We start from the raw sequence: 71,866 nt of genomic DNA on the forward strand, positions 1-71,866 counted from the left end.
GAAGAAGTCATTTATTATCATCTAATAAAACCTGAGTCATGAGACCCTTCAGACATATATTGGTGTGTCATGTGCTTGGGGGATGATTTCCAACACATATCTTGGGGGTTTAGAGATAATGGAAGTTTCCAGAAAAATTTTTATATGTTAAAGTAGACTTACAGGATCCTGGGGGTTGGGCTAAGATAGCCTTTTGCTTTTAGCGAATCATTAGCATGGAGGCAGCTGAGCTCCTAGAGGAATGTCCTTCTGCCTGTTTCAAGGACTTGTCAATGGGCTGTAGGTAGTTTGGAAATTTAATAATTTTTCTTCTGCCTTTGTTTCCCACATCACTTTCTGCTCATTTTTCTGAAAAATCTAAAGCTATTCTAAAAAATAAAGTTTGTTAATTTTAAAAAAAACACAAATTAAGTTTGCTTTGTAAAGTAAGGGAAATGATTTCCCCTCTGACTCTGAGTGCTCGACCAGAGATCCCTAATTGTAAACAATTAGCAAAAGAAAGACAAAAGAAGCTCCTATATGTACAACAGATACAGCTGTATCACCTGGTCACTTCCAACTCCAGCCTAAACACCATCTGTAGTTAAAGATGAAAAAGAGAAAGGTGCCGGGAGGCTAGTTTTGAAGAAGTTATCAGGAAAAGCTAGATAAACATGGATCATGGTTGTCATGTCAAGTAAAGTCGTGCCTTCTCCTTTGATAATGTTATATGGAGCCCAAGGTTGGCTGCCTATCCCTGGAAGATCATTAAGCAAGAGAGGCATTTTGCTTGGAAAGGACTTGGAGCTTTATTCAGGAAGCCAGCCAACTGGGCAGGAGGCAAACGCTTGTCCAAAAGCCCACTCCTGCGTTTCTGCCTGGCCTAGGGGTTTTTAAAGGATTTAGGATAGTACATCAACGATGGAGTGCAGAGGCCCGCAACATTTCTCACTTCTGTGCACACTCCATGATGCCACAGACATCATTTCAGGGAGGGAGTTCGGTTCCTGGGTTCCCGTTTGGTGGACAAGATCTACAGAAACACAAAAGGAGATTAGTAAAATCATCTGTGTGACCTGAAAAAGAAAAATGTTCTGCTAAAAACTTGCTAGACTATTCCAATAGCTGGGACCACTTCAGACAGCCTGGCTGGCCTCTGCGGCCTGGGAAAGTTCTGGTCCTTCTCTCTTCAAGGCCAGCAGTCTACAGATCTCAAAGAGAGAAAATTAGTTTTGTTATAGATCCAAGGCCCCTGGTCAGCGAGTAAAGAGTGTTAGGGCAGCCTGGATGGCTCAGCGGTTTAGTGCCACCTTCAGCCCAGGCGTGATCCTGGAGATCGGGAATCGGGCTGTGTGAAGCCTGCTTCTCCTTCTGCCTGTGTCTCTGCCCCTCTCTCTCTCTCTCCTCTGTGTCTCTCGTGAATAAATAAATAAAATCTTTAAAAAAAAAAAAGTGAGTTGACTTGAAGCTAGCAAACCCTTAAGATCAGTTGTAGGGCTGTCAGAAATAGATTTTCTCATGATTTAAAGTCATCCTTCTCTGTCCAGTACAAAGAAAGAGACACAAATGGAGATTTCCTTTATAAATTACCCTTAAAAAAGGGTAACTTCTACTCTGTTTTTAGAGCTTCTTCTGTGTCCGCTTTTTATCAAAAATAACCAGCTCAAAATAATCCTAATGCCAAAGAGGCGTATTCTGGTGTGGAACATTCTGCTACCCTTCAGTTTACTAAATACCATTGCAATAGGTATTCACAAACAAATCTAACAGTACACTTTCTAAGTGTACTTGCAAAAAAACCAAGGTGATCATTTCAATATTAAAATTAGTTCAGTACTAGGGCACCTGGGCAGCTCAGTCGGTTGAGTGTCTGCCTTTGGCTCAGGTCAATATCTCAGGGTCTTGGGATGGAGTCCTACATTGAACTCCCTGCTCAGCAGAGACTTCGCTTCTCCCTCTGCCGCTACCCTTGCTCATGCTTTCTCACTCTTTCTCTCTCTCTCTCAAATAATTAAATAAAATCTTTTAAAAAGAAAGTAAAATTGATTTAATACTACATTATTCATTAATGCAATTTGCCAACTATAGGTCAAATGAAAAAAGTTACATGGTCTTGAGGGTGTACGCCAAATATGGAGTAGGTAAATTCAGCATACTTTTTTGAATAAAAACAAGCTCTTAAAAATAACTCTGGATGGATATGTAGGGCCTAGGGCAGGCTGCTCCAAGTGGGCCACTTTGGCATAAAGATTATTTTGAGTTAAAAGACATCAATACCCTGTAGATTTAGGAAAAGCTCTTTACCATCCCCTCAACTGGCTAAAAAGAATATAGGTAGAGGTCCTGCTCTGGGAAGAGATCTGTCACCAGGGATAACTACGTTATGGTATGAACTAGGTATAGTGGACAGGGAGCCACCTAGCAAGGTCCTCTATGTCTATTGTTTCTAAATGGCCTAGCAAATATTTATTTGTTTACATAAATAAACATTGACTCTTTTTCATCTTCCTATGACTTGCATTTCTTCCCTTTGAGTCCCTGACCCCTACTCCCTGGTTGAGGATGACAGATAAGCCTCACTTCGCCTGTTTTTAGAATTTCCATGTTTGTGTGAATTCCCTGTACATATGTTATTACATTTGATTTTCTCCTGTTAATCTGTTTCATGTCAATTTGATTCTTACTCCAGTTGGAAGGACCTTGAAGGGGACAGGAAATTCTTATTTCCCAACAGATATATGATTAAAATGTCATGTAGGGGATCCCTGGGGGGCGCAGCGGTTTGGCGCCTGCCTTTGGCCCAGGGCGCGATCCTGGAGACCCGGGATCGAGTCCCACATCGGGCTCCCGGTGCATGGAGCCTGCTTCTCCCTCTGCCTGTGTCTCTGCCTCTCTCTCTCTCTCTGTGACTATCATAAATAAATAAATTGAAAAAAAATTTTAAAAAATGTCATGTAGGTGCACAGTGGAGTGCCCTGTTTTGTGTTCTGGGGAATGCGCTGCAGGGATGGGGATGGTGGGTTATCTTCTGGCCTCTGTATCCCTTATCGGACAGCCTAGGACCCCTGGGCCCCTTCACTCAGTACTTGGTGGACCACCATCATGCCCTCTTGCACAATAGGTATTGACTTTTCTGGCTGACTTATGTGGGACAGTCCTGGCTGACTCATGTGGGAAAGTCCTTGGATACCATGGTTTTGTGCATGTCTAAAGGCTTCATGAATGGTTTAGCTCAGCTACTCTGATGCCCACAAGCTTTCCTATTTAGGGTAGCATCTCTCTCCATCTTGATTTCTTACAGACTGAAACACCAAAATCAAAGAAGATATCCAAAACCTTTCTCTACATTTTAACATTCAACTTCACTGGTATGGTTTGTTTGTTTGTTTGTTTGTTTGTGAGGTAAGGGATTTGAATTTACTTGATCTTCTATTTTACAGTAATTTACGATGCTCTAGTCATTCATTGTTTTTTCACATGTTCTGGTTGAAGTCAATTAGATAATAGGAAAGCATTTAAGCTTTCCAATTCTGCAGATTACCCTATCTGGCAGAGGGTTTCCTGCTACATTCTTGAGATCCTTGGCACAATTAGTGTTCTTTCCATCATCTGGTTTAAGCCATGTACTAAAACTTCTAATTGGTATAACTTTGCGTCCACCATCAGACTTAAACACCTTACCCTTATCACCCCATGTTATCTCTCTTCTCCCCCAATTTTTTCCACCTCTCTGAACTGAGACAGACACAGCAGTTTGACACATGCTAGGTACCTGTGATGCAGGATCTTACCATCTCAAACTACCATTTCTTACACCAACAAAGAGAGGGAAGATAAGCAAGTGCCTGGGATGGGCCAGACTGAGCAGTAACATCGAGACACAAAGGTCCGGCTGAGTACCCAGAAGAGAGGATCCGATCCTTGCCAGTGGGAAGCAATCCTGCTGTCCACAAGGCCCTGTGGACACAGCATTCTAGTGGGCAGGGGTCTGATGGACACTCTAAAATTGCTCCTTCTGGCCAGGATCACATCTTAGCTCCCTGTCCCCAGCACCTGTCCCATTGCCTTGCACACAGGTGTCCATCAGTGCTTTCTGAACAAAGGACAGAAATTCTGATTCCACTTTCTACTTGTTCCGTGTATTCCACGTTTTCTATGAAAACTGCAGAACTAGGACACCCGGGTGGCTCCACTTACTCAAACAGACGGTCCTGTGAGTTAGAGATTCTAACTGGACGCTAGTTACTACCTCTCCTTTTACTATGACTGACGAGGGCAGGAGGGTCATCAACGCTGTCCCCTGACCCTAGCAGAATGACGCTGTCACCTCCAAGAGCCACTAGGTTTCCTTTCCTGAGGGACCACCTGCCTGTTCTGTAGGGACTAGACCTTATTTTCCTTCTATGATACAGTGAGGCATGTCATCTGTTTTAAGCAAATATTTATGAGACACAGCCCCCTCCTCAAAAAAAGAGACCCTGAATAAAAATACAACCCTGAGGGGCACCTGGGTGGCTCAATGGTTGAACATCTGCATTTGGCTCAGGTTGTGATCCGGGGTCCTGGGATGGAGTCCCACATAGAGCTCCCCACAGGGAGCCTGCTTCTCCCTCTGCCTATGTCTCTGCCTCTCTCTGTATGTCTCTCATGAAGAAATAAGTAAAATCTTTTTTTTAAAAAAAAGTATAATCCTGAAAGGAACTATGAGTTGGACTATGGTCTCTGGTGGAGATCAATTTCTACAAGTAAATTTCAATCTTTCTTGTTTTTCTTGTGATTAGGGGTTGCTTTTTGGTAAGGAAAAAGATTTTTAATCATAGAGTTAAACATCGTGGAAATCCAGCCCAGATGTTTAATAAGCATGGTCCTCTCGAAAGAGAACTAGTAATGACAATAATATTGACGGTGACAGTGATGAAGTTTTAGAATATAGATGAGATCCAGAGCAGACAACCAAGAAAGAATTCTTGAGACATCTTTGGTGGTTTTATTAAAGCACAGGGACAGGACCCATGGGCAGGAAGAGCTGCTGTCCCCAGGCCTGTGAGGGGTGGCTGATTATATACCTGGGAGTTGGGAGGGATTTGAGGAGAGCGTGTTCTCTAAGAAATTTTGGAAGCAAGGTTCCTAGGACCTTGAGGGGGCTAGCTATTGTTGGGGAAAGGTCACTTATTACTGTCTAATAAAACCTGAGTCATGAGACCCTTAGATGGTTATCGGTGGGCCATGTACTTGGGGGATAATCGCCAACATGTTTCTTGGGGGCTTAGAGTTAAAGGAAATTTCTTTTTTTAAAAAAAGATTTCATTTATTTATTCATGAGAGACACAGAGAGAAAGAGAGACAGAGACACTGGCAGAGGGAGAAGCAGGCTACATGCAGGAAGCCTGATGTGGGACTCAATCCTGGGTCCCCAGGATCAGGTCCTGGACTGAAGGCAGCACCAAACCACTGAGCCACCCAGGCTGCCCAGATAAAGGAAGTTTCTAAAGGAATTTTTATATGTTCAAGTAGACTTACAGCCCCCTGAGGGTCGGGCTAATATTGCTTTCTGCCTTTAGCAAAGTATGAACATCAAGGCAGTTGAGTCTGTAGAGGAATGTCCCTTTACCTGTTTCAAGGACTTGTCAATGTGCTCTCCACGCTTGTGACTTGTCCTCAGCTAGACCTGTGTTCCCCTGTCAACAGCAAGCATTAACTTGAACAAAATTCTATGAATTCTCAAAAAATAAAATACATAAAGTATCATGTGTATTTTGAACACTGCTTTTGAGGAGTCATCCTATGTTACTAAAAGACCCATTCATCTCAAGGCAGAATTTAGAAATTTATGTTCTCAGTCTCCCTGGAACTCAGAGTGCAGCGATTGATCTAGATTTTCCCCCAATAGACACTTATTAAGGGACTGTGATTAGGAGGATAATCATGAGAGGATAGATTTTGTTGATTTTTTCCAGGATGTTGATGGAGACACATTGGTTGTCAGAGCAGGCAGTTAATTAGGCCTACTAACCTAATGGGATGCCTGGAGGCCAGCAAGGAGGAGGCAGTGGCCAGCTGTGGGGAAGGTCCAGGCCTGTCCTGGCAGCACTCTATGAGGAGCTGGATCATACCAGACAGACCCCAGATGGCAGAGCCACCACAGGAACCCCCCTGGTCAAGTAAGGAAAAAAAGGCTCAAAACCCTCTTACCAAGAAATCCCTGCTTCAAGTAATGAATATGCCACCCCCTTGTAAATAGCTGTCAACAAAAGGAACCCAAACCCCAGGGGAGCAGCTCTCTTGAGCTCACCCACTCTCGCATCTCAAGAATGTACTTTTGTTTTAATAAATTTTCCGGTTTGTATCACCATACACTGTGCTGTGTCTGTCCTCAAATTCTTTCCCTTGAAGAGACCAAGAGCATTAAGCACCATCTTTGGGGTGGGATGGGTGGAGGCCTCAGGGCCTGGGATAGCCCTGCTTCACCAGGCAGCAGTGTTGCTTTCGGGAAGAGGTGGGGCTCCGTGTCTAGTCTTGGCAGGAGCAGGTGCCAGGGGGAAGACCTGGTGGCAGTGGCCTTGGGATATCTACTTAAGCAGCCCCGTGATGTATTTTGGACATTCGTTTCCAAGCCTGACTCTCGGGATATACATATACTTGGTATGTTAAAGGAAGAATTTTGGAACATTAGAGGATAAATAAGCTCTCCTATAAATATGAAAAGAACATATGTCTGTAGAGGAGAAAAAAGTTTTCCTTGCCACCCATGAAGTCCCAGGCTGGGTCTAAAAATTAAAACGAGGAAGATAGATGAACAGGAGAAGAGCACACAGACCTTACTGAATTTTTTACATGTACATGGGAGCCTTCATCAGAGAAACAAGACCCCGGGTGACCAGGGGAGGAAGCTTTTGTAGCATTAGACAAAGCGACAATAATTTGCAGAGAACTGACAAGACAAGGGGTTGGTGTTAGAGGTGGTGAACTGCTGGCTTAGCAAGACTTGTTTGCACAGATTTCTTAGCCCCCAGCTCCCCAGCCCTGGGGATGAGAATGTGGTCATCCTCCCAGTTTGTGACCTGTTTCAGGGAAGAAGGGCAAGGAGACATCAGAGTGATCCCCCTGCTTCTGTGTTATCTCAGATTCCTTCAGCTTGACACACTCAATATGCCAATGTGCAATATTCTGGGATAATGTATTCTGAACCCCATCACTTCAAGTATTTTCACTAACCCATTAATTTATGAAGGGACCATTAACTAAGGAGTAAGATATTATAATTGGTTCAAAAGATAATTCAAAGTAACACACAGATACAGTCAGGTAAGAAATGCTGGGAAGAATTTACAAACGACACCAGCATTGGCAGACTGCTGACCTCCTAGCTCATTGTCAATGGCATTGCACCAGCCGTAAAGTGTATTTCTACACACAGAAGTGATCTGCATTACCGTTAGTTTTCTACCCTTTAATTTCTTTCTCCACAGTTATAAGAAAGCTTACCTACCAAGGAACAAAACCCCACCTGCTGGGTAGGAGGCCCCAGAATCCAGTTGATGAAGGGATTGCTAATCCCTTTTGCCCTTTTAAAGTCTTCTATTATAAGATGTTCAATTTATAAAATAAATTCCATTTCATTTTAAACAAACTAAAGCAACTTCCGGTGTTAGTTTTTTTTTGCAATCTAGAACTCTGGCTTATAAAATTTCTTAAAACAAATGTTGACTCTACTTTTTTTTAATATAAATTTATTTTTTATTGGTGTTCAATTTGCCAACATATAGAATAACACCCAGCACTCATCCCATCAAGTGCCCCCCTCAGTGCCTGTAACCCAGTCACCCCCACCCCCTGCCCACCTCTCTTTCTACCACCCCTAGTTCGTTTCCCAGAGTTCGACTCTACTTAATAGGAAAATATCATCAGTTATATTAAGCACTGAATAATCCAGCACCAGAAGTTTACTACCTCAGCTGAGCTAAAAGTACCAGCAGGAAGAATCTTCGGGCTCCCTCACACTGCCTCAGCAAACCAGCTTGGGAGACCTTTCCTCCTCATTTCCTGATGAAAACTCAGGTAGATCCATCTTTTCCCGGTCTCCGCTCAGACTGACAAAGACTCCAGTGTGGCCTTGACCCAGGCCTTGTCCTTGGCTTGCCTCACCCAATTTAGCAAGGATCTTGCAGTCATCTTAGTAAGAATCCTCGCAGCCTCAATCAAAGTTCAAGGTAGTCAGCCTTTGTCCTTGACAATCTCAGTGAGTGCCTGTCTTTCACAAGAATCCTGTTAACCCGGTTCAGCAAGAATCCTTGTTTGAAGCCTGTCTGTCCATCCCCCTTCCGTGGGACCCCTCATCCTGCTCAGGGCTGTAATGCTCCAGCTCTCTTGGCTGTATTTGGAGTTGAGTTGTCTCTCTCCCCATTACGATGGTCTTGAGGAAAACCTCATCATGTTTAATGATGCAGGCATGCTGAGTCCTGGGACCCAGAAGGGGGTCTGGAGGGCCAACCAACAGAGTCCTTGGCTTTGAGCAGGACAGAGATCAAACAGGAGCCAGAAGGAAAGGAAAGCAGAGTTTACTGAATACTGTAAGTGATAGAGTATAGCAGACTGTCTGGAAGACAGGAAGGAGAGAGTGAGTCTTGTCATCACTGGGATTAGGGACTTGCGTTGGAAAGAGGTTCCAGGGTTCCTTAAGGCTAGTGACAGGTTGACAGTAAGTGTGATCCTGTAAGTCACAGAAGGTCGGGGGTACTGATGCCGTTAGCCAAGGTCTTTTGGAAGCTAATATCCTGGAACACGCTTGATGGAGGTCTGATTCCTCTTACGTGTTACCAGGTATATGGGGGCCTAGGAGGAAACTCAGAATGATGAAACTTTCTTGCCTCCCCCTTGGAGTGGGAACAGAGCTTCTTCAGTTTACTGAGATGCAAGGGGAAATACAGAATGTGAGTAAATCGGGGCCTTGCAGAGAGAGCGGAAACCGAACCTTCCTAACAATGGAGTCCCTCTGAGGTAATTTTTGAAGATAGGTGAGGTTGGTGGGGTAAGATCCAGAGGCAATGACCAAAGAAAGAATTCTGGAGATGTGTTTGGTGCACAATGGTGGTTTTATGAAAGCCTGGGGACAGGACCTGAGGGCAGGAAGAGCTGCAGTCCCAGGCTTGGGAGGGGAGGCTGATTATATACCTGGGAGTTGGGGGAGGTAAGGAAAAGGGAGGTTTTACAGGCACTTTCATATGCTACAGATACTGGAGGCCTCACCTTTGTCAAGTTAAGGTGGTTTTTCCCTCTAGCGAAGCATTCATGTGAAGGCAGTTGGAAGCTTCCTGGAGCAAGGTGACACTCTACCTGCTTCAAGTGAGTGTAAACGGCCTGCAGGTTATAAGGACATTTAATTTACATTTTCTTCTGGAAGCTAGGTTATTGATAAAAATGCTTTGTTCTTGTAAATTACTAAGACATTTGTAAACTGAGGTAAGACTCCTGTAAGTCAACTATGTGTTTTCCCGCCAGGAGCACCCTAGAAAGGACACACACAACATCCTATCTGGGGGTAGGGGTGGTTGGTTTGTGGGGCGTCAGCTTCTGCTTTGTCCTCAGCTGACCTTCTGCTCTCTTATCACCTTCAAGGTCCCCATGTCTTTAACAAGTGTCACAATAATCTCTTTGCAACAATACTAACAACTGGTCTTATTTTCCAGTGCAGTATAACGTCAAATCTTAAAATTCTCACCAAATTTAAAACTCTCTCTTTTCCCAGCTCAGGCCTTTCTAGGCTCCTGAAGCTTCCATGGGTGAGAAGGTACTCCTGTCTTTTGTCTTCTGAGTGGCCCCTCCTCACTTCCCGCAGCCAAGATCAGGCTGCACGGAGCAGGGGTGGGGGAGGTCACAGCAGAGGAAAGAAGAGGGAAGGGAGGACAAAAAGCCACTTGTCCTCTTGTGTTGCTGGTCCCGAGTGTGGTCCTCTCCTGGCTTTAAAAGGACTCGGGCACAGAAGTGGCCCACAGCTGTGAGGCAGTGTGCGTCCATGGGAAGCCTGCCTCCCTGAGGAAACTCCTGGCTCACTTGCAGCAATGGTCCTCCCGACCTGGCTCCTCTGTGTGCACCCCGCTCAGACTCTGTCCTCCTGCTCCCCCACCCCCAGCGTCCTGCACACGCTCCTGTCACCAGGAAGCACTCACCGTTTCCTGATGGGGGGCGGAATGCTCACCCTCTCTGTACCTCACTCCTCACTCTGCCATCAGAGCAGCTGCTCAGACTCTTGATTCTAGATGGTTTTTTAGCCATCAACCTGGAAGTTTTCTGAACCCTGTACTTTGGGGATTTTTATGGAGACTCATCGTGTAGTCATGACGGTCATTAACTCAATTTCCAGCCCTCTCCCCTCCCTGGAGGATGGAGGGAAGGGTGTGCAGCTGAAAATTCCAAGCTCCTGACTGAGGCTCAGTCTTCTGGTGACTAGCCCCCACCCAGGAGCCCACCCCATTAGAACAAAAGACATTCCTGTCACCGAAGAAGTTCCAGGGGACTTAAGAGCTTTGTGCCAGAAACCGGAGTCAAAGACCAAATATGAGGGCAAAAGACACTCCTAGTGCTCTTATGACTACAAGGGTTTTAGGATTTTTGCACCAGGAACCAGCGACAGAGGCTAATATGTATATACAATTGATCCTTGAACAACATGGGTCTAAATTGCATGGATCCACGTATATGCAGATATTTTTCAATAAATACAGCACAATATTGTAAACGTATTGTGTCTTCCTTGTGATTTCTTTCTTTCTTCTTTTTAAAAAAAATTTTATTTATTTATTCATGAGAGACACAGAGAGATAGAGAGGCAGAGACATAGGCAGAGGGAGAAGCAGGCTCCCTGTGGGGAGTGCGATGCAGGACTCAATCCCAGGACCCCAGAATCATGCCCTGAGCTGAAGGCAGATGCTCAACCACTGAGCCATCCAGGCTTAGTACTCTTCCTTCTCCTTCCCCTTCCCCTTCCCCTTCCCCTCCTCCTCCTCCTTCTTTTTTAGATAATTAGATAATCTCTATGCCCAACATGGGAGTTGAATTCACAGCCCCAAGATTAAGAGTTGCATGCTCTACTGCCGGAAACTGTCAGGCACTCCTGCGATTTTCTTAATAAAATTTCTCTAGCTTACTTTAAGAGTACAGTATACAAAATAGGTGTCAATTCACTTGAGTAAGGGACAGGGAGGGCTAGGTAGGGAGAGGTAGGTAGGGGGGCATGGAATCAGGCTCACAAAACAAAGTCCCAAAAATTCTGAGATGTCAGGAAACAAGAGATAAGGGAACAAACCGGGCCACCCTGCCCTCGGTATGGGTAGGAAAGATGTTTTTTATGACAGTTGCCTGTGACCAACAAAGGAAAAGGAAGCCATTAAGGATGGTATTGATGAAGTTTTGGAATATAGGTGAGGCCCTGAGCCAACGACCAAGAAAGAATTCTTGAGATGTCTTTGGTGCAAAAATGATGGTTTTATTAAAGCATGGGTACAGGACCTGGACACAGGAAGAGCTCCTGCCTGGGGCCTGTGACGGGTGGCAGATTAAATACCTGGGAGTTGGGAGGGCTTTGAGGAGAGCGTGCTCTCTAAGGAATTTTGGTAGCAAGGTTTCCAGGACCTTGAGGGGGCTAGCTTTGTTGGGGAAAGGTCACTTGTTTCTATCTAATAAAACCTAAGTCATGGGGATCCCTGGGTGGCTTAACGGTTTAGTGCCTGCGTTCGGCCCAGTGCATGATCCTGGAGACCTGGGATCCAGTCCCACGTCGGGCTCCCTGCATGGAGCCTGCTTCTCCCTCTGCCTGTCTCTCTGCTTCTCTCTCTCTCTCATGAATAAATAAATAAAATCTTAAAAAAAAAACAACTAAGTCGTGAGACCCTTCAGATGTGTATCAGTGGGCCATGTGCTTGGGGGATGATTGCCAACACGTAGTTTGGGAGTTTAGAGATAAAAGAAATTTCTAAAGGAATTTTTATATATTAAAGTAGACTTAACAGGCTCCTGGGGGTTGGGCTAAAATTGCCTTTGCCCTTAGCAAAGTATGAACATTGAGGATGTTGAGTCCACAGAGGAATGTCCCTTTCCCTGTCTCAAGGACTTGTCATTGTGCTTTATCCTCAGCTAGTCCTCTGTTCCCTCATCAGTATCACCTGGCCTTACTCAAATCAGGACATCACAAGAATGATAAGGCCACAGGCTCCCTGGTCAGTTCTAAATAAAAAATCAGTGGGGACCCATGCTGGCAACCCCGTGGGGACCCCTCTCACTTCTAAGAGCTTTCTCTGTATCCTCACTTAATAAACTTCTATCACTTTACTCACTCTCCTTTGTCTGCGAGATTCATTCTTCAACTCTCTGAGACAAGAACCTAGCTCTCCTGGTTCAGACCGTTTATGTTATAGGTAAGGCTTCTGGTCAACAGTAGGGTATTAGTAGTTAAGTTTTGGGGTATTCAAAAGTTACATATTTTTTTGACTACATGGGGATCGGTGCCCTAACCTCCCACATGTACAGGGTCAACTATATATATAAAATATTGTATTATATGTAAAACTTTACACAGCAGACCTCTATAGTACCCAATCTGGTACTAAAATGAAACCCATAAAGAAAACCCAGGGAGTTCATCACTATGTCATTCTTTGGGTCGCAAGGTCTCTTGATCTTCTGTCTTTTGCACACCTTTCAGAGTCTTCTTACATTTTGTCTCACATGTAATGCCTAAGATTTGTAGCTGTACTTTGTGGAAGGAATAAGGAGACATGTGTCTATTCCATCTATGGAAGTCATGTTCCTTTCAATCTATTAGTTTTTATATTTCATTTTTCTTCAGCTCCATGAGTAAGAGTAAGAGTTTATTGTGAAGATGGAATCTAGAAATCAGAGAATCATCAAAGTCACAGTTTTTAGATTTGACCTCAGGCACCAGGAAGGGGAGATGGGTAGTAGGATATCCAGATACATGTACGGGGAAAACACAGTTTGCTTATCAGGACTGTCTATCCAATGGATGCTTGAGATATTTGCCACTCACTGCCATCATCAATGGAATGCCTCTCTCTCTGTCTTTCCCTCCCTTTTCCACTCTTTCTTAGCAATAAAGAAAAATATCACACCTAAAAATAAACGTGACAACAAAAGTAATAGCCATTCCTCCAAAACAAGTCACGTTAATGAGACATTTTATATCAAAACAGGTGTCTAATTTGCCCAGTGTGCTGCATTTTTTTCATCTAATTCATTTATATTTCCTAAGCATTCATTAAATTTAACATTTCTTAAATTAAAATAATATACATTCTTTAATTCATTCTGGAAATATTTACCAATTGCTTAATAGGTGCTGGACATTACTGTAGAAGCTATGGATATATGATCATATCCAACAAACAAAAATACCTGTGCTCAGCTCTCCTATACTCTAATATGGAACACAGACGCTATAGGAGATAAATCACTAAAACATATGTTCTATTATATTTTGGTAAGTATATAAGTGTTAATAGTAAGCAGAGAAGAGAGACATTAATGTTGGAGGATAATGAAATATTAGATGGAATAGCCAAAGAAGACATCCCTGAGAAAAGTGGAGAGTGCAGACTTCAAAGAAATGAAAACATGCACTAAAGGAAATTTGTAGTCTGAGCATACCAGGTGGGGATGTAACCCCTATAAGCACTCTGAAATAGAAGACTGTTGGTTTGCTCCAAGTGGAGCAGTAAGGATGCTAAGACTGCAGCAGCAGAATCAGGGGAAAGCAATACGAGAGCAGAGAAGCAATGTAGACTATACTGGATTCTGTAATCGGGGTGCCTATCGTTCTCATGTGATGATTAATGATGCTGTTTTCATGCTCACAAGAGTCCCAGTTTGATTAATAGTGGTCATCATGATTGTAGCAAGGACTTTGATTTTTACTCCAATGGAGTTTGTTATTGGATGGTTTGAGCAGGTGAATGAGTGGATGACACGATCCCTCATGCTTCATTAGCGTAACTCTAATTGCTCCACTGGAGGGAGGTGAGGACGGGCAAGAGCAGAGGGAGAGAGATGGGTCAGGAGGCACTGAAATCACCCAAATGAAAATGATAGTGGCCTGAACCAGAGTGATGGGGGTGGGGTGGGGAGGGTGGTGGCAAGTGGTTTGATTTTGAAGTAGAAAATTTTGAAGTTGATGAATTGAGCATGAAAGAAGAGTTCAGGATCATTACAAGGTATCCTTTAATAAAATTCTTTTTAAAATAATTTTGGATTAGATTGATGTTTGCAAACTGTATTTGCAAACAAAGATTTCCAACTACTCTTCATCCAGAGTCACCAAATGTTATCTGTTTATCATATTTGCTTTATAATTTTCTCCATCTTGATATATATGTGTGAATGTGTGTATGCATATGTAGCATAATTATTATTTTATTTCTATCTCAAACTACCTGAGAGGAAGCTGCAGACATGATTTTTCCTTTACCCATAAATATTTCAAACAGTGTATATTTCTTGGAAGAAAGAAATTCTCTTACCTAACCATAACACAATTATATAATAAAAGCAGAACATTAAAGTTGATACAATGCTATTATCTTACTTACAAGTCTTATTTAAATTTATCCCAATTTAGTAATGTCTGTTGAAGCAAAAAAGAAAAAAGAAGAAAAAAAAAGTGTCTGGCCCAGGATTATGTGTGATGCTTAGTTGTCATGCAATTTTAGTCCTTATTCTGGCCAGAGATTTTTCTCATCACCTCCTGCTCCACTAGCCTGTTGTCTTTAGGAGATTATCAGAGCACTCTGAAGCCCAGCTGCATCATGCAGCTCCCTGTTCAGAGAGCAACTTTTGAACAGATGCTATTCTGAACTGGGAAAGAAAAATCCTGGCATATTATTATATTATATTATATTATATTATATTATATTATATTATATTATATTATATTATATTATATTATATACTCACCACACTCTGGTTACATTTCTTTAGCTGGGCTTTGTTCAACAAACCTTCACTGAGCACAGACCCTAGTCTTTGCAAGGCTCTGAGATACAATAGCAAGTAAGATAGGATTCTTGGGTGTGCGGGAGTTTAGAGTCCACTAGGTAAGTGTGATAAAATCAATAATTATAATTTCTTTAGGCCTACAGTGACTAAACTAATGGCGACTCAATACAAATTAGCTTATCTCCTGGCTTATATTGACGTTAATTGTTGTATTGGTGGCTCTTCAAGGTTTCCTACACCTGAATTTCATGTTTCACCAATAATTTAAAGAGGGTATAGCAGCTCTATTCCCATGTTTTATGACAAATTTCAGTTATATTAGCAGTAATTTTCTGAGAGCGCAGAAGGTAGATTTGGTAGATTCGTTTCTAGTTTCAGGTTTTGGTGTCAAGGCAAGATTCCTTTTACCAAATATAGGGGGGAAAAAGGCCGAGAGTAGGAGGCCCCAGTGAGATTCGAACTCACGACCCCTGGTTTACGAGACCAGTGCTCTAACCCCTGAGCTACGGAGCCTCGGTGGATCGGGCTGTAACTCCTTGTCATAAAGCTGATTATACAAATATTCAGTTTTCTGTTTTTGTTTCTGAGAATCTGATTTTCCATCCTTTTCGATTTCCCCCGTCACAGTTTTAACATCAAAAAGGCTGCCCGGGGACTCGGCCCCGACAAGCGACCCCACAAAGTAGGGAGGCGGGATGAGGAAGGAAACCTCAGGAAAGGGCAGGTCTGCCGACCCCAGGCAGCGCAGTTGCAGCCGAATCGCTCTCCTTCCTACCTCCACGGCTGGGGTGCCGGCTTCTGTAGAAACAGTAGCTATCTTAAATACAAACCCTAACACCTCGACTGCTGGCGAATACAAGCCACTGATTAAAACGACTCAGAAAAATAATATTCACGGGGTGGGAAGTGGGGAGTCTACTGCGCGTCTGCCCCAACTCTGGATTCGGCTCCGGGTGCTGCAGAGGAGAGGCGGTGCGACCCTGCAGTGGCAGGCGGCTAGCTGGGCAGAGGGACCCACTGGGTCAAACAACCGTGGTCACACACAGGCATGATGATGCCCTTGTGACCCGGAGTGTCACAAACGCACCTGATAGGAAAACTAAGCAAAACAAGGAGTTGTCATATTGAGGTTGAGAGTGAGGGCAGTGAATCTTATCTGTTGAGAGTGAGGGCAGTGGATCTTATAAGTGATAATCTTATCACTTATTCATCAGAGTTTTCCTGAACTTCTTAGGATTAAAAATGGGCCTGCTGCAGCCTGGAGGAGCCAGTGTGTTAGGATTCTCCAAAATCCAAAACCTCCTTGCATCAGGGACCCTATCGACTGAGACTGCTTATCACCCCAGTTTCAAAGAGGGGGATTGCAGGCCCAAGGAGGATTATGAAGTTTCAACAAGCCTGTGATTTGCAGATTTTTTTCAGATTTCATCCCATATTTAGGTATGGTGTTCACCTCCTGTTTCTAGCACCTAAAGAAATGTATGACCTCTGTGAAATACAGGTCTGTTAGGTTCAGAGGAATCATTTGGACTTTGTGTGTGTGTTTTATGTTTTCACGATCCTAAATGATCTCGCTGGGCTCTCTTTCTTCCCCTGTCTGCAGAGACAAAGGCTTCTGATCCTCCAGTGCACTCATTCAATCTAGAATTTCCTAGCACGTGAGCAATCCTTACACTGTGGAGCATACCTCTCTGGCTTATGGAGCTCTCAGTAGTTAAGAGACTGTCTGGCATGCATTCAAATCTCTACCGCGTCAGGCTCATTTGGCAAACTATTTTACCTACAAATACAGCTACATTGCAAATGCTTTTGCAGTTCTGCGAGGGCCTGCAAAGACCCACAGTTCTGGAAGGGTAGCAGCTCAGGTAGCTAGTTCGCTTTCTCCCAACTTCAACCTCCAGAAGTCAGTAGAACCTTGCATGGAACTCATACATGGGACCTCAGAGGCAGGAAGCCAGGGCTGACCTCCAGGTTCTGATTAAATGAGGCATGGCCTCTTCATAAGCATGAATGAACAGTCTTTAAAAAGAGGGAAGGGGTGATGAGAGCACCAGAAATGAAGAAGAGAATACAGTTGGGAGGGAGACAGGAAGGATGGGAATTAAGAGAGGATAGGCAACTGCTCCCACCTGTGACCTTGCCCCATGCCAAATCACCAAATCTGTAGGCAATAGTCCCAAAGACACCCCAAACCACTCCTCTCCCAGGCCTGAGTCTCTGGTTGTGACTCTGAATTTTGGTCCAGTTTTCCACTTACAGACACCACACTAAGGCACTACATGTCTATACAGAATACCATGCATTATAAAATGATACTAGACTAATTTTCTTTGTATTTGGCTTAGCTTTACTGAGGATGAATGTGATTTGAGGAGTCAAATGATTCAGAATTCAGTAAATGTAGGACCAGCCTTTGACTCTGTGATGCTAACCTAGACAATTAACTTTTCCCTACTGTTTATTGTCACTAATTTCCATCTCCTTCTAAGGCAGGAAATCTTTGCCTCATTGGTATTTGTTTTAGCAAAGGTTTTCAGAACACGCATTGGATTGATCTCCAAATTTTGGGCTATGTTCAAGAGGGGACATCTGAGACCTCTACCTCACTCTTCTTGCCATCTCCCATCTGCCAGCGTCTTCCATTGCCGAATCCAGACAGGAGCTGGGAGGCAAGAGAGCCCGACTGATGCAGGGCAGAAAAGCAGGGCAGAGAACGTGTCTGGATGGGCAAATGGAGAATGATCAACACACTGCTGTTGCACTGTAGCGATAGGGTTTGTGTAGAGTTGGTTGAGTCTTGAACTTCCATCTTGTATGAACTTTGGATAATGGGGTAGGTTGAAGCTTGAGCAGCTGATAAGTAATATTTATTTCTAAACAATTTTTATCATCCCACAATGGGGGTACAGCTATTGCCAGGAGGAATATGAGTATGTTTGCCACTAACTGACATGCAGTGAGGAAGAAGTCATGAAGTATAGGTTCTTCCCAGTAGATGCATCCCAGTGAGACTGGTATGTGAAAGGCAGCTCTCTGCCAGATAAGGCTGAGGAGGTGTCTGGTTCTGGAGAAAATGTAGTGGAGCTTCTGGTTTCAGGCAATAGCTCAGTTCATTCCAAAGGGCCAGCAACTATGGCTGCAATGTAGGGATATTTCCTGACTCCCTTAGTCCTGCTGGAGGGGTAATCACCTCTGCTTCTCTTTGAGACTCTATGATCTATATAAATAATGTTTTGGAAGTCTCATTTTGATTATACTGGTAGAATGAATTCTCTTTTTAAAATGCACAATCCTGCCCTACACTTCAGTGCTGGAATGCTCTTCTAATACCAGTGATGTGCCAATCAGGAACCATTATTGATTGGTCCACAGAGAGGTAAGCTTATTCCAGAATATAATTAAATGCACTCCTCCCTTCACCAAGGATCTTCACTACAAACAATCAACAGAATTAAACTGGAAATGAGTCCAAAGGGCATGGGAGGGAAGTTTCCTGGCAAAAAAGCCAGGAATTTTATGCTGGTTCCAGGAAGAGTCAGGACAGAAGAATACATTTGGTTCACCAAGCCCACCTGTCTGGGAAATCTGGAGGTAGGGTACAGAAAGGGAATGAAGTGTACCCTAGTGCTGAGAAGGTGATGGAACCTCCAGTGCAAGGCTGGTGGGAGAAAGGTGGCTAGATCTGTCTTCCACAAATCTCTAGCTCCCAGAGATTACACACCACCCCCGCCCCACCCCAGTTCATGCTTCTTCATAAGCAGCAACTAATCTAGAATAGAGAGAAACCATTAGCCCAAGAAGCCTGGATAGGACATGAGCAATAAACATCTGAAAAGAAATAGAAGCTCTAAGCTTCCTTCTAAAGAACAACAAAGAACCCAAAGTTATCAGTGCATTCAGAATAAAAACACAGAAAAACAGATTGGAGCAAGAGTTAGCAAACTCTTCCAGTAAAGGGCCGGTAAAGATAAATATTTGAGACTTTCCGGGCCTGTAGTCTCAGTCAAACTTCTCAGCTCCTCCACTGTAGCTCAGAAACAGTCATAGAGATCAGAGATGCAAATAAACGTGGCTGTGTTCTTCCAGTACTTTATTTATGACACCAAAATTAGAATTTCATATAATTTTCACAGCTCACAAAATAGTCTTTCAATATTTTCAAACATCTTAAAATGCAATATTTTAGCTCACAGGCCATGCAAAAATGGGCAGTGTGTGGGATTTGGCCAGTGGAGTACTTTGTTGACCCTGGAATAGAATACAACATAGACTGGCAAATACAGGTGTATGCAACATCTCAAAGTCTGGTTTAACATTTGAACACCATTATTTACATTTCTTTTCTTCCCGTTTTTCTCTTTTTCCTTCAGTTGCAATATTATATTTGCCATTATCGTTGCCCCAGCTACTAGGCTGCATAACAAATTACCCCCAAAATAAAGGGGTAATTCAAACAATTACTACATGGGTTTTATTTTATATATACATATATATAAAATAAAACATATACGATAAATTATATGTCATTTTTGCAGAACTCTGACCAATCGCTTGTGTGGGTGCCACACAGTAGTGTGGCTAGAAGCCAGGGCCGGAGTCTGAGTGCCCCCTACCTCCCAAGTTGGCTGAGATGCCGCCTGACATCTTTCTGGGACCTGACCAAAGGTTTTACAGGTGCATCCTTGGCTTCATCTTTAGATCATGTTTTCCTGATGTTTTCCCAGAAGCCTTTTCTTAATTGTAATGTTGCCTGTCATCTGGAGAGGCTGGCAACCAGGGACAGTTTTATGACTGAATATCCAGCAGGTCATGGTTCCTTTATAACGAACAATCCTTTCTTTAGTGTATCGCTCTCATTTCTCCTGTTACCATAGGCGTCTGGGAGAAGCCGGGTGACACCTTCACAACCTTGCCTGGACATGTCCTTGACTGAATCCCCAAATTCATTAGGTACATTTTCCACTTTTCACATGAGTACACTCATGTATCTAAATATATCTAAATTTCCTGCCATCAGATGTGAGATAACAGTGTTCTCCTTCTCTTCAGCTTTTTTTTAAAGAGATTTTATTTTTAGATATTTTAAGATACAAAATCATATTAAAAGTTAATGGCTTAACTTACACAATTGTCATTTTTTCTGTCACAGACTTGGTTAGGAATTTGGGCAGAATACAGCTTGTCCTGATTTCTGGAGATCCAGCTGGAAAACTCTAAGGCTGGGGGCAGGAAATCATCTGCTGGCTGTGGGCTGGAGACCTCAGCTCCTCTCTACAGGGTCTGTCCCTGTGGCCTTGCCTGGGCTTTCTTGCAGCATGGTGGGCTGGGCTCTGAGGACAAACGTTCCCAGAGAAAGCTGTTGGGAGCTCTTGTGAGCTAGCACTGGGAGTCCCACAGCATCAATTCCAGCCCATCACAGATCTATCCAGATGCAATAAGAGGGAACTTGGATCCCTACCTCTGGAAGGAAATGTGTCAAAATCATTTTAAAGGAAGAGTATGTGGGATGAAATATGTTGGTATGGCCATTTTCAGAAAATACAATCTGTCACTGGCTTTCTTATGGCTGGACTCAGAAGTCCCTACTACCTCAGATTTCACTCATCCAATTTCCCCTGAACTTGTAAAGAAAAACTTGAGAAAATAAATTAATAATAAAGAGGCATTTGGAAATATTCCACCCAGGAGGTCATGAAATATTGACTGTGCTGTGCAGGAACGAGTCTATCAAAGACAATTGGATTATGGCATATTTCCAGCTGTGATTCCATATTCACAATACATTTTATTAATATTCATTTTCAAGTATATTTTAAACCTATACTCAGTTTTCATTTCACAGAAAATATATACATAGACCTCAAACTGGTATTATAGGTAGTATTATGCAAAAATTCAACATTTGCATATATCAAAATAAACAATTTTGTATTTTGTAATTGCACTGCTGAAATATAGTCACATTAAAAAGAATAACATCTACAAATAACCTAATTTTAAAGGAAGATATTTCCCATTCAATGCTAGAGTCACAGATGAAGAAATTAAAGTTAATTTTATATTAGATTTTAAAGTGATGTCTACAAATTTAAGTGTCCTGTAGATTTAGACCCTTGCAGTCTAATTATAGAAACCTGTTGATACTCCTATTTACTGGAATTTTACACTGCTTCTCTCCTTCACAGTTTAACCCTAGAATGAATACTAGTCGCAACAGGGTTCTTTTTCTTCTTTTGACTACTTCATTTTCACAGTCACCGAAACATTTTTTTTTTCAGCCATAAAAGACATTATGTTTCGGAATAATTACTTGCCAAGGTGGGTCATTTTGCCGAAAAGCATCTGAGAGCTCTAGAGAAAGGAGGGCAGGATTATCCTGCAGCGCCCAAGGACCCCGCGGGCCAGGAGACAGGGATGGTTCCCAAACTGGGTGCCGAAGTCAAAGATGAAACGGTGCTGCCGGCTGTGGATTCAAATCTGATCGGTTGAGAACGAGGAGAAACGCCTCCAAATCCACTGAACGGATCTCTTGATTCCGGCCCCCTGGGTCCAGGGCAGTGGGGACCATGCTTGTTCACCGAGTCTCCAGGACCCTGGAGCAGCCTCGGGCTGGGCTACAGAATGGGGGTCCGAGTCGCAAAGAACACGGCGATCTGCAGTCCCAGGTGGGGTCGCTACAAGGACAGAGGTCCCAGGTGAGGTCGCTGTGGGGACAGAGGCCCCGCTGCGGGGACGGCGGGGACGGCGGGGACGGGGGTGGGGGGGAGACCAGGAGGGGCGCCCCCAGCACGCCGGCACCCTGATCTCCAGGCCTGTAGGAACGGCTCGGGTCGGCCCTGACGCCGTGCTCCCGTCAGCCTTCCTGCCGTCAGAGTTCAGAACTCCCGCCCAGTCCGCCCAGCCCAAGGATAAGGGGTTTCCGGGCTGCAGGCGCGAAGCAGGAGCGCAGAAGCCTAAGCGTCTGCAGTACGGGACTCGCCAGGGGCAGCGCCGCAGTGTCAGAATGGCCGAGTGGTCTAAGGCGCCAGACTCAAGCAGAGGCTTCCTGCGCTGGGACTTCTGGTCTCCGTATGGAGGCGTGGGTTCGAATCCCACTTCTGACATTCCCACTTTTGTTCCTCCTTAACACCCCCGGACATTTCTGGCCTCGACTGGCTTCCAGTGAATGAAAAGTCCCTAACTCGAGAATACTGGGATGCTTTCAGGGACATTTGGACGCAACCCCCAGCGCCATTAGAGCTCTCCTCTTCCCAGACAAAAAAGCCATTATCAACGTGTAGACCAGTCAGTTTTTAGTATGGAGAGAATGACTGAAATCTTCACTACTTTTTCATCAGCGAAAAAGAATCAATTATAAAGCTCTGTCAAAGTTTTCTATGCTAACTGTAAACCTGAGAAGGAAGCCCTTCACAGTGATGACACTTGAAAATGTCTAGGTCAGCAATAGCAGAGAAATGGCCATGCTCTTAAACTAAATCGATAGCTCCCTCTGAGATTTTATCTCATGATGATGTGATTTAGACGTCTTTCGCTTTTTGAAGGTAAAAAAATATATATATAGGGGATCCCGGGGTGGCTCAGCGGTTTAGCACCTGCCTTTGGCCCAGGACGTGATCCTGGGGTCCAGGAATCAAGTCCTGCATCGGGCTCCCTGCATGGAGCCTGCTTCTCCCTCTGCCTGTGTCTCTGCCTCTCTCTCTGTCTTTCATGAATAAATAAATAAATAAAACCTTTTTTTTAAAAAATGCATTGTATGAAGTTTACAGAGGCTAAAATCTTGGTCTTAAAATTAAGATCTTAGATATTTGCAGTTTTGCTTTTAAATGAGTTTGTCTTCCTGTATCTTATAGCTTTTGAATGGCTATTCAGCAGTGCCTCTCCTGGGGATGCACATAGTGAACTTCCAGCTCAGCTCCATGGCTGGCCTTGCCTAATATAGTCTCTGTAGCATTTTTTTTTTCTTTTTTCAAAATTGAGATACATTTCACACAATGTTGTGTAAATTTAAGATGTACAACATAATTCTGTCTGGTCACGTGATTATCATTGCTTCTAGTGCTGAGAGCAGTTAAGATCTAGTCTCTTGATAAGTTTAATGTTTATAAGCACAATTTTGTTGTCCATAATTATTATATTGTGTATTAGGTTTTCAGGAACTACTACATATCTCTACTAGCTTATTATCTACTAGTTGCAAAGATGTACCTTAGAATAATATCTCTCCCATTCCCCCACTCCCACCTCTGGCTATCCACCATTTAACTTTGCTTTCACTATTTTTTTAAAAAATTCCACATATAAGAGATATTATGTAGTACTTGTCTTTCTCTGACTTATTTCACTTAGCCTAATATTCTCAGAGTTCCCCCATGTTGATCCAAATGGCAGAATTTCCTCTTTTCTCAGAGCTAAATACCATTCTATATATATACATAAAAATTTTATATCTATATCTATATTCTATATATAATTGGAGAGTATATATAGTGATATATATAATTTCATTTATATATACTATATATCATATATATATGTATACAAATGTATCTTACATCTTTATCCATTCATCCATCGATGACAAAGTTTGCTTCCATATTTTGGCCTACCATGAATAATACTGCAATAAACATGGGAGTGCATATGTCTGAATACTGTTTTTATTTCCTTTAAATAAATACCCAGAAGTGGGATTTCTGTATCATATGATAGTTCTATTTTTAATTTTTAAAGGAACCTTCATAATGTTTTCCACAGTGGCTGCACCAGTTTACACTCCCACCCACAGTGTACCAGGGTTTCCTTTTCTCCACATCCTCCTGAACACTTGTTATCACTTGTCTTCTTGATGATAGCTGTTCAGACAGGTATGAGGTGATACCTCATTGTGGGTTTGATTTGCATTTCCTTGACAGTTAATGATAAAGAGCATCTTTTCATGTACCTTCTGTCCATTGGAATGTCTTCCTTGGCAAAAATGTCTATTTAATTCCTCTGCCCATTTAAGTATCAGATTGCTATTTTGTTATTAAGTTGTATGAATTCTTTACAAATTTTTAATATTAACCCCTTATTCAATACTTGATTTGCAAAATTTTTCTCCTATTCTGTAGGTTGTCTTTTTATTCTGTTGACTGTTTCTTTTGTTGTGAAGGAGAATAGCTTTTTTTCTAAAGAATAATATTAAACACTTTACAGAGGATCTATATGTTGATGGAGATGAAAGGGTTTGATACCAGGCATGACAAGGAAAAACAATGCATCAAAGTAGAACTGAGAGTGATCTTTTATGAACTAATCACAAAGTGAGTCATGGACAGCCAGGTGTGATTAATTTATTTCTTTGAGGGCGCCTGGGTGGCTCAGTCAGTTCAGGTCATGATCCCAAGGCCTCGGATTGAGGCCCATGTGGGGCTCCCTGCTCACGGAGAGTCTGCTTCTCCCTCTCCCCCTGCTTATGCTTGCTCTCACTATCTCTCTCTCTCTCAAACAAATAAAATCTTTTTAAAAATTTTACTTCTTTGAATTCAAAGCCTCCCTTTCCCTTCCAAAGATGATTCCATTCCATTTCTTACAGTTTCCTTCTCACTTCTACAAATTTATAACCACCTACCACTCCTTCTGCTCTACCTTTCCTCTGAAATAATGAAATTGTAAATTATTTTTCTCCATATCTCCATTTTTATCTTTTTCAATCATTGTTCTGAGTTGGGACTGTTTGTTTTTCTGTTACTGGTTTTACTTTCTATGTGTCAAAATATCCATGGTATATTTTGGCCTAGACAGAGAAATGTAAAAAGTAAAATAAAATAAAAATCCTTTTGCAGTTTGCTTCCCTTTGTAAAGTACCCAATACCTGCTTAATACAAGGAGCATGGGCCTCTGAGGTTCCCTCTGGCCAGGAAACTGTTATAGAGCTCAATGGGAATGTGGAAGCGATGATCTTAGTATTTGCCCCCTTCCCCAAATATACTAAACCTGGATGTACTAAAGGTTGTACCAAACCTGGATGATGGCAACATAAGGTATTTTGATACAACTTTTAAGTTCAAAAGGTAAAACCAGAACATGAGGGGCATCCGGGTGGCTCAGTGGATGAGCATCTGCCTTTGGCTCAGGTCATGGTCCCAGGGTCCTGGGATCAGTCCCACATCCAGCTCCCCCAAGGGAACCTGCTTCTCCCTCTGCTGATGTCTCTGCCTCTCTCTCTGTGTCTGCCATGAATAAATAAAATCTAAAAAAGATTAAAAAAAACAGAAAATGTATATATTTACTCTTACAGTGGATCTTTCTCACTAACATAAAAACACAAATGCTGCAAATTGATTTTACTGGTTGTATTATTGATCTCTTTTGCTTCTTTCGGTTTCTCTCTGTGGGGAAAAGGAGTGAATTTCCCAGTAGTTTTGTCACCACTCCAACCAGTCTTAACGATTAACCTGATTCAAGCTTATGTTGACCTAAGTCTATAGCAGAAATCACGTACTTTCCTTGGGATCTTCAGACCACTGGCTTGAGGAGTGAAGGACCAGGCTTTTCCAGAAGACAAGGCCTGGCTGTCTTCAAGAACAGCTGCCTCCAGTCCAGCAAGTCTGTGCGGGGTCACGTCCACATATGTAGCAGTCTGGGCAACCACTTCTCCTACGTGTAGTCTCCTCTCTATCCCCATGCCTGCCCCTTCACTGCCCTCTGCTTCACCTGGACAGAGCAATTGTCTCTGAGACATTAGCCCACCATCTTCCCAGGTTGCTGGCTTCTTGACTAAAGCCACTTTTCCCTTCCCACCATCATTTGTCTCTGACTACTGATTTTTCAGCAGCTTGCAGCCAGCCTGACTTGGGAACCAGTTCTCTAGTAACAGTTTCCCCAGTGGAAAAGCCTTGGACAGATGTGTGGTAGCCTCTTCGCCTGAGCTACCACCCAAAAAAACCTACGTCTTACACCTGCTCGTGGTCAGGCCTTCACTTTCCCCACGGCCAGGAAGACAATGTAGCATCTTCCTCCTGACCAGAGAATCTGGCTGATGTCTCTCCCAGCAAGGGGAGGCCTTTCTGGTTACCTTGTATCTTTGTTGTGCTGTGCTTGTTTTTAAGATGAGTTCCCAGGCTTTGGGTTTTGTTAAGGTCACCAAGGTTGGCAGAGCAAGGCATGATCTTCCCATGGAAATTGTTGCCGCCTTCTTCTCCAGGAAGAGGGGTCACCGGTGGCTCCAAGATGGTTAAATGTGCCCGAAGGACTGTGGACACACGCAGGTTCTCTAGTGGAGGATTTTCATTTGTCGGCTGTGGGTTGGGGTATGAGAGATGCCCTTGATGTACTGCGGGCAGGATGAGGATTTGCGTGGAGGGGCCTGGTCAGGGGAGGGTGCTGCCCTGGTAGGGGAGATTGAGATGGGGCTGCTTTGGGGGGGGGAGGGGAGCGGGAGGAGTCTGGAGGGGGAGGACTGAGACCTAGGACCAAAAGATGAACACGTTTGAGGAGTTTGGCAAGAACAAAACAGCTCTGTCAGAAGTGGGATTTGAACCCACACCTCTGTACAGAGAACAGAACCCTAGGGCGGTAAACAGGTGCTTGAGTCTGGCTCCATCCTGACATGACACTTGGGGTCTGTGCGCAGTAACAGCTGTCAAGGATCAGAGACCATCCACCCAGGAGCGGAGCAGAGAGTCATTCTAGCAGGTCCAGGGGCCAACCCAGGAGCATCCTGTACCACCTACAAAACCCACAGGTGGGGACTAACAGCCTCTGCAGGGAAACTGCAAGTTGGCGACGGGATGGTCGCTGCTCTGGAGTCTGGGGTCTTCTTCCCACTGCCCCCCATCCCTGCGGGCCAGGCCTCGCAAGACTGGCCTGAGGGGTGCGGGGCTAGATCCCTAGCCCCAGGTCTGGTGGGCACTGGGTGGCACCACCGCCTCTCTGGGCCTCTCTCCTCAGAGCCACAGACCCTCCCACCACGATACCTCACAGTACTTCATCCCAGCAAGTTCTATTAGTGTGAGATCAGACTCTGGGGGGCCTGAAATAGTCCCAGTATACACCTGTATTTTCAGTATCTGAATGGTTCCTGCAAGGGCACCACGCAGTCTTGAATATCACTACGCAAACCAAGGTCTCCCCACTTCCATCACTTCTTTCTGCCTCCCCTCCTTCCTCTCCTTTCCTGTTCCTCCCCTCCCCTTCTCTTCCTCACCTTCTTCCCCCTTCCATTCTGTAGGCCTGCAGAGGGACCAGTGATGTGAAGGGAAAGGGCAGGCGTTATTATAGGACATAAGATATAACATGGCAGCATGGAAGACTTGGTTTAATATCTCTACTGAGTTAAGAAAAAAAAAAGTTGTGTCTCTGTATGTTTTAATCTCCCCTACCTTGGTTAAGGTGTAGGACAGGTGTTCATCCAATGTTCATGCTTCATGCAGCCCCATAGAACCGTTCTCAGTTATTCCCCTAAATTAATTACTTTCAGAACCCTTTCATTTCCCACAAGGACAGTCCAAACCGGTAGGCCCTGGCAAACAGCTATATGCAAACAGTTTGTATGCACTGCCAGCAGCAGGAATTGTTCTGTTTTGGTTTGGTCTTCATACTGACAATATAAAATACTGTTTTAAAGGCCCTCCCTGCAAAATAGTAGAAAAACGTGAGGGCCTTTAATCAGCTTTGTATGTCTGAACTCAAGCTCCATCACTTACAAAAGTGTGGTGTGTGATGTTTTATAGTATTTTGGCCATCTGTGAACGTTTCCTTCACCTGTAAGTTTAGGGAATAGTTCCTTTCTTGAGATTCTCAAGGGATTAAAAAGAATTTATGGGGACTCCTGGATGGCTCAGTGGTTTGGCTCAGGTCATGATCCGGGGTCCTGGGACAGAGTCCCGCATCAGGCTCCCCACAGGGAACCTGCTTCTCCCTCTGCCTGTGTCTCTGCCTCTCTCTGTGAGTCTCTCGTGAATAAATAAATAAATCTTCAAAAACATAGAATTATGTAGGTACTTTCCCTAGCAAACCATGCCACAAGTTACAGCTGCTCAAGAGACTGTTGGCCTTCACATTTCCATTTACTACCCCTGACATCACTACAGTTTTGCAACAACCCAAATTCCCTGCTCCATTGCCTTTTCTGAACTATGGTATCCTGTCTTCCAAATACCTAGAAAATGTGTTCTCAGTCCTTCTTTTTGGCTATTTTTTTTTCAAATTTCACAATCGCCAGCCCACCTTGGGTCATGTACTCTGTCAAGATGCACTTGACATCTCAGTCAGGACTTCTTTTTCTGTCTTTTAAGCTCTCAAAACATATTGGTGTCATCAATAGGACAAAAAGCTAAAAACTTGACTTTAAAAAAATATAATATGAACACAATGTCAAAGATTTCATATATCTCACCAATAACAGCTTGGTCCTTCTGGTGATGGAATGTCCTCTATGGCTCCTCCAGCAGCGGGCCTTCTACATAAAGTAAGATCTTTATGTTTCTGAATAGAAATTGAAAGACAATTTTGAAGCTAGAGATGAGGCAGTGAGGAGTGAGTGATAGAAATGAGCAATTTGTGGTATATGCCTCAACTCCAGCTAAATAAATGCCCACAAAGAGGGAGCAACCCACAAGGACTCAGGTTAATTTTTCTGGAATAGGAACATCTGCCGTGAGCTTTTGAAGGTTTTGTAGAGGGCTGCTCTCAAGACCACAAACCTGAGCCACAGCTCTGCCTCACTGCACTTCCAGCCTCCCTCTCTAGGTGTTCCTGGGGGAGGGGGGGGGGCTCCCAGGAACTGAGGTTACTGGCTCACAGGACCAGAGGCCAGTGCTTCTCTTTTGTCCTGTTAGTGCAGCTGGGGGGATATTGGGAGTGAAACCACCTGGGGGAAGCCATGACCCCATGGCTTCTGTCTTAGGAGGTCAACACAAATTCTGCAGATTCTGTAGCAGAGAAAGTGAAAAAGAGGAGGATGTAGCACAGATTTCAGAGGGAAGATTGAGAAGGGAAGAACAGCTCAGAAAAAGAATCAATCAGAATTTCCTGAGGCTGGACTTTATGCAATAAAGATCACGTTTCTGGTTTCGGAATATTGGCGGCCAGGTTCATCTCAAGAGATTGATGTTCTCTCTGCCCTTGGGAGAACAATGATATCTGGTTCCTGAAGTGTGGAATATTGATAACTTGTCTTTGTAAAATCCATTTAAAAATATTACCTCTCCAATACAGAGCACCTTCTGCCTTCTAGACTTTTTTTTTCTTTTTAACTTTAGAGAAATCGAATCATACAGATGAATATGAAGGATGACCATGAAGCTGAAAGGAGAGAAGTCTGGTTTTGAATACATAGGCAACAGGTGGCCAAGGGCTCAGGTGTGAACAAAGATTCCAGCAAGGTAAGATCATCTGGGGATCTAATAGCTGTAAGGCCAAGGACCCGGAGGAGGAATGGAAACTATCTGCACGAACTGAGAGGTTGTTTCAGATAACTTTTGCGTAAGAGACCCCTAGTTTTTTCAAGGATGCTCTGGGGCTGTCTCTGGAAGGTGGGAGAAAGAAAAGACAGTCTCTGAGAGGGACAATTAGGAAGGCGCAGGCAACAGGTGTTAGCTAAGAAACGAGGAGATGGAAAAGCTTTAAAACAGCTTTGTAGAATTCTTTGTCCGGAAGAAACAGGCTTCGCTGACAAAAGCGAGTCCAGGGACATAACTAGAAAGCGACCTGGTCCTGTTTCCTCCTCAAGGTCCCTAGATCAGGTGGTCACAACGCACTCATAGACTCTCTCACACACACCTGCTCAGTGTCGAGACTAGAAACAGGAGACTTCTAGTAGGCAGGACGTCCCATTGCAGAGGAGGAGGGCACCGAGCCTCCTGCGAGTCTAGGACCGCCCACTTCCCCGCACCCCTGCGACTGACGGTTCCACAAGTACTGCCTGCCGCAAGGAGTCTCCGCGTACCTCCCGCGCTGGTCGCCCCGCCTCCGCAGGGACTTCTCTGTCCTGCCCGCCCCTCCCCCGCCTGCCCCTCTGTCCTGCCGGGCTATCGCCCCATCCCCACCCCGCCCCCCGGCCCCCGCCCGGGCCGTCGCCCCCACGGAGCTCGGGACCCAGGCTCTGCCCCCGCCCTGGTCCTGCTCGGGTCGCGGAGGGCCGGCGGCCGAGCTGTGGGTCCGCGAGTGCGCGGGTGGAGGCGCGGGAGATTTTAGTTTTGAATCCACCCCTAGAAATCCGAGTGGAAAGCCCTAACCCGTGACCGCCGAGCTTCCGAGAAAGGGCTCCAGTTCTGGTTTTTCTTGAGTAGCTTGCAAAGGCGCGGACGTCTTAGAGATGCCTCACAGGCAGCATGTGTGACAGGGAAATGTGGAGCAGCCCTGGGGCGGAAGAGAGAAGAGGAGGAGGGTGGAAAAGAGGAAGCGATGTGGACACCCCGGGGTGACTGTGCATATGCAAATTTGTAAGATTCAAAGCGGCCTCCTTGGCAGGCAGCAGAGTGGCGCAGCGGAAGCGTGCTGGGCCCATAACCCAGAGGTCGATGGATCGAAACCATCCTCTGCTAGCGTTTTATACTCCCCCACGCAAAATCAGCTCGCCTTTCTCACGTTCCAAAAATCCCGCAGAGCAGCAGGTGGAGGAAGCCAAGTCCCAAACGTTCATGACAGTGATACCACTGCTTTACTTTTCTTTTCTTTTCTCTTTCGGATCTCGTTGAAAATGAGCAATCCTCAAAATTGTGTCTCCATCAACACTTTTAAAGCTCATAACATATTGGGGGAACGAGGCACCATCTTATTTACTGTCCATATGCACTGACTCCCGGCTCCTTCGCCTTCTCAAAGCTGCTACCGTGTCTCGTGAAGGAATGAAGATGTGCAGGGACAGAGGCCGTTTCACCTGCCTGGTCCATCCTGCCTTTCAACAACAGGATGCAGCTCCAGGTAAAACGTGGAGTGAAAAAATAGAACAAGTGGGTACAAGAGGATTCCGTGTGTTGGCGGGGAGGGGCACGCAGTATAGGGCTCACGCCCCTGGAAGGACCGACAGGTGTGTGCAGAAATGGCAGAACTGGCCAAAGTGGGGTGGGCAGGGGAGAGGGGAGTGCAGGGGGAGGGGCGGGGAGACGGCGGAGGACAGGAGCGTGGCGGAAAGGCGAGGAGTGACAAGCACGGTGGGTTTGCAGGGAGTTCGTTTCCCTGGGGGACAGAAGCCCCTCTCAAGGGAGGGCGTCACGTTTGTCCGTTGTTCTTCCATTAACATCCCGGGAACCCCCAACTCCGAAAGAAAAAACGGCAAGAATTGAACCCCCTGCCTTGGGCCTCAACCTTCATCCTTTACCCAATTTATGGCTGCCCTGAAGTTCTTCCCACTTGCCAAAGTCATTGGTGGAAGTGGCACTTCTTCCTGCTGCTGAGCTGGCGCGGAACCTGAGTCCACTGAAAGGCCGGCTCTAAGGGCTCCTTCTGCAAGCATTACCTGCAGGAATATTCATTCCCTCTCCCAGAAAATCCCACCGTGTTCTGAGCCAGTTTCCTGTAATTCCTCCTTGGAGGAATTGGGCAAATACCACCCAATAATCGTGCAAGGAGGAAATGCAGTGCTCAGTGCCACCGAGCTCCGTTGCAGCGTCGATCCGCGCACCTGAAAGACCACCAGTAGCTTCTAAACACGAGTGCAACTCGTGCTTCCTGGAGCTCCTAGTCATTTTATAAAGTGAATGCAGCAGCCCTAACGGGAGGCCTGGGTAGCTCAGTCGGTAGAGCATCAGACTTTTAATCTGAGGGTCCAGGGTTCAAGTCCCTGTTCAGGCGGTAACCGGTTCTTTTATTTCATTTGGGTCTTGGTAAGTGGAGCGCGTTGAGGAGCGCATTGAGAACATTTCCGGAGTTGGGGTATCCATCACAGCCCAACAGAAGCACATCCCCAAAATGGCTTACATTCTAGCTTTTCATTAATGACCTCTTCTCAATATTAAGTAAATCACGTTCCCAGATTTCCAAGAGGAACCGAAAAAGGGCATAACGTAAAAATAGGACACAAGTGACAGAATTATTAAGACAGTCATTTTAAAATTCCCTTGATGTGATTCATTAATCTTGGAGTGGCGGGGGGGGGGGGGGCGCAATCTAGGTGGGCCTGACAAGAATTTAAGGGAGTAGTGGCTCTGCCCAGTCTGGCTATGAGGCTCCCCACGGTTTGGAGGCACTCTTCCTACATAGAAAATCCGTGGCATCTTCAAAGCCTCAGTAAAAGACATAATGTGCAAACACATTTTGAAATGGTTTTAGCTGACTTTTTTGTCTTTACATTAAAAAATTTCTGTTGTTATCCAGGGATTTGGATTATGGTTAAAGACCCTGATCATGGGCTCCTAGTGTATGATTTCCATGGACAGAGTGTTAAACCACCTGGCTGTGAAACAAAGGTCCTGAGAATTCAGTTTTTGTGATTCTGCATGTTTTTAGTCTGATGATATGAAGTATAAATATGGCACTGAAGTTCATCATATCAGTTTTCCTTCTTTGCTGTTATATTGTTAATTTGAAATAATCAGGTGTGTGCAGTTTTAATCTCTACCCTGTCCTTGTGTATCTTATTATTTTTGTACACACATGAAAATGAAAAACCATTCTAAAAGTCAAAACTATGCAAAGAGATATACTCAGAGAAATGTCGCTCGCCCTGGTGGTTCTCTCCTATTTCTTCCTGCTGTCTCTCTCCACTCACCCCACCAACTCTCTGCAGGTCATCAGTCTCTGCAGCTTCTGGTTTATCCTTCCCGCATCTCCTTTTGAATAAACAAGCAGGATCATAATTTTTAAATGTCCTCTTCTTTCTTGGGCTAAACATAGCATACTATATTGATGTTGATTTGCACTCAATTTTTTCACTTAATGACAGATCCTAGATATTGCTTATCAGTACTTAGAGATCTTTTCTGTTCTTTTTAAATATTTTTACAGCTGCATAATTACTCCATTGTGTGGAAGTAACAATTTATTTAACCACTTTCAACCTAGAAATGTGAGTTTTTAGGTTGTTTGCAATTACAAACAATGCTGCAACAAATAAATAGGAACATGTGTATTTTCATTCTGTTGAAGGTAGATTTTCAGGGTAAATCACTAGATTTGGGGTTGGCAGAAGTGATGAATGCCTATGTAATCTTGTTAGATATATCCAAATTCCCCTCCAAAAAACAAACAAACAAACAAACAAACAAATTCCCCCCCATAACGGTTGTATCAATTTGCATTCCCACCAGCAAGAAATCAATGCCTGTTCCACAGAGCATGGACATATTTTTAATTTTTGCAAATCTGATAGAAGAAAAATGGCACCTCAGTTTGCTGTCAATTTTCATTTCTTTATCTATTAGAGAGTTTGGACACATATTCATAGGTATAATTGCTTTTTTCTATCTTTAAAATGATTATCTATTAACATCTTTTGATTTTTTTACTATGAAGTTTTGGCTTTTTTTCCCCCAATCATTAATTGTTTATCTCTCTATATCAGAGATATTAACCTTTATCTGTGATAAGTATTGCAAATACTCCTTCCTCCTCCCCTCCTTCCCCCTAATTTGTCAGGTATTTTTGTTTGCTTATCATATTTTCTGAATTTTAAGTATTTTTAGACACTTGAATATATCAAATTGTGGTGCTCACAAATGAATAGACAAATGGCTCAGTGCAATAAAATACAAAGTCCAGAAAGAAACCAGATCACATAAGGACATTTAGTATATGATAGAGAATGCATTTCAAACCACAGGTGGAAAGATCAAACTTTGTGATAAATAGTTCAGGAACAACATTCCTAGAATTGAAGAGTCAAGGCCTTGCTCCTGATGCAGCTTCAGCTTCAGGAAATGCTGTGGCTGGTTTGATCTTCTATGCAGACCACTCAAACTTTCTCCATATCAGCCATAAGGCCGGTTCACTTTCTTATCATTCGTGTATCCACTGGAATACACTTTTAATTTCCTTCAAGAACTTTTCCTTTGCATTCACAACTTGGCCAATCATTTGGCACAAGAGACTGGGCTTTCAGTCTATCTTGGCTTTCGATGTGCCCTCCTCACTAAACTTGATCATTTCTAGCTTTTGATGTAAAGAGAGAGACATGCCATTCCTCCTTTTCACTTGAACAATTAGAGGCCATTGTAGGGTTACTAATTGGCCTAAATTCAACATAGTTGAATCTCAGGGATTACAAAGCCCCAAGGGGAGGGAGAGGCCAGTGGATGGAGCTATCAGAACATACATAACATACATGAATTAAATTCACTCTCTTATTTGGGCAGTTCATGCCCCCCCCCCCAACAACGACAACAGTAGCATCCCAAATCACCAATCACAAATACAACAGTAATGAAAGAATTTGAAATATTGTCAAAATTACCAAAGTGTGACACAGGACATGAAATGAGCAAGTGCCATTGGAAAAATGGCGCCAGCAAACTCACTCGACACAGGGTTGCAGTTTGTAAAAAACTAAAAAAGGAATAAAGCAAAGCTCAAGAAAACAAAGAATGCATGTATATCTCGTGAGTACCTTCCTAGAAGCCAAACTGTTGATTTATTAGGTTACATAAATGTTTAACTATTTGAGGTTATGATAAACTATTTTTCCAAAGCTGTAAAAATGTATGCTTCTGTCTTTGTCCACTGGGGCTACTATGACAAATGACCACAGACTGGGTGGCTTATAAACAACAGATATTTATTTCTCAGTAGTTTTCGAGGCTGAGCAGTCTGAGATCAAGGTGCTGGTAGCTTCAATTGCCTGATAGGAGCTTCCTGGTTCATACACCACTGTCTTCTCACTGTGTCCTCACAGGGCAGAAGGACAGGAGAGCTCTCTGGGGTCTCCTTTAAAGGTCACTAATCCTATTCAGTAGGAACTAACTCATGACCTAATCACCTCTCAAAGGATCCGTATCCTAATACCATCATAGTGAGGATCAAGATTTCAACATATGAATTTGGGGGTACACAAACATTCAGTCCATGACATCCAGATCCACGTAATTCAATCTGAGTCAAAGGGCCTGAGAATCAGAAGTGCCTAAGGCAGAAGATCCATGTTCCAGCTTGAGCAATCAGGCAGGAAGGGCTGAATTCTTTCTCAGTCTTTTTATTCTATTGAGACTCTCAGTGACTTGAAAGATGCCCATCCACTTGAGGGAGGGCAGAAGGCTTTAGTGAATCCACTCATTCAAGTGCTAATTTCATCCAGAAACACCCTCACAGACACACCTAGAAACAATGTTTAGCCAAATACCTGGGTACCCAGTGATCCAGGCAAGTTAACATCATAGTTAACTGCTGTAGCTCTTTGGGCAATGTATGAAGTGTTACTGTTTTTTCAAATCCTCTCCAACTGTTGTTATTTTTGTTCGTTTAATTTTTATCCTATCAAGTGGAAGTAAGTTTTCTGAGAAAATGGCTTGCATTTTTGTATCACAAGAAGGTTGAATATCTCCAACATAAATCCAAACATTTGAATTTTCTCCTGAATTCTGGTTTATTTATTTATTTGACTGCCCATTTATCCATTGTGTTGATGTGCTTGACTTATCAATATGTGGGAGTTTTGATATTTTTTTCTTTAGTTTCTTACAGTTCAATTCAGTTATTTGAATTGCAGTTAACTTTTCTCAGTGTAAATTGTGTTTTCTTTTTAAACTATAATTTGATTAAAAGAAACTATTAATTTCATACACACATACCCATCAAAGTTTTCTTTGTAGCATTTCTGTGTTGTATTCAACCAGTCTTCCCAATCTCTGCTGTTGCAATATACATTCTCATGAGGTGGCACTCACTTGTCTGGAGATGCTCATCTTCCTTCCACCACCTCCTCCTGCACTACTCTAGATCAAGAGGGCTCCACTCCTCAGGCTCCATTTCCCAAACTAACTTCCCACCTGTCCGCAATTTAGTTTAGTGAATATGATGCACTGGTGGGAGAGTAGAGCGCAAAAGGGCTAGAGTAGCCTGATAACTTCCACCTCTCTCTACTTTGGGTGCCATATCCTGAAGTAGCTGCATAGTCTCTTTGGCTTCAGTTCTCAGTGAACAGGACTAGTTTGATTAGATTTGGGATCTGAAGAAAAAAAAAAAAGATTTGGGATCTGGATAATTCCAATTCCCCTCTCTTTCTAAAGGTATGATGGTAGGTACTTTGCTTTTCTTTTTTTGGAAGCATTTGAAAATATCTTCATATGTACAGAGCATTAACTTTTTGAATGTAGGTTACAATTTAGGAAAATGCTGAAATGGGATGTTGAATAGCCATGTCTGTGCTGATTGGTTCATGTCCCGTGCTCCTTTGTCCTGGACCATGTAAGCCGCATTCCCCAACTTGCCTTGTCAGGTGGCTTCTGGTTAGGTTTAAATTGGTGTTCAGCACTGGATGGAGATGAGAGGAGAGAAGCAAGAGTGAAAGCAGGCTTTACTCACCACCACTTGGCCTTGGCTGTATCTCCTCAAAGCATCAAATACCTTCTAGGGCAAATCTGTGGCTTCAAGTTCTCCCAGGTAGCCTTCTGGCTTTCTGTGTTGAATGTCTCTGTCCCACTGATCACATTAGCTCTTCTATCATTAATTTAGCCAATTTACTATATTAAATTTCTCACATCATTACCTAGAATAGTATAAACAGGTTCCTGGTTGATTTTTATATATGGCTACTGAGAGTTTTAAATTTTGTTTTTGACATTTATATCCTTAATCTTCTTAGTGTTAATCTTTATCCAATTTCATGCTTCCCTTCATGGGAATACTGTTTTTTTCCTAGCTCCATTATTAATTGTTTGAACTCTCCTCTGTACTAATATGCCACCAGTGCCCATATACCAAATTATATAAACACAAATCTCTTCTGAGCCTTCTGTCTTATTTAATCAATTAGAGGTTCAATATCGAAGCCTGTATTGTAATAATATTTTAATTCTTGGAGTGTCTAATAAGTTCTGCCAGCCTGTTGGTAATCCTCTCCTTATTTTCCTTCCTATTGTAGGCCCTATACACTTACATACGGTTTTACAACAAGGTCTTGGAAATTTTATCAAGTTCTTGGAAAATATTGTTGGAATTTATAATGGAATTACATTGAATTCATAGGTCAATTTAGGAAGAAATGATATCATTGAGATATTAAGTCCCCCAATCCATAAAATGATATACTTCTCCATTTATTTAGGTTTTTAATGTCTCTTTTTAAAATAGGTTATTTTGTCATTTTACCTTTTCCAATATTTTTAGAAAGTTTATATTTTTATCTGTTAGTTATGGTCATCATATGTCATTTAAGAGCTTTGTCCTCCTCCTTCTTTTGATAATCTCTTCTGCATTCTAGTCTGAGCAACAATAACAGAACTATATACTCTTCCTTCCCACCTCCCTTCCCTTTCACCCACAACCAATTTTAATCAGCACATTTCCAGATTTTAGGATATACTTTGGTGCAATCAACCAAGTTTATGCATAAACACTTTATCTTTTATTCTTAATTGTAGGGGGTTAAATAGCATCCCCTGGAAATTTGTGTCTATCCAGAACCTCAGAATGTGACCTTACTTGGAAAAAAAGTTTTTGCCAATATACTTAGTTAAATTAAGACGAGTTTGTACTGAATGACAGCAGCCCCTAAATCCAGTGGCTTGCATCTTTGCAAGAGAGGACACATAGAGACACAGGCAGAGGCAAGGATTGGGATGGTCAGCTAGAGGCCAAGGAGCAGGGAGGGTGGCCCAGAGCCACAAGGGCCTTAGAAGAGGCCAAGAAAACATCTTCTCTAGAGCCTTCAGAGACAGCCTGGCCCCTGACATCTTGATCTCTGACTGCTAGTCTCCAGTACTGAGAAAGAACACATTTCTGTGGTTCTAAGCCAACCCAGTTTGCAGTGATTTGTTCTTAGGCCACAGGAATCACATTGTTTTTTCTCTCAGCACAGACACTCATCTCATTGAGGGACCTCCAGTATGTCTCCAGTTCTCTACTACCTGGAATTGCTACGATGACTATCCCTTATGAAGCCCCCTATGCATAACTGAGCTGGAATTTCACTGAGGAATATTTAATTCCTGAGAGTGGAATTTCTACAACTAAAAGGCTATATTCAAAAATAAGAAGTCATTTAATGCCAATGCTGCAAAATCTAAGGTCTAGATTTTAGGAGTAAGCTCTTCCTTGTGTTCCATGGAGAAATTCCTATAGAACATATGGGATTCTTAGGGTGACAAACCAACAGAGGAAATACAGCTAACTCACAGCGGTCTGAGAAAACGTCCCAGGGGAAGGGGACCCGTGAAGCCAATCTAAAATACGGAATGAAAAAAAAAAATCAAAATAAAAAATAAAATACGGAATGAACTTGAAGTGAAAAAGGAGGAAAGTAATTTTGAGCAGGGGAGCTTTTTAAAACTGTTGAATGCATTTCTTACTGTTTAGGAACATTTCTTTGCTGTGAGTGATAAAACTATGTACAACCATTTCTAATCTTTTGTGGGCTGTCGTGTTTGGATTTTCAAACTCACACTGGGAAAAATCTGTTTTCTGGAATCTTTAACAAAGTATTCTTGTAGAGACAAATGAAACTCCTGGGAATTCTGTGCCCATTGGGGGTGGGGGAGGGGGGGAGGTGCGGGGGGAGGGTCAGAACCGAAAGTATGAATGCCCCTACAGAGAGAACTCGCGTTCTCCTCGTTAGTATAGTGGTGAGTATCCCCGCCTGTCACGCGGGAGACCGGGGTTCGATTCCCCGACGGGGAGGTAACGAGTAACGTTTTTGACTCCACCCTTCTCACGGTTAACACACTTTTTGGAGGCCGCTCCCTAGAAAGGTGGTCTTCCTGCTCCGATTTTTCTCTCTCGTTTTAAGGGAATTCCGGCGTGTGGGTTACGGTCGGCCTTCTCAGGGAATCCGCGGCCGCCTTCCCTCTGGGATGCGAAGTACGCCCTGGGAGCTCTTCGGGGTGCTGAACCGGGACCTCTGATCTGCCGACCCTCCCAGGTGGGAGAGGTGCGTCTTTCCCCGCGGCGGTTTGTCCGGGCGCTGCAGCCGGGCAGGGCTGCGGGAGATGCTAGCGGCCCGGAGGGAAGAATCGAATGCCAGGACTGGTAAGGCGACGCAGGCCGATGCCCTCGAGCATCCGGAGCGCGGGACGCAGCGCTGCGAGCGGGGTAGGCGCCCGGGGACGAAGAGCGAGTGGAGGCCAAGAGGCAGGGGTGAGAAGAAACCCGGGGGAAGCGTGTCCAGGGTGATCCTCGCACCTGCTGACGGTAGTGGGACTTGACCTCCTGGCTCCCTGCAGCAACCCCGACTCCGGGGCGCCGCAGGCAAGGATTATCCTGCTCTATAATTTATCTAGCCGTGCGGTCAAAGCTCTAGGCAATACTTGATCAAAATCGCTTTCAGGAAAGATAGATTTAAAACAAAACAAAACAAAAACAAACAAACAAACAAAAAGACTACACGAAGTAGCAACTCAGAGTTGCCTCAGAACCAAAGGACGAGCTTCTATGGAGCTGGCAAGAAAATGAAATTTACTTTAATTGCTATGGACAAACATCATTTGCATTACTAGCAATTCTCTACAAGTCAGTTTTTACCCTGCAAAACTCTAGAATAGTTTAGTAACTAGAAATTCAGTTAAAGGTGCACACTCAGAACCAAATAACTTCCAAAAGCCTATTAGACAATGTTCAACACTTCGTGAAAGGACACCCAATACTTTTCTGTCGTCCATTACCAAGACTTTGACTATTTTTTTTTGACACAGGTGACCCTTTACATAAGTTGTTATATGGTGTCTCAAACCAAGTGAATACAGAAGTATTAGCAGAGATAGGTGTTGTAAGCTGGTATTTCTCACACTTTAAGTGCTTCAGGATTACCTGGGTATTTTGTCAAATGCACATTCTCCTCTAGTAGATACAGTGTATGTCTGGAGATCCTACATTTCTAACAAGGTCTGGTTATGGAGATGGTGGTGGTGGTATAGGAACCAACCACCGTTGGGAAAGCTCTCAATGTACCTTAGAATGTTGCTGTACATTAGAATCATCTGGAAGCTTTTAAAATCCCTGATGGGGGGGTGGCACCCTATACCAATTAAATTAGAATGTCTGGAAGGGGAGCCAGCCTCCCTTGGGTGTTGGAAATTCTCAGGCGATTTCAGTGGTCCTCAAAGTTTGGGAGCCATTAATCATTTCTTTGCCATTGGTTATTCTGATTATGTTACTAACATATTTAAATGTTAGTTAATATAAAACTTAAACTATTTGTACAGCATTAAAAAAAAACCCACTAGTGATCTAGCATAGATCATCATGTACCTGCCTACCCATCATATACCAACAAAAGTAACTTCTTGTTTCTCCTCCAAATCATACAGTTACCACAGAATGCCCAAGGGCACAGTAGGGATAGTGTGTTCTAATTCTGTTTCACTTTGCCTTTAGAGACTTTAAGTGTCAGATGAGGGGTAGTGGGGAGGATACAGAGAAGAGGGAAAAGGAGGAGAGGGGTCTGGTAGAGGTGGAGAAAAGGAAGGAGAGGGGAAATGAACAGAGGAAACACCTACTGAAAAGTGAGAAGGGGGTTTTGAGGGAGGTGATCTTTTCCATCTGAAGAAGCCCTCTCAAGTGGGCGTCACATCTCTTTTTTTTTTTTCTTTTTTTCCTGGCTCTAAAGAACCTACGAAATCCCAATTAGGAAAGTACAGCAAAAACTCCAAAGAGGGCAACAGACTCATATGCCCTGCCTTGTAATTTTGACCTTCAGCTCTCTTTCCCTATCTTTCCCTGTCCTGAGATTTCTCCTCACTTCCTCAGCCATTGGACTTATCTCTCCTCAAGCTCATAAATGAATCCCATGTCCTGCTCTTCATGCCCTGAAAAAATAAGTGATGTCCCAGGGTCCCTCTGCTTTGCCCATCTACCTGCTTTCTGCCATCACTGATTGACTCCAGTGAAAACACTCCTAAATGGAACCTGCTTTCTTGAGCTCAACATTTCCCCTTCATTTCCCACGCAATTGTGTACATGAATTAGCTGTTTAACAAATGTACCACGTGAAGATTAAATGATCTTCTCAGTGATAAAGGGCTCTGACATCAGTCCAAGACCCTAGGTAATTGATCTACAACTTTGGGAGCTACTGAAGCTGTAGATTCCTTCAGCTCATCTAGGTGATCTCATCTTTTCTCTGTCTGAATTAAGACCTAAGGGCAGGCCAGAAATTCAGTCTGGAGAACAGCAGACTTTTGACCTCTTAGTATGTGTTTCTGTTGAGGAGCTATTTGACATTTTTGTGTCAGGCCCATCTAGATAAAGAGGATTCCTGCTGCCCTGTCTGCTGAAGGATTTCAGAGGTCCAGTTTAAGGTGGGGAACCCCCCCCCCCAACACACACACACACAGCTTTTCAGTCAAGGTATTCTGCAGGTATATGACATGGTGGAAACAAGTGAAACAACGATGAAGCAAATACAGTCATGCTTCGCACAGATAGTACCAATCAGGTGAAAACCTTGACTTTTTATCCAAAACTCAGTTAAAATCTTACAAAAATCCATGGTACTGTCTACAGAACAAATGCAGAGAACCTCATTTCCAGAGCTTTTATAACACATTTAAATCCCAAAGAGAGAGTGGTGCTATTTTTTCCCAAGATTTTATTTTTAAGTAATCTCCACACCCAGTGAAGAACTCGAATTTGCAACCCAGAGATCCAGAGTCAAATCCTCTACCGACTGAGCCAGTCAGGTGCCCCTGAGAAGCTTTTTAATGAACATGCAAAGCGGTTGGCTAACACAATTTCAAAACGTGTTTGGACTTTAGTTTATCAACTATGTTTTGCAGAGTGGGCAGGACTTATGTACTACCATGTGGTGGAAGAGCTGGGGAACCCCAGAAATCAAAGAGATAAAGGCTCTTAAAAAGTCGGTAAAAACGGAGTTTATGTGGGCCATGTGCAGAGTCCCTCTCATACTAGTGGCTGAAATAAGAAGAGCACATTTCGTACAAATCAACACCACAATGAGATACCACCTCACACCAGTGAGAATGGGGAAAATTAACAAGGCAGGAAACAACAAATGTTGGAGGGGATGTGGAGAAAGGGGAACCCTCTTGCACTGTTGGTGGGAATGGAACTGGTGCAGCCACTCTGGAAAACTGTGTGGAGGTTCCTCAAAATGTTAAAAATAGACCTGCCCTACGACCCAGCAATTGCACTATTGGGGATTTACCCCAAAGAGACAGATGCAGTAAAACGTCAGGACACCTGCACCCCGATGTTTATAGCAGCAATGTCCACAATAGCCAAACTGTGGAAGGAGCCTTGGTGTCCATCGAAAGATGAATGGATAAAGAAGATGTGGTTTATGTATACAATGGAATATTCCTCAGCCATTAGAAACGACAAATACCCACCATTTGCTTTGACGTGGATGGAACTGGAGGGTATTATGCTGAGTGAAGTAAGTCAATCGGAGAAGGACAAACATTATATGGTCTCATTCATTTGGGGAATATAAAAAATAGTGAAAGGGAATAAAGGGGAAAGGAGAAAAAATGAGTGGGAAATATCAGAAAGGGAAATAGAACATGAGAGACTCCTAACTGGGAAACCAACAAGGGGTGGTGGAAAGGGAGGTGGGCAGGGGGTGGAGGTGACTGGGTGAGGGGCACTGAGGGGGGCACTTGACGGGATGAGCACTGGATGTTATGCTATATGTTGGCAAATTGAACTCCAATTTAAAAAAGAATCTGTAAAATAAATAAAAAAGAAAAGTACACTTCGCCTGAACAGGGACTTGAACCCTGGACCCTCAGATTAAAAGTCTGATGCTCTACCGACTGAGCTACCCAGGCCCTGACAAAAGTAGTGTTAATTTATTTTATAAATAACTAAATTCCGTGAACAACGTGGATTACCAGGAAAGGCAGGAGTGATCCAGGGTTTCAGGAACTTCGAGGGTCCTCCAAAAGTGTGGCTCAATGACCTGGGTCATCTAATCATTACGCGGATCGCGTAACCGTCGCAGTGTATGTTCACCCAGCAGCGGCTTCCCACGCACGACTCCAGGGAGAAGGCAGATTATTCCTAGTGTCAATGATTGCCGAGGGGGATTCGCGGGTTTGGGCAGAAGGACCCCCGGAGACAGTGTTTACTCCGCAGACGGCTGAAGAGCCGAGGAGCAGGCTCGCTCACAGCAGGCGGGGGAAACCCGGCCCCGGCCATGACTTTTAGGAACGACCGGGGTCACCGAAGAGCATCTCCAAGAGGATGCAAGAGGAGATGGAGAAAGAGGAGAAGGTTATAACCTTGGCCCCCGCCGGGGAATTAACTTTGGACGTCCCCGTGGGGATTTTCCCAGTAGTTTCAGAAATGGAGTGTCTGGGTTCCTGAGGGCTACGGGGGTTGCTGGGGGAGGGTGCAAGGTCGCCTTTTGCTTTCTCCTCCACATTTCAAAGTGATCCAACTCATTCAGAGACGGGAATGGCCTGCAGTTGAGGAAACAGTGCTCGTGGCTCATCAAACATTTTTGGAGCCCAGTAGGGAGAGTCCAAGGGGACAAAATCCCACTCCGAAGGAGGCAGCAGTGTTTAGTCCCTGGGGAGTTGCACCTGCCTTGCACAGTCCAAGCCAGGAGTTCTTATCGAGTCAGTGATTGTTTTTTCATTTTTCATTAAGTTAAGACGTTATTTATTGGTTTTTCTATGCATGAAGACAAATGCAATGTTGACCAAATACGAAGAAAATAATGCGTAAACCTCATGCAGTACCCATGGTGCCAACTACCACGAAATAATGCATGCTATTTTATTACACCAATGACACACAAAATTTCAGGAAATAAAAAAAAATGGGACAACAAAAGGTGGCAGAAGGGGAGGAAGGTGAGGGGATGGGGTAACGGAGCGACGGGCATTAAGGAGGATACATGATGAGACAAGCGCTGAGTGTTATATCATGTTGGCAATTTGAATTTAAATAAAATTTTTAAAATAAAAAAATGAGACAATCACATTCCCGCGGATATGACGTTTAGTCACTTTGACTTAACCTACACAATAAGCCAGCCCGCCAGCTTGCTCTCAGGAAGCCAGCTGGGATACCGTAGAAGGGGAGTGAGAGGGGCGTGAAAGCCCCTGGCCCCCGCCCCTATGCCCGAGCAGAGGGAAGCTAGGGGGACCGGGGTACCAGGGCGATCGCCACCTGCCGGGCGGGCGCAGCTGCCCGCGGCGCCCCCGCCCCCGCCTCCCTGAAGACCCACCCCTCCACCTCCAGTGCGGCGCAGACCGCAGCTCCGAGGCTGAGGGCGCTGCGGCGGAGCAGGCGTTCCCGGGCTGCGGCTCTCCCAGTGAGCTAAGGCGCCAGATTCTACCTTCTGCTTCCTGCTTCCTGCGCTAGGCGTGGGCTCAAGTCTCATTTCTGACATGCTGGTGTCTTTACCCTGGCCGTGTTCAGGTTCTGCAACTTTTTAAAATCACATCACAACCTCCTTTTAGGCAGCAACACCGAATCTTATCCAGCCTCCCTATGACTACCTGCACTTCACCGTCTCTAAGCCGCCCCTGCCTGCCCTTTCTCCCTCCTTCCTTCCTTTCTTTTTCTTTCTCTCTTCCCTTAGATATTTATCATGTTAATAAATACCTATATGGAATAATAACAATATATCAATATTAAAATGTACATCTTGGGCAGCTCCGGTGGCTCAGCGGTTTAGTGCCACCTTCAGCCCGGGGCAGGATCCTGCAGACTCAGGATCGAGTCCCGCCTCTCGCTTCCTGTAGGGAGCCTGTTTCTCCCTCTTCCTCTGTCTCTGCCTCTCTCTCTCTCTCTGTCATAAATAAGTAAAAATTAAAAAAAAAAAAAAAAAGGAAACCTGGGGATCCCTGGATGGCTCAGCGGCTTAGCGCCTGCCTTTGGCCCAGGGCATCCTGGAGTTTCGGGATCGAGTCCCACATCAGGCTCCTGGCATGGAGCCCGCTTCTCCCTCTGCCTGTCTCTTTCTCATGAATAAATAAATAAAACTTTAAAAATTTACTTATTTTTAAGTTTCTAAAAATCACTGTTATTGTGTTGTGGTTTTTCCATGTTATCTGTTTAACATGCCTTGTTTTTACAAAGTTATGACTTGTGTTTATGTTTTGTTTCTCATGGCAATTCATCTTGACTTGATTTTCTCAAGTTAGGCCCTAAATTCAGAATAGTAAAAACCATGAAGATGTCTTTTATGACTGAATACTTTAGGTTTCCTAGAATGGCCTCCAAATAACACCAAGATTTGTTCTTCTGCTTTAGATAAAAGGAAGAATAATAGAAATAATTAGGTTTGTTTGTCATTTTTCAGACTTTAACTCAGAAATATTATAAGAATTATTTTATTTAGCAAGTTTAGGATTAAAAAAAAGACTGCAATTCAAAAGCGAACAACCTTCCTGAGTTAACCTTCTTGGGCTGCTGTAACAACACAAACTGAATGGCTTAAAAACAGAAATTTATTTCACAGTTCTGGAGGTTAGTTGTCCAAAATCAAGATGTTGGCAGAGTTGTTTCCTTCTGTGGTCTGTGAGGGAGAGATTTGTTCCAGACCTCCCTCCTTGGCTTGTAGATGGCCATTTTCATGTTCATATGGTTATTTCTGTCTATCTCTTCATATCGTCTTCCCTCTATGCATATATGTCTCTGCATCCTAATTTCCCCATTTCAAACAGACACGAGTCATACTGGATTAAGAGTCATCCTAATGACCTGAACTTAATCTAATTAATTACACCTGCAATGACCCTATTTCCTAATAAGGTCACATTCTGAGGTGCTGGGATTAGACATCAACCTATGAATTTGGGCGGTGAGGCACAATTCAATTTCATAACAAGAAAGTAAAATATATTAATATAAATACACTTCAATGATCTTTTACTTCTCATCTTATGGAAAACATATTCATGGTCAAGCATAAAGAGGTATAAAGATTGTCTATAAAGTGATGGTCAATCAAGGACAATCATAGTATAGTTTATAGTGTAAAACAGAGGTCCTGGAGATTTGTCAACATCCTCAGTGTTTACAGTATGATTCTGCATACAGGATAGTCTTTAACTCCACTCCACAAATTATTTGTTATACCACAGGAAGGGATACCTCTATCTTCCATTCTGCTAGTGCTGATTAACTGAATACCTTAGCTGGAGCTATAGTCTTACTACTATTCCAAAGACAAGCGGACTACAATCTTAAATGAGAATTGGTAAGACATTATTAAAGGTAAAGCCAAGGATGTTTCTGATGCTTATCTGACACTGTAATCCTCTCAAAACTGTGAAGACACTAAAAATCAAGCCTCAATACCTCTTTACATATTCTAAAATTAATTTTATTCCACTGTACCAAAAACAGATATAAAAATGTTTATAAAAATAATGCATATAAAAATGTGTATTTGTGTATATGAAAATGTGTATAAAATGCATATAAAAACAATTTTCGTATGGATCAAAGCGTTTTCTTGTCAAAGAGCCACAATTTTAGTGATAGCAAAAATGTTGTTTGACTCATCTTTCCTACCTGGTGAAATCTGCATTACTTATTTAGTGATGTATATTCTATTAGCCAGAATTGTTACTAAAGAGTTTCGTAGAGTATTAATGCTAACTCAAATTCTTCATTGCCTGCACCATCTTTGTTCTTCAAGTAAGACAGAAAGAATAAATCTTTCTATCATTTTCTTTCTCAGTGTGATAGACCAGATCATTTCTATCATCTATATATTTGATATTTGATTTATCAAATATCAAACATAAGCTTGCCAAACCTTCAGAAATTCTTAAACTTCCCTTAGCCTAAAGTATTATTTTGGCCTATAACAGTGAGATAAACTCCTCTGGGTGTCCATTGACTTTCTACCTACAAATCAATGACCAAATATCATGAATCTGAGAATGCTGCCTCTAGACTTGGTCTCTGCCTTATCACAGAGTATCACAGCTAAATATCACAAAAGGCATACACAGAACACAGTCTCATATTCAACAGGTACCAGAAATATTTCTACAACTTCCTCTGAAATACCCTATTGTGTTTTAAATCCCAACCTGAAATCAAGAACTTGTCAGGTACACTGAGGTGGGCATTTGACAGGATGAGCACTGGGTGTTATTCTATATGTTGACAAATTGAACACCAATAAAAAATAAATTTATATTAAAAAAAGAAGTTGTCAGGTCGAAAAAGGGAGATCTAATCATTTGCTGTTTATAGAATATACATTTTAAAAGAAAGACACTGAGAAGCCTGGAGGCAGTATCAATGACATGTGTCAGGCAATATATCAAGGGATCTGTTTCACCTAGTCCTAGCTATAGTAAAAATTTTTATTTTATTGTTTTTTAATTTCCTATCTTAAAGTTTATCAGTGATTATTTATTTATTTAGGATCTACCTTGAATATGCAAATACACGAAAATAATATAATTGAAAATCAAGTTGGGAATGTAAGCAGTGACTATATCTCTTTCATTTATTACTAGATATTTAAAATATAGCTTAGAGACTAACAAATAGTAGATGCTCATCAAAAGTTTTTAAAAAGATTTGATACATTTATATATTACAATATGATTGCTATTGTAGTGATAAATTAGTACCTTTATCGTTTTACATAATTATCTTTTCTTTTTAGTAGTTAGAAAAATTAAATTCTGGTCTTTTAGCAAGTTTTATTATAATATAATATTGTGTTTCTCCCCAAGTGCTGAGGTGTTATGGGGACATTAGAGCAGGTTCCAGCACCCAGGGTGCCTGCCCCCGTCCAAACTGAGAAGATGCTGATGGAACTTCTTAGGAAGCCAACCTTGAAAAAAAAAAAAAAAAAAAAGGAAGCCAACCTTGATCTCTTTGTGATTTCCCGCTGAATTCTGCAGGGTACTGCTCTTCTCCAAGAGAATCCTATTCTTTTCCCCATTTTCTGCCGCACAATTGTGGACTTTGTGTTGCTCTCCTGGCGCGGAAGCCAGGGGCCATCTCTCCCACAGTGGACTCAAATCCAGGCACCTCACGCTTCCCCTCCAGGAAAGTATCACCAGACCCTTCTCCTGTTAATTAGTCACTTTTACTATAATTTCACTTTCCTAAGCAGGGCATGAAACTGGTATAAGACGAAGTTACGGCCTAGAACCCCAGCATGAATAGGACCAACTCCCAAAAAGTGAGCAAAAGCCTCAAGCCATTTTCTTTCTCAGTGTGATAGACCAGATTTCTTGTGGCTGTCCCCTCTGTGACTGTTTGTCTTTGGACCCCAGAGGTGAGCAGGCACATTTCCATTTCCATGCCTGCTTGTTTTTGCATTCTCACTGCACCAGCACACCTGTCTATCCACTGACCCATTTGCAGTTGCTTTAAAGTTCTTTCTTTAAGACTTTATTTATTTGTTCATGAGAGATACAGAGAGAGAGGGAGGGACACAGGCAGAGAGAGAAGCAGGCTCCTTGCAAGGAGCCTGATCTAAGACCCTGGGATCATGACTTGAGCCAAAGGCAGATGCTCAACCACTGAGTCACCCAGGTGCCCCTGCTTTAAAGTTCTAAGCTGGAAATCCTGGGGTCCAGTAACAGTTCTGTGTACATACTGCAGGGCTGAGAGGGACACTTCAACTTAGAGAGTGACAGAATCCACTTGTCCCTCACCCCAGGTTTCCAAGGATGGTTTAAGCCCCAATTCTCCCTGATATCTGGCTTTCTGATTCTTTCTTCTCCTGCTGTCATCTAAAGAGTCAAAGCCTGGTGTCCTACAGAGAAATCCCATGCCTTCATTTGTGAATCTAACCGCTTGGTGAAACCAAAAAAGTGGCCATATTTGCTCCATGGTGGTTTATGGAATAGAGCTCATCTACACATACTAAACTAAACTGGTCAAAATTGGATTTCATTCTAGCGAGGGCAGGGAAACTGGACTGAAAGCAATTTGAGGAAAGATTTTTTCCCCCCATCCTCTGCATTATTCCCCCCACTCTGTTATGCATGTGCCCTGAAAGGACTCGCCCCATTTGGCAAGAGGAGGGCTTACTGGTCTGGGGCCACCAGGGGGGTGAAGACAGCACTCACAACCTCAGTTGCCGAGACCTTCTGGGTGGGACTTCTGTACTGACTTATAAAGGGCGATGTTCTTGCGTATAAAAGGCAATAAAGGTGGTGAGGATGCACATAGAGAGACATGAAGACAGAAGGACAAATTTCCAGCTGGACATCTAGGCAGTGCCTTTGGCTCTTGTTTCTGTCACATGTCCTGTGCCTGTGCTGATCTTTGAAGATGTCTAATCTTGATGTCAATAGTTTAACATTAGCAAAATAGCCTTTGATCTTCATATCAGGTCTGAAAATAAAAAATGATATTGCTAAATCATGAGAAAATTATTCGAGACTGGTAAGGTATCAATACATGAGAATGGCCTGTAAACTTTCCATTAAAAGTAGCAGAGACAAATATGGAGCAGGCATTTGAGGTTAACAGTTTATAGGAAAAACTTAATAACCTTAAAAACCAGGAAGTGCTCAGAGTCATTGATTATATGAGAGATTAGAGCTCAATGTGGCATCACTTTACAATTCTTAGGTTGCTAAGCTTATTAATGCCACAGATAGGTTTTCGTGGCTACTCAGTTTTGTGGAAAATGCATGCCTCCTGGATAGCAATCTGGTGCCAATCAACCCAATCAAGATATATGTAACATGGTCTCTAACTTCTATGTCTATTGGGATATATGCAAGGAAGATTTTGCCCAAGTCCCTGAAGAGATGTGTATGAGAATGTTTGGATGGAGTTACTTGTAGAGTCAGGAACTAAGAGGACACCTTCTTGGAATCATTTAAAAAAGATAAATTATGGTAGATGCACCCGAGGAGCTATTGCTCAGTGTGGGAAACAGGCCTGCTGAATCATAAATAGATCATGAAAAGAGGCTGTTAATATATGATCCCAAGAAATTCATCCCATGGTGTGACAAAGAAAAGTTTCTACGTATAGAAGAACAGTAAGTCTGAACGCAGGATACAACCAACTGGAACACCAGTGTGGACTGTTCATCACACTTGAAACTTCTTTGTGCACTCTATATGGGAAGGATATTTGTTAGAAGTTATTTTCAGCCTGCCTCTTTGTATTACCCAACTTATCTAATGTAGAGATGTCTCTCTGGAACATGTAGGGTTAAGCAATGCACCTAATAAAAACAGCAGCCTTTATGAGCTAGGGACCTTTGAGGCTTTGCATTGGTCCCTGATCCCCACACTACTTTGTGTCTGTCTCTTCTTTTAATCCTCAGGCTCATTGCACTTTCAGTTCCTGATCCTTCCAAGCTAGACTTGGAAGCAACAGCTCAGCATTCAAGTGATATATAAATAAAATAATGATGGTTATGGAAAAAGTCAGAAGTAGAATGATGTGTATATAAAGTATAATTTTTATAATACAAAAAGGATATGCACAAAATATTATTACATATCCTATAAGAAAACTTGTGATATTCGAAGGTAATAAAAATGTAAACAATAGATTAGAATGGTTCCCTATGAGGAAAAATGATACAGGGAGTAGAATATGTAGATAAAAATAAATCAATGATTTGATTAAGAGGGTCCTTAAACAGACCCATGTATAGATCAGATAATCTAAAAATCAAACAAAAGTACTATAAAATGTTGAAAATAATTGGTGTTCTCTCTGGCACATTATTTTTTAAGTGAAAATTCTATTTCCATCCCTGAAGGATTAACAGCTAGGGGAGTTGTCCTCTGGCTATACAAAAATGAGGAAACCAGAAAAAAATGTATGAAATAACCACTAGAAAACAGACTTTAGGAGACAGTGCAGGACTGTGATCCTTGAGGGAAAGTAAGCAGTGAAGGTGAGTCTGTGATTGTGCTAGTCAGGAGAATTTTGAAGAAGAAAAAGATAGTGGTGTTAACCATACCAGTTACCAAGACTTATTAGAAAACTCATCCAATTAAGTGCATCCATTGTTGATGCAGGGATAAACAAAGAAAACATGCAATGGCATACAGAATCCAGAAATCATCCACATATGTGTAAATTTCGTGTTAGACAAAAGTGGCATTTCAGCTACAGTAAGACATGGTAATTTACTGAGAAATCTATGCAGGAATAAATAGGGGTTAGAGGCTGTGAAACCATCACCTCATTCCATTGCCTGACTTGCTAAACATGTGATAATATATTAAATGGGGAGTGTGTACTGGGTGATATTCTAAGAAGGTTAATCATCACATTAGCTGATCACAGTGAAAGGATGTGTCATTGCCAAACTGTTGTACAAGTTGAGGAGGAGAAAACCCACCAAACCACATGATATGGTTCAAGAAGAAGGCTTTATTGAAGATTTATGAGCCCATGTTCAACAAGCAGAGGTAGAGGTCAACAATTCTCCCTTCATAGCCCATAGGAGTATGCCAGATGCAAGCACTGCTAGAAATACAATGGGACCGTGGTCCTTCTGTTTCTTTCCCTTATGGCAGCATATGTTTATATATATGTGCATAATTTCTGCAGGATACTTGCAATTAGGCACCACTGGACAGAATTAAGAAACTAGTTTTCTAGGATAGAAAGGACACTTATTTTTCAGTTCGATCTCCATTTCTACAGTTAAGGGGGAGTGGGGATAATTTTACTGGTCTTGTCCACCATTCATTTCAAAGCAAATTGAATTTTAGTTAAGTTTCCTGAGCCAAAACCTCTGCAGAGTGCTTCAGCCTCTTTCAGGCCCGCTGAGTATCCCCAGCTGGAGGCCCCAGGGGTGGTTTCCAGTGGCCACTGCAGGATTCTTGCACATACAGAGTGGAAGACCCACCTGGGATCCTTCAGTCAAGCCAGGAAAACAGCAAGTTGGAGATTATTTTTCATGACGAAGAGTTACTAGTATTTATTTCAATACTTAACCATCGCTATGTGCATCCATTCCCTTTCCCTCTATTTGGTCATTGAACCCCTGTAGGCACACCTGGAATTGTTTATGAAGAAGTTGAAATAACCAGTAGTGACAAAGCTGACTGTGGACAAGTCTTCCAGTTCTTACAGGAACAGAGAAATGATTGAAAGGGAATCCGCTTGATGGCAAAACACTAATGACTCTGGCAGGACTCAAACTGCAACCTTTGAATTTTTTCATCTCAGCACTAGAAGTCCAATGCACTATCCATTGTGCCACAGAGCCTATGAGGAGCTAGGCTTTGCTCGAACTCTAAGGTTGTTGATTATTTATTCGGTTATCAATATAATCCATTTCTAGAAATTTACTCTGTTCCCCTTACTGCAAAAGTTCAAGAAATAGGGAAACAAGACAATGCCAAGGATACACAATACCTGGTGGGGGAGTTTCTGGTCCTTCCAGCGACCATTGCCATTCTTTTCTGCAAGATAAGGAGTAGTCTGATCAAAGATAAAAAACCACATCTCAGTTCATCTGGCCAATGGGCCCGTTTGGGCTTGGGCCCGTGGGCTTGGCGAACAAGGGGTTTGAGAGCTCACAGGAAGCGGGCATGGGGAGACATTCCTAACACTTTGTGGGTCCCTCTTGCTTCCCTCCCACTCCCCCTCGCTCCCCACCCCCTACATCCCCAGGTGGCTCAGAGGTTTAGCACCTGCCTTCAGCCCAGGGCATGATCTTGGGGTCCTGGGATAGAGTCCCACGTCAGGCTGCCTGCATGGAGCCTGCTTCTCCCTCTGCCTGTGTCTCTGCCCTTCTCTCTGTATCTTTCATGAATAAATAAATGAAATATTTTTTAAAAAAACAATAGCAGAAAAGAAGGAAGAAATGTAAAATTTAAAAAAATGGAAAAATGATATAGGAATCGAGTTTGTTTTTCCCCAATCTTGGTACACACAGACTGTATAGCCACCTTTACTCATGTAGACAATATCAGTGATAGGTGATCCATCCTCTCCAATCTGAGCATATTGAAAGGTTGATACTATCAGTCATATGGATACTATTTGCTGCACCTTTATTCGCAGACCTTTCTGACAGCAGATCCATGTACTAACTTTCCTGAATAATTGATTCTTCGCTCTAAATAAACATTTGATGTTGAAACTACCTAAATCTCTCACTGTCTTACCCCTTAACAGCCAGTCAGCAGGGTTGGAACCTCTGCAGGCAAACCCCAAAGAATTTCAAATCTTTTAACCACCCTACAGGGCCCTTCCACAGAATGTTGACTCTTTTGGGGGGGGGGAGTGAGGAGAGAATCTTAAGCAGGTTCCAGGCCCAGTGTGAGCCCCAAGCAGCTCTTGACCTCACAACCCTGAGATCATGACATGAGCCAAAATCAAGAGTTGCAAATGAGCCATCCTCAGAACATTAACTTTTAATGAAAGTGCACGGTAGGCGCACCACTGGCCACATGGGCTAAGGTGAGATACTAGTTAGTGTGCCAGATGCCTGGTGTATGGAGCATCTGCACACATTTAGTTTTGCAGGGAAGAATTTCATGGCATATCTAAGGCTTCTTGGCTTAAAGAATGCACATCTAGTAAATCAAGAACCAATTGAGGATGGTGAGATTTGAGCTTCCTTGACCATAGTCCACCCTGCAGCCACTGATCTGTGAGGATGTGGTGGTTCATGTCTAAATCAGGGAAACCACAGAAAGTGGGACTGGAGCTGTGCCATGCCTCCTGCAGCCTCCGACTTGCAGGTGGGAAAGCAACCAACGTGAAGAGCACTCACCTGTGGTACTTTCACAGCTGAATAGTAGCTGGGACTCCCTAGAAAGTTAAACCAGGTTGCTTCGTCTCTGGCCCACTGCCTCAAGGTCACCATGCCAGAGAAGAGCTTTCCAAAGTCCCCAACCCAGTGACGTTCTGTCCTGTGCAAAGCTAAAAGGACAGGTAGAAACACGTAAGTATCAGGCACAGTGGAACTCTGTTATCAAGTGGGTTGATTCTGGGCTTAGAGATCCTGTGGTTCCTGGGGAAGGATGTTGAGCCTGCTTCCTTCTAACTGTAACTTAGATTTTGGATCACAGTGCTGGGAACAGAAGTGCCCGTGCAGGGACGTACACGAGGAGAGCTGACACGTGTTCAGATTACAAGGGACATATTTTCTCAAGCCCTTATCTGAAAAACTCTCATTTGTAGTTAAGTGTCACTGGCTTCTGTCTTCCTCTGTGGTGTTAGGAATACTTTCTTCTTTATATTCTCACAAGAGGTTCTTTGCTCCTGCCACAACCTAACAAACAGATATTTCAGCTCATTTGAAGCTTGAAAACACTTGAATTGATAGTTCATTTTGCAAAACACTGTGCTTTGGAATTAATCCTAACTATAGACAAACATTTCATGTACAAAACCAATTATGGTATTTTAAAAAATGGACCACAATAACATAGATGTCCAACAAGGGGGAATATTTAACTAATCTGAACAATGGAACATTAGAAAGCCACTAAAATGACATTTGGAAAGTTCCTGGGGAAAAAAAGCATTGATGATATAATATTCAATTAAATTAGTAAAGTACAAAATTGAGAAAGATAAAAGTAGCCCCTGCCAGGTGGGAGCTGACCTGGTGTTATCAGCTGGGACTTGATGTTCTTTTGTTGAACATGAACAATTTCACAGAATGCAGATGTCAGACAAGACCATTCAGTGATCATGATGGATCAAGATGAAAATAAGATCACACTGCCATCATTTCTGAACACAAGTACAGACATGAAGCACACACAAAAACAGACAAAAATACTGTTAGGCCACAAAAATGACCCCAATTCTCCTCATTTTGTCCAGTATGAGTGACGACAGCTTCTTTACCAGTCATAATTTTAGCATTGCTCTGTTCTTCCTTCTTTCAGGATAGGACTTATTAAGCTACCCAATCACAGTATCTCTCTGCTTCCAGACAGTATCCACTGCAGAACAGCCCTGATTCTTAGAATCCCCCAAATCACCTAACACAAGAAAAAATCCTTCTAATACCCTCTTACTGAGATTCACCCAGGGGTCCCCGTGGTGTGTGCTCTTGATTGCTACAGGAGTAATAACCCATCTTGTTCATCTGCTTATGTATTCCTGGTGGTTTTTGTCTGGAAGATATTAGCACAATTTATGTTTTGTATGACCTCAACTATTCCTATTTTTTTCTTTGCACTCAAAATACTGGGGGGAGGGGACCCAACTTTCTGTCTCTCTGTCTCTCTCTTAAGCTCACCCACTCTCATATCCCAAGAGTTTACTTTTTGCTTTAATAAACTTCCCACTTCTGTTACTCAAAAAAAAAAAAAAAAATCCTGGGGGATGAGGGAAAAGGAAGATATACCCAAGTGCTGCTACTGCTAGTTTCTGGAAGGTAGGATTGTGGGTTCTTTGGTTTCTCCAACCCTCTCCATCCCAGTATGAGACAGTCCTCATTACCCAAGATTCTTCCAATTAAGAAGGAGAAATATCTACTTTACTTGGCACAAAAAAAGATGAATTCTCTTCACGTAGACTCAAGGACTTTGGTGTTGAATGTTCCTTAATAGTCCCTGTTAGATGGACTGTCTTTTTCAATGTCCTTCACAATGACATGAGCCTTGAGTTTGTTTCTTGACTAATTGATGCTAGTTGGAGGTTTGCAGAATTCATGGAGGCTTCTGTATGCCACTAATCGGCTGACATTTAATTAGACTTTTTTTAAGAAAAGATTTTTATTTATTTATTCATGAAAAACTCAGAGAGAGAGACAGAGACGCAAACAGAGGGAGAAGCAGGCTGCATGCAGGGAGCCCCAGAAGCAGGATCATGCCCTAAGCTGAAGGCAGACGCTCAACCGCTGAGCCACCCAGGTGTCCCTTAATTAGACCTTAAGAATTATTTTACATTCATACTCTGATGAAGAACTCTTTGGGGATTATTGTGTTAATAACAAAAAGTTACAACTTAAAAAAAAATGTTTTGGGAAAGCTCAAGACAAAGGTGTGCCCCAAAAATATTCCAATGGAGAGAGGCAGAAAATAATTATTTAGAATATGTCATACACTCTTTTAAAGCAAATAGTGGGAAATTTTCCAAAGAGTGTCAGTGAGGCCTGCTTACTTTCCATGACCACATTCCTTCTGTTTATAAGTGAGGTTTATCTTTTCTGAATATAAATACAAGGAAAATATTTGATCTTTAATTAGATCTAGCCCCCACCCCATTCCCAGTGTTACCTGAATTGAATAGAATTCTATTTAAAGAACACTTTTGTTACTTCTGGCTAAATTTAATGTGTTAAATCCAAGCAATTATCTCAGCTTTCTCAGGAGCATCATACCCATCAGCTCTCACCTCTTGCCCGTTGACTCTTAGCCGGTCAGGAAATGGGGACCCATCTATCTGGCATCTACACTTAACCATTTTGTTCTACATCAATCTTGTAGAGCCTCTGAAAATTCTGCTGAAGGAAGCAGGAAGTTACAAATGTAAAAAGGAGAACAGAAAATGAATGCATTGTGTTGGTTACATTTAAAGAAAATGGGCCCTTGCATTGGCCAAAGCCAAACAAAGCCAAATCAGGTAATCCATTTGTTTTAGGGAGCAGCTAGCATCTCACAGGGAATGAAACTTCTATACCTATAGGTTTCTTTTAATCCGTGCAGAAAGTGAACGTGAGTTGGTATTTGCCAAGTACTTTCTTGAACCCAGCGAGATGAATAGGTTGGGTACTGGCCTCGGACGGAGCTTGGGGACACCGAGGGAGGAGACCCAGATGATTTGCAGCATCGGGTCTCTCTCCCTGCACGGTGGAGACAAATCAGCGACAGTATTTCCTTCCGTGAAACCCATCAAGCGCAATACCCTCCAGCGAGGACGCTGGCCTGGGAGTTCTAGCAGAAGGGTTGCTCCCGGGCAGGCCGTAACCTGTGGTTACCCTACTCCCCCTGGGGGCAGAGTAAATTTGGTCCCAGTTTCCGAATCCCCAGCACCCAGCTAGTTCCCAGGTCACCCGCATGGGAGGCGGTGGTAGTTTACAAATCTACCTCAACTTGTTGGAAACAAAGACGCTTGTAGGGAGCACTCTCGTCTCCATGCTCCTAAATGTCAGGGGGTGCGCGGAGCGTTTGACCCCCCTCCCCAAGCCTTCATTAACCTGCGGATTTTTGCCCGATTCACTAAACACCAGGAATCTTGTCCACACAGTAATCTTACCTGTAAATCTACCAAATTTCTTTTTTTTTTTTTTAAGATTTATTTATTTATTCATTCAGAGAGAGGCAGAGACACAGGCAGAGGGAGAAGCAGGCTCCATGCAGGGAGCCCGACGCGGGACTCGATTCTGGATCTCCAGGATCATACCCCGGGCTGCAGGCGGCGCCAAACCGCCGCGCCACCGGGGCTGCCCCCAAATTTCTTTATGTGCTTTTAAGACAGCACCACGCAGCTGTAGTTGTGGCCGAGTGGTTAAGGCGATGGACTAGAAATCCATTGGGGTGTCCCCGCGCAGGTTCGAATCCTGCCAACTACGTTTGAGCTTTTTGTCCTTGCTGTTCTTGGAGGAGAGGCCGCCTTTGTTCCCAACCTGACCTTCCTCAGTGTGGGGCTGGGTATGCTTCTTGTCTAAATGTCTCCTGTTCTTCTGCCTGTCAAAACCCCACTGCCGCTGTGCTGCACAGGAATCAGAGTGAGTACAATCACTTTCTCAAAAAGTTTGCACCAAGACACCTGTGCCCACATTTTGCAAAATCTTAGGATGTCTCTGAGTTTTTTCTTCCCCGAACCCTGCTCTAAGTAAGCTATTTTGAAATGAGACAATTTGGTGAAAGTATCCTTCAGATAAATTGTAGAGGTTATTTATGCCATTAAATGAAAACTATTTTTATTTTAATTTAGAAATTTATCATAGAATAAAATTAGCATTTTGAAAGCATATGCATATTTTCATGTAACCAACTGCCATAATCGGGATACAGAACAGCTGTGTCAGTTCATAAACTTTCCTTCTGTTATCATTGGTAGACACCTCCCAATCCTATGCAATAACTGATGGCCACATACATTTTCTGTCCCTATAGTTTGGCCTTTCTGAGAATGTTATAGAAATTGAATACAGGTTTTATATGGGTGAGGATGTAAAATGGCATGACCACTCTGGAAAATAGCTTGGCAGTTTCTTACAAAATCAAACATGAAACTACTCTATGATTCACCAACTGCACCCTTCATTTCCAGAGACATGCAAACTTATGTTTATTGAAAATATGTGAGGTGATGGATGTGGTGGCTAACGTTATTGCAGTAATCATTTTGTAATATATACATATATCAAATTATTACATTGTATATCTTAAACTTATGCAGTGTTAGATGTCAATTATATCCCAATAAGCCTGGAAGAAATTAAAAATAGAATTGCAAAAAAAAAATAGAATTGCCACATGACCCAACAATTCCACTTCTGTGTATATCCCAAAAGAATTAAAGACATAGTCTAAACAGATATTTGTACACTTGCTTTGATAGCAGCATTATTCACAATAGCCAAAAGGTAGAAACAACTCAAGTGTCCATCAGTGGATGGATGGTTAAACAAAATGTGGTTAATTCCTAATTTCATGTAATGAATGCTTAGATCATTATTCTTAGGCATTTATTTTGTGTATGTGTATGTAAGACTATCCCTCTAAGTACACTTCTAGCTGCACAGTACATGTGTAGTAGTGATATGTATTATTTTTATTATTTATTTCAAAATAATTCTTAATTTAAATTGTGACCTATCCTTTGAACCATAAATTACTTAGAAGCATATTTATTATTTTGTAAACAAAGATAATTTTTCATTTTCATGTTTCGACTTCTGGCATAATTGTGTTGCTATGAAATAATTGCATGTATCCAGCCCTGTTGTTTTCAGAGCCTTGCTTTGTGGCCTGGTAAAATATCAAATTTGAGATAATTTCATCTGTGTTTAGAAAAGGTTTGAATCCTGAAGTCGATACATGCACTGTTCTCTCTATATGTATATGGATTGCATTATTTTGTTTTATGGTTATCTTTCCATTTATGTTTTCTTTTTCTTTTTTTAAAATATTTTATTTGTTTACTCATGAGAGACACAGAGAGAGAGGCAGAGACATAGGCAGAGGGAGAAACAGGCTTGCTGCAGGGAGCCCAATGTGGGGCTTGATCCCAGAACTCCGGGATCACACTCTGAGCCGGAGGCAGACACTCAACTGCTGAGCCACCCAGGTGTCCCTCCATTTATGTTTTCTATTAGGTTTTTAGAGAGGTATATTGTGTAAAATGATCCCTCTATGATTGTGGTTATATCTGTGTCTCTTTTCACTTCCATCACTGCCTGGAATTTTTTCTCCATTTCTTAATCTTTCAGAAGCAAGACATTCTGGATAAAGTATGGTTTATGTAAGAACTATGATTTGGAGCTACAGGGTGTTACCTCCAACTGAACAACTACAACAAGAAAAGCCTAGAAAAAATGTTTAATTTATAGAAGCTTTAGCATTATCTATTGAGACCTAAGAGAAGTATTGTTACTTAGAAATACTTCTACATGTTTCCTCCCTCAAAAGAACCAAGGAAACTGTAATTCGAATATAATTGTTCTCATGGGAAACTCAAGATAAAGGCTGAAGAAAAGTTGCAGTAGAGATTCAGATCTTCCTCTGTTTAAAAAATGAGCCTGGTTCTACCCCCAGGGCCTGACCCATATTTGTCTAACTCTAGTAAGAAACAGACAACCAGAACTGGTTTGATCAGAATCTCAGCTTTAGGCATTGGTTCCCTTTTGCCTCTTAATGTACATGTAGAGATTAGTAAGTCATGCAGCCTGAACCTTAAGGAGGATGTTTCGGTGGCAGCTTTATCTGATCTTACTTGAATAATTTCATTTAATGGTTACAATTAGGCTACATGATATGAAGGAAAAACCTAAATGCAGGGAATTCTTAGCCTGGGGCAGAGTCTTTAATAATTTTGTGAATTCCCTGGAGTGGTTTGTGCAGGTGATGTGTTTGTGTCTAGGTTCATCTTTGTGTGAGAGGGTGTGTATGCTTCCATTCCTTATGCCATGGGGTGCTACACCAATAAAGGTTTTAGAAGTATTTCCCAATAACTTCAGAAGCCATTAAAAAGAGACAGAAGAAATTGTCTTTATTTTCTTGCTTTGAGAAATGCATAATATGCCTCTTGATGGCCATGAGGTCCAACAAATTCTTTTTTTTTAAAAAAGACTTTACTTATTCATGACAGACACACAGAGAGGAAGAAGCAGGCTCCTTGTGGGGAGCCCAGTGTGGGATGTGGACCCCAGGACCCAGGGACCAAGCCAGAGCCAAAGGCAGACGCTCAACCACTGAACCACCAAGACACCCCCGACAAATTCTTTTTTGACTATTACGAGAGCTTCTCTAGATGGACTCCACATCTCTTTCCCCCATGACAACAGTGCTCACCAATATGTTAAAGGCAGAAGCCCATTTGGAAGCTCTGGTGCTGACTGGCTGGGAGCCCTAGTTGATCTGTCCTGTTCACAGCCCAGGAGCTTTGTTTTATGCTGGTGTTTATGTAGCTTCTTCCTTCCTGGTTGATCTAGATGTTGATCTAGAGGACAGGGATTGTGCCTCTGTCTTGTTTACCTTAACCTCTCTAGCATCTTGCACAGCACCTGACCTTCCCCAGGAATTCAATGAAACTACTTAAATGATTTTGAAGAAGGTGCTAATCTAATGACTTTTTTTCTACAATAAGAACTTTAAAAAAATATATTTCTGTTTAAATCCTTTGATTTGTTTTGGTTCTAATTTCTTCTTTTCCTAATTCCTTATTTGTACTTTTCAGATGTAGATAGATAGATTGATAGATACATCTCTAGATGGAGAAGTGATTCTCCAGGGGACATCGGCTATCCCCAAGCCTGAAATAGCTTATTCACTAAAGGAGGAGAGTCTTCAGCTTAGTATTTTGCAAGCTCTAGTTCTACATTCCCTTTAAAACTATTTTCTGTGGCAGTGTTTTTTGCACTTGCTCTTGAGAGTTACAGGGTAACACCTTCTTCCCGCGCAGGAGCTGACACACAGTTGTGTGGGTGAGCAGAATCGAGGTTCTGGTACAAGGTCCTGACCCTATAAAGGTTTTGCATGGGATTGGTGTTTTGCATGGAGTTGATGTTTTGCAACGTCCTTGTGTTGTTTGGTTAATCAAACCAAACTTCTTCCCGTGGATAAGAAGCCGTTCTGCGGTCCGGGGGACGCGCTGGGAAAGCAGCCTGCACCCCGGAATCCCACCAACACAGATTACGCGCCCAGAAACCTGGACCGTAACCATGGCGCAGGATGGAAGAAAGTCTCTACGGAGCAGCTGTAAAGAACGTCTCGGGTATGGTTCTGCAGCCCTCCCTGGGCATCTGCCTCAAGAGCAAGGCGGCTCGCACCGCGGGTCTAGAAGGTGAAATGCTGCGTCTCCCCCCCGCCCCCCCGCCCCGCTCCTCGCCCACCCCGGCGTGTGGGTGTGTTCCGCCTTTCCCTTCAAGCGCACCTGCTCGGTTTACTCGAAAACCAGCTCCTCTTGAAAGTTTCCTTCCAGGAATGTGTCAGAAATGGACACATTCAAGTTTGTTTGCCTCGAAGCAATAATTAATACCTGATAATTAAATAGAGTAGGTGGAGAAAAATACCAGATGGCTAAAATTGAGCAGAATTGCAGATCAAAGATAGGACATTCCCAAGCCTGCCCCCCACCCCCGTTATTATAGGAACTAACCGTATCTTCACCCAGGTTTTGAACATTAAATCATACAATGAATATAAGACGTTCAGTCCAGGACCGCTATGTATAACAAGTGCTGTCTTTTTCTTTCTTTCTTTCCTTTTTAAAAGATTATTTATTTATTTATTTATTTATTTATTTATTTATTTATCTGATAGAGAGCACAGGCAGGGCAGAGGGAGAAGCGGATTCCCCACTGAGCAGGGAGCCTGATCTCAGGACCCTGGGATCTAAGAAAACAAAGATTAGGACCACTAAGTTGCGGGTGGGGAACTTTATGGAGTCATAAGTGACAAAATATAAGAATAATCTTTATTGCACACATTCTGTCATTCTAACTTTTATCCTTTTAAAAGAGGTCAAATGATACAGATTGTTTAATTATGTCTCAAAGATTACAGTGATTTTAAACACTGCCAGATTTTTAGACAATCGCAGATGTAAATCAGTATCTATAAAGACCATATCTTAGTTGATTGATTTTTCTTAACCTCAATAATCATCTCCCTCTAATCTCTCCCATAAAATTACCTTTAAAAGTACCTAACATAGGGTGCCTGGGTGGCTCAGTTGGGGTTGGTTAAGCATTTGTCTTTTGCTTGGGTCATGATCTCAGGCTCCTGGAATCCAGGCCCCTTGCTTGGTTCCCTGATTAGCAAGGAGTCTGCTTCTCCCTCTGCTCCCCCTGCTCCTCCCCACTGCTCATTCTCTCTCTCTCAAATAAGTAAGATCTTTTTTTTTTAAGCATCTAACATAAAAAATTACCTAATGTTTACATTTTTACTAGAGTTTGTTTCTGCAAAGCAAATGTCAGTATTTTTAGTGTATTTAATTTTCCATATGATATTTTGCTATGTATTTCATTCTGCTCCTGAATTTTTCACTATTTTTTAGATGCATCTATATAGTTATGTGTGGATATACTCCTTTTAAGTGAGCCTAATACTTTCTGTGTAAATACACCTTCTTATACAAAATATGTTTTAGCTAAATGTAAAATCTTTAACTTACATTTCCCAAAGTATCTTTTAGGTGTTCATTTTACTTCTTCATACCATTGAATATTTTTCTAGAGAATGCTGTTTCCAGTATGATTCTTCCCTGTGGTAACAAGGTGATTTTTTTTAGTGGCTCCCTAAATAATTATTTCTTTATCTTCAAAGTCACATAATTTTACAAGGAAATTCATGTGTTTTTTCCCCCCTCTGTTTGTAATCACCTTTTTTCCCACTGGCCCCTCCTTGCCATCTCTTCTCCCTCACCCATAAGTTTGCTCCACCTTTTGTTCTTCTAAACAAGACCTCACCTATTAATTTGTTTCTTCCAATCACTTGTGAAGCCTACGGAAATACTTTTATCCCCTGAAAGTGCTATAGGAGGTAGGGAGTGGGGACAAAAGAATCTGTTCTGGGGTCTCTATGCAGCATAATTGAAACATTAGTTCTTTCTAAGAAATATGTGGTTTGATGCTTTGTAGAGTTTTCAAAATCTCACTCCCTTCCAGCAGATGTGCTTAATCCCAATGTCTCCCCATTTCTGGGGCTGAAATAGCTCTTACCTTCCTCTCAAATCAGCCTTAGACTCTACATCCAAATCTTGTCAGCTGAAAAAGTCTTTTCTAGTGTCAAGCTCTGGTGTTCTGGGGCTGCAAAGGTCTACTATGTAGGAAACTATAAACTGTTAAGAAACACTGCCCCCCCCCATACCCGCGCAAAAATAGGCAAACCCCCATGTAGGGATGAGTGATACTCCCTGCATGAAAGATAACACAAGCACTAAACACTCAATGGGCAGCAATATTCTATGTCAGGCTAAATCTAGAATCTTACTTCGTACCACTTTTGTGGCCTTATCACCGGAGGATGAATCCAGAATAGTGAGCCCACTTAGTGATGGAAGTGGGAGATGGCAGGAATGCCCAGCAAAGGCAGAAGCAGGACGGCCATGGGCCAATGGGGAAGGTGTGGAGCCAAAACCAATCAACCTTTAAGCTCATTCCTCATGCTTCCTGGTTCTTAAACTCAATCATGTATGGTTGGATCTCTGTGGACCTGGTGGTCTGAAAAATAAATATGTTGTAAAGATCTACAAATAATAAGACCTGTCAAGTCTTTGAGATGGTGGTATATAGTAAGGGCTTGAAAAATAGGACTTGCTATCTATTATTTTGGGGTATTAACAGATCTAACCCTGAATCTGCTAACAACTTGACAATTTCAGGAGTGTCTCCTAAGGAACTTGTGAAAACCTTGGTTAATAAACCTCTCTGGAAGCCCTCGGTTACCGTGACATTGCACAGCATTGAGGTGTTTCCTCATCTGTTAAATGGAAATAAATTATGGGATTCCTGCTTAACTCATATGGTCTTGGCACAATGTGTTCAATAAAACTGTTAATCCTAACATCCCTGGACTAGAGAGTGGTCAAGGAGAGTACCAGCCCAGCGTGTTCCTAGAGTCTGCGATCTGAGGCATCCATCTAATAAGGTCAGATGCACTGCCCTGCCCTGCATAGCTTGCGCCAGTTTTGAGCACAGGGAAAGGCTTCGCCTCTCCGGATCTGCAGGTGGAGAATTCACGTTGGGGAACAATCTGGACTGTGGGAACTTGGGTTGGTTCCTGGTAAAACTGTAGCCAGCAGGATTCGAACCTGCGTGAGGAAACTCCAATGGATTTCGAGTCCATCGCCTTAACCACTTGGCCACGAGTGCCCGCTCGCTGCTCCCCCAAAGAACTGGGAAGAAACCCTGATGGATGCATGGAGTGTCGAGAGTGGTAGGTCCGGCAGCAGTTGCTTAAATCAGGCCTCTCCGTGGAGAATGAGGAGCGCGTCCGGAGCGAAGCGAGAAGCAGCCGGCGATGCTGCGGTGCCATTCAAGGCTCCTGGACCGAAGGCTCGACTGTCAGCCACCCTGGGCGCCGGCAGTCCGCCGACACCATGGTCACGTAGAAGGGGAACCGCGCTGGAAATTAGCGCTGAACCGCTCCCAGAGCGCAGACGCCCGCAGGACTAGGAACGGAAAGGAGGGGACGCGAGGTGGGGGTCGTCGAGTTGACCTACCGAGCTAGAGTTTCGATCAGTACTTCTTCAGTGGCATCAACTTACCGGTCCTTGCAAAAGAATAAAGCCACACTGGGGTGGAGAGGGAAGCGGGGACCGGTCCAGAGTGGACGGACCGAAGCTGGCGAGGAGGTCTGCGGGCCTCTGGAAGAGGTAGCTCGGCGCGTCCCTGCGGGGATGCGGGGTGGACCCCAGGAGTCCCGGGAAAAGGATGCCCAGATTCCGCGCGCTCCCATCCCAGGCCCGGCGCTCCGCCTCGCCCAGCACAGAGCAGCGCAGACAGGCAAGCAAAACACGCAAATGCTTGATGAGATGAGCACTGGGTGTTATACTATATGCGGTCAAATTGAATTTAAATTTAAAAAGTAAAAACACACACACACACGCAAATGTTGGAATCAATCTAGCCAAATTAATAGGGTCGATTCTTGGGTCAGAGACCCAAGGTTTACCGGAGTTGGAGAATGAGGGGGATGCTCGAACCAGAACCCGAGTTGTGGAAATATCGGAACCTCTAAAACCGCGGACTCCTCTCTGAATTCTAGCAATGGAAGGGCATTGCCAGGGCATAAACAAGTAGATCTAGACAGAATCTCAGATACAAAAGGAATGTAACCTCCATGATCCTGGCTGAATATGCTCCTCTGAGAGTTAAAGCTCGCTCACATCTGTTTCCTTTTAGGAAGAAGAATAATGTTCCCCTCTCCGTGTTCTAGTCCGTTTTATTTGGTCTTACTACCATGGCACTTACTGTATACCTCCATTTAGGCTCACAAAGGGTTTATAATATTTAACACGGTACATTTATTTTGAACTGTATTGTCCCTGAGAAGTGTTATCAAAGTATCGTCCCGGATCAGCAGCGTGTGCACCACCTGGGGTCTCTTGAGAAGTGCATATTCTCAGGTCCAGTTCAGACCTACAGAATCAGAACCGGGAGAGTGGGGGCAGGGCGGTCCAGCAATTTGTTTTAACAGGAAGTCCTCCAGGAGGTTCTGATGCCCAGTGACTTTTGAGAAGCACTCTCCCAGGGAAATATTTTTAACAAAGAAAACCATGTACCACACAAAAATCTTTCCATTTCCTATTGTGGTAGTTTAAATAATACAATCAAAATTCTGAATGTTTCAGTATTTTTGCTACGTCTGTGTAATAGATCATTAAAAAGCCACTAAAATGAGATTTGGGAAGATTCTGTAATTGTTCTAGGAAGATGTTTATGATACAATATTCACTGACAAAATATTATGCATGAAACATGACTTCCACTAGGCACACTTTTTGCCTGTGGAATACTGAGAGGAAGGGAGGAATACTTCAAAATGTTTCTAGTGCTGGTTCTGGGTTGTGGGGTTTAACGGCTTAATTCAATCATCAAATTTAATGACTCAAATTTGTTTGCTTACTACAGTGTGAAGTAATCAAGTCTTATAAGTGAATAGCAGAACAGTACATTTTATTATTTGTTGATATTATTTTTTGATCTTACCCAAGACTTGACATTTGCTTCAAATGGTTCTTAGGTTAATGTCTGTCTTATTCAGTGCACGCCACAGTGAAAGCATTTACTTTGAACTTGTTTCTCAAATAATCAATGTCAGTTAGCAAATTGGCAACATTAGTGAGGACTTTTACACTCCTTCTGGCTTTCTGATATTTAACTGGATTTTCAAAAATTAATTTGGAAAAAACACTAAGAGCACAGTTTTATAAGTTTTTTACATTTGTAATATAAATTTTCATATTTTTGGTGTGGGGAACTGTTTTACTTGAGGTTTGTTCCATAGTTATGGATGCAGAAAAAGGGAGTTTTGAAATATGTGGGACAATCTTTTAAATTAAATGGTCGCGAGTTTTCTAAAAGACAAGATCTTCCACTACGTGGAGAACTCAAAACTTTTTTCTTTTTTTAATGTAAAGCTTTTATTTAAATTCAACGTAGTTAACATATAGTGTCTTACTAGTTTCAGAGGTAGAGTTCAGTGATTCATCTGTTGCATATCACACCCAGTGCTCATCACATCAGGTGCCCTCCTCAATGCCCATCACCCCATTACCCCACCCAGCCCCATCCAACCCAAAACTTATTTTAAAAATCGATGGTCATTTCGAGGTTTTCAAATCATCACTAGCCTCTGGATTCTGCAGCGAATGCTCGAGCGTGGGCCCGAGTGTCGGGTGTCACACGGGTCCCCAGCAGAAGCTGCCCCAGCAGGAAGCTGGGCTCCCCCAGGTCTGCTCCGTCTTCCTCTATCAGGCCCTCGGAGTAAGGGGTCCTTCACAGGCCACGGAGGAAGTGTGACTTTGCCAACTCGCCATCACAGCTGCTCTCGGTCTGAACGATGTCAAACAGTAAGAAACATGAAGGGCAAGTACACTTACTTGGTGGTGGGGAATGTGGCCCTTGAGGAGACCGGCAGCGCGGTGGCTATTTATGCTAATGAGGCCCCGGGCTCCCACGTAGTCGTGGCCGAGTGGTTAAGGCGATGGACTAGAAATCCATTGGGGTCTCCCCGCGCAGGTTCGAATCCTGCCGACTACGGCTCTCCCCGCTTCGGGGGGACAGCCTCTTGTCTCACCGCCAGTGCCAGGCGCGGCTCTGGCCTCTCAGGAAGGACCCTGGCCCTTTCTTTATAGGGACAATGAAAGACTCGGCGTGCTTCCCCCAGACAGCCAGACACCAACCTTGTTTCTCTACTAATTTTTTTCACGAGTAACTCGACCGCACTCCTCCAAGTGTTTTCTTTTCCGCGAAGAAGAGCCCAGGCTTTGTGATGCTTTCGTGTTTGCTGCAACCAGAGCACCCTTTCCCGAAGGAAATGTTGGCAGCAGTGTTTGCCTCTCCAAGGAATTCCACCTTTACCTGGGCTCTTCTCCAGCTCTGCACGTCCTTGCCACACAGAAAAGGAAATTCCAGGACCTTTTGGATCAAATGCAGGTGAAAGCCCTGACTCAGAGCGATGGTCGCCAAACCCAAATCCGCATGTGTATTAATAGGAAACCACTACACAGCTAAAGAAATTAGATAAAGCCAATTTTGTCGTGGAACAGGATGGACGACGTATCTCTGGGCTGGTTTGTCCCACGGTCCAGGACAGAAGTGATAAATGGAGGCTTTGACTCCATCAAGGCGCAAGCCAGGCCCCGTTCAGGTGCAGAATTGCACTGTATGCATAACAAGCAGGCGTTGGTGTCTTAAATCAATGCCTGAAAGGGACGCTAAGGCTGACTACCTCCCTAGACATTCTTCGAAAAATACAGCCCATCACTGCCCTGGCAGCTTAGTGGGGCAGCAGAGATCTGGGCATGGTTGTCAGACCTGTGTGCACCTCTTCCAAGAATGTCTCTAATAATTTTTCGTTAACATGGTGCTCACTGTATTGGTGAAATATCAGATCCCTTCCTCTTTCATGTGGGCCTTTGAGGCAGGAAGTATAATTAAAAGCTTTGAGTTTCAAAGTCAAGTGGGGCATTGATACTAAGCTGTAACAAGCCCTCTTTGGTGAGCAGTGCTAGCAAAATGAACGTGACTTGGCTTTGTCTACAAAGGCAGGTTTCTGGAGGATGAATTTGATCCTTTTCCACAAAAACTCTTCATCTTTCTCCTTTCCTGCTCTCATTTCCAGCATACTGGTTGCTGAGACTCAGAAATTAACAGAATTCTAGAATGTCAAAGCTAATGGAAGGTTAAGGTCCTCCTGTGCAAATAATTCTTAATTCTAGCATCAAGGGAATAGAGGGAAGAGAACCACATGAACTGTTTACAGAATTTTAAAATAAAAATGTGCTAAAAAAGGATTGCCTTTGTTTCATCTGTGGGACAGTTTCTGATTGGCTGAGTAGCTGCCTTAGAGCCAAGGTAGGGCTCCTCTGCTCTCAAGGTTGATAATTAGCTTCCTCCTGTGGGCACCTCTCACCCCCAGCTTTTTCACTTCTTAAATCCTGACCCATCTCCTACTTGAAGAAGCGTTCAAGTTCACCCCTCGTTCACCTGCTTCTATGCCTCTTATGGTGTCTTTGCCAAAATATCCTGTAAGAAAACACAATACTATTAGTGCCCCCATATTTCTTTATACCTATATCTCATATCAAACTGGTTTTATATTTGTCATTTGTGATGCCTGCAGAATGTGTGTATGTGAGTGAGAGTGTGTTTGAGGAAATGGATGATCATATTTTAATCCTCAAAGCCCAGGTGATTAATTATTCAATCACCTCAAATGATTTAGACTAATGGGGTAGAAACTAACCCCATCTATGAATCTAACTGGTGCTGTGTCCTTTCTAAGTGAGTTCATTTAGAGTGTTCTTTCATCTCTTTTGTTTATCTGGCACCATCTAAAAGTCTGCATGAAGTAGATCAATTAACCCATCCTTTCTCCTTATATACTTTAGGAAATGTTTATGTTTCCTTGGCTACATTATCTGGTAGTCCTTTGGAAGCAACAGAGCATCCTAAATAAAATGCTGTTTATGAGGTTTCTAAGACTCCCAAGTGGAAAGTGCCACTTCTGAGTGGCAATTGCAATAAACACTCTGAAAACACAGAATTCAGAAAATTCATTAAGTTTTAAGATAATTAATGTTGCCTAGCATCTATTTCCCTTTCTGTGCTTCCTTCTCCAATAAGAAATGGAGAATATTACAAATTTTTTAAAAAGATTTTATTTATTTACTCATGAGAGACATAGAGAGAGAGAGGCAGAGACATAGGCAGAGGGAGAAGCAGGCTCGCTCCCTGTGGGGAGCCCAATGTGGAACTTGATTCCAGGACCCCAGGATCACGACCTGAGCCAAAGGCAGATGTTCAACCACTGAGCCACCCAGACATCCCAGAATATTACAAATTAAGGGCTTCTTCTCAGTGGAGACTTAGGGTTGTGAAGGAGATGAAATAGAGGTTCCAATAATCTCTGGTTAAAAGAGGACAGGTTCCATTTCACTCTGCTGTACCTACCTGCCTTATTTTAGTGTCCCAGGAGTGTGCGCTGAGGAACCCACACCCATGAGCCCTCTGAAAAAGATGAGAGAATTCCAAGAACTGGTTTGACTAGAATCTTAGCTTCAGGCATGGGTGCACTTTGGCCTCCTTAATAAAATTGATGTAATGACTCACATAGACATATTTGAAAGATGATATTTCTTTAGCAACTTTGTATCTAATTCCAGTTTAGTAGGGTGAAGCCCATTCATTACAATGAGGTTATGTGACATACAAGAGTTTCTAAAGTGCAGACAGTTGTCAGCCTTCCATCTATGTCTCCAACAGTGTGTGTGAATTCCCTGACAGGGTTTCTAGTCTTTGGTTTTGTCAGGGGCACCTCTTTGTGAGAGGATGAGTGTTATTTTACACACCATGAGATTTTGAACCAAAAATTAGTTAATAATGTCTTTCTTAATAACTTCACGACCACTAAATGAGAAGAAGAGTTTGTTCACCCTAGTTTGTTGTTTTGGAAAATACATAAAATGACTATGAAGAGATATGTGGGCTCCAAACAAATTCTAACTTATAATAGGTATGTCTGACCTGAGTCCAACATCTGTCCTCCCAATGCTCCCAATGACAAACTCACACTTGCCCCCACACCAAGGAAGAAAGCTTTACTGGAATTTAAGACACCCACTGCTATGCCCATGTATATTTATGATGCTTACAGACCAAAACAGGCACCTGTTTGCCTAAGGCAAATGACTTTTGAGAACTTGCCTGATCTATGTTGCTAGGGGCATTGACAAATTGATTCTCTTTTTTTTCCCTCTTATATTACGTTATCACGTTGAGGACAAACAGGCTATACTTTGAGGATCTAGTTCCACAAGCTGTCTCTTGTATATATGTATATAAAACCATGGACCAGCAATTTCTTCCAACCAGCATCTTCAAGTCCCATTCATTTAAAAATGACAGGTTTACATTTTTATTTATGCCTCCCAATTCATCTCTGCCAATATACTTTCAGTTTAAAATTTTTTTTTCTAGTTTTTATTTTTAAGTAATCTCTACAAACAATGTGGGACTCAAATTCACAACCCTAAGGTAAAGATTCACCTGTTCTACTGGCTGAGCCAGCCAGGAGGCACCCCTGTACTTTCAATCTTAAGCAGTTTATTCATGATCTTCCTATGTGGGGTATACTAATTGTATGTGTATAGAGTATCCCTCCTAGTGGACTCAACTCGCAAGAGCAGGGGCATGTTCTTTGTCTTAACTGTGTTGCTGTACCCCAGTCAATAAGATTAAATTCATTCGGAAATGGAATTTTATGACAGCATGAATCATATAAAAGGGACATTTTAACCAAAATTGTTCTATGGTATTATGGTTAGCACTCTGGCCTCTGAAGCCAGCCTTTTGAATTCAAAGGCAATTTATTTCAGTTTGTTTTTCTGTTGTTTTTGTCTACATAAGCTATACTACGCAATTTTATCCCTGACACCTCCCAGCACTTAATATATATATCTGAGAGGCTTCAGACAACTCATCATGTTTCATAGGAGTGGAAAAAAGGGCCAAAAGTAAATTTTTCCATTTAAAACATCATCAAAAAGAACAAAATACTTGGGAATAAATTTAATAAAAGATGTGCAAAACTTATACTCCGAAAACTACAAAAGACTGTTGAAATAAACAAAAATAGATAAAGAAATCTCATGTTTATGCATTGCATCGTAACATTGTTATGATGGCAATTCTCACTCAAATTGATCTTCCCTTTCATGATGCTAGCTGATTCCTTTGTAGAAACTGATGAGTTGATTCAGATTCACATGGAATTTCAAGAATTCCTAGAATATCCAGAACAATCTTGAAAAAGAAGAAAAAGTAGGAGGCCTCACTTGTCAAGTTTTAAAAGTAACTACAAGGCAATGATAATCAAGCCAGTGAGATCAATGGATAGAATTGAGAGTCCAGAAATAAAGCCATATGTCTATGGTCAGCTGGTTTTTTATTAGAAGTGCCAAGACTATTCAGTGGGGGAAAGAATCGTCTTTTCAACAAATGGTGGCAGGAAAACGAGATAACCACCTACAAAAGAATTGAAATTGGACCCTTACCTCACACAATTTACAC

General features: G+C 42.8%; 9 non-coding genes across 9 annotated transcripts; 6 read left to right on the forward strand and 3 right to left on the reverse strand.

Moving 5' to 3' along the window:
- Positions 1 to 15,422: 15,422 nt before the first annotated feature.
- On the reverse strand, positions 15,423 to 15,495 carry TRNAT-CGU (transfer RNA threonine (anticodon CGU)). Its single transcript has one exon. It is a non-coding gene; the product is annotated as a tRNA-Thr (tRNA).
- A 6,484-nt stretch (positions 15,496 to 21,979) lies between these two features.
- TRNAL-CAA (transfer RNA leucine (anticodon CAA)) lies at positions 21,980 to 22,085 on the forward strand. The gene is made up of 2 exons: positions 21,980 to 22,017; positions 22,040 to 22,085. It is a non-coding gene; the product is annotated as a tRNA-Leu (tRNA).
- An 8,352-nt stretch (positions 22,086 to 30,437) lies between these two features.
- On the forward strand, positions 30,438 to 30,509 carry TRNAM-CAU (transfer RNA methionine (anticodon CAU)). The gene has a single exon. It is a non-coding gene; the product is annotated as a tRNA-Met (tRNA).
- Positions 30,510 to 31,685: 1,176 nt separating this feature from the next.
- On the forward strand, positions 31,686 to 31,758 carry TRNAK-UUU (transfer RNA lysine (anticodon UUU)). Its single transcript has one exon. It is a non-coding gene; the product is annotated as a tRNA-Lys (tRNA).
- Positions 31,759 to 38,658: 6,900 nt separating this feature from the next.
- Positions 38,659 to 38,730, forward strand: TRNAD-GUC (transfer RNA aspartic acid (anticodon GUC)). The gene has a single exon. It is a non-coding gene; the product is annotated as a tRNA-Asp (tRNA).
- A 4,033-nt stretch (positions 38,731 to 42,763) lies between these two features.
- On the reverse strand, positions 42,764 to 42,836 carry TRNAK-UUU (transfer RNA lysine (anticodon UUU)). The gene has a single exon. It is a non-coding gene; the product is annotated as a tRNA-Lys (tRNA).
- A 14,554-nt stretch (positions 42,837 to 57,390) lies between these two features.
- Positions 57,391 to 57,472, forward strand: TRNAS-AGA (transfer RNA serine (anticodon AGA)). Its single transcript has one exon. It is a non-coding gene; the product is annotated as a tRNA-Ser (tRNA).
- A 6,887-nt stretch (positions 57,473 to 64,359) lies between these two features.
- TRNAS-CGA (transfer RNA serine (anticodon CGA)) lies at positions 64,360 to 64,441 on the reverse strand. Its single transcript has one exon. It is a non-coding gene; the product is annotated as a tRNA-Ser (tRNA).
- Positions 64,442 to 67,251: 2,810 nt separating this feature from the next.
- On the forward strand, positions 67,252 to 67,333 carry TRNAS-AGA (transfer RNA serine (anticodon AGA)). Its single transcript has one exon. It is a non-coding gene; the product is annotated as a tRNA-Ser (tRNA).
- The last annotated feature ends 4,533 nt before the right edge of the window (positions 67,334 to 71,866 follow it).

This window comes from Nyctereutes procyonoides, unplaced genomic scaffold, assembly GCF_905146905.1.
Source record: "Nyctereutes procyonoides isolate TBG_1078 unplaced genomic scaffold, NYPRO_anot_genome, whole genome shotgun sequence".
Taxonomy (NCBI): domain Eukaryota; kingdom Metazoa; phylum Chordata; class Mammalia; order Carnivora; family Canidae; genus Nyctereutes; species Nyctereutes procyonoides.